The 72,089-nt window shown below is 52.0% G+C and overlaps 1 protein-coding gene across 1 annotated transcript; it reads left to right on the top strand.

The window, feature by feature from the left end:
• Positions 1-42,814: 42,814 nt before the first annotated feature.
• ZC3H15 (zinc finger CCCH-type containing 15) lies at positions 42,815-71,656 on the top strand. Its single transcript, XM_066577256.1, has 10 exons — positions 42,815-42,972; positions 53,726-53,827; positions 60,465-60,576; positions 63,610-63,762; positions 65,288-65,379; positions 67,588-67,770; positions 69,418-69,564; positions 69,647-69,748; positions 70,341-70,467; positions 71,193-71,656. The coding sequence occupies exons 1-10, from the start codon at positions 42,898-42,900 to the stop codon at positions 71,375-71,377; spliced, it is 1,278 nt and encodes a 425-aa protein (XP_066433353.1). The 5' UTR covers positions 42,815-42,897; the 3' UTR covers positions 71,378-71,656.
• Positions 71,657-72,089: the final 433 nt, after the last annotated feature.

Genomic DNA, 72,089 nt, shown 5'->3' with positions numbered 1-72,089 from the left:
TTGCGGTGTTTAAGATACATTTTGTCTTTGCCTTGCAAGGCCCTTGGAATATCTGATGTAACGCGACAGATTAAGTTTTTCTCATTTCAGCATGGAATAGAAGTTGCATACAGGTATAAAAGCGTAAAAACATATGGCAATATATACATATACCCTCACACTTCCTCTGCCGTTGGTTCCAACGTAAAAAGGGAGTACGTTCCGGAAGCAGTGCTGATGAAGCTGGGATCGGGGCTAGCCATGCAGCTTTCAGAGATTTCTTTCCAAATGTTGTCTTTTTTTTTTTTTCCTTTGAAGTAGGCAGCTAGTTCTCCAGCAGTCAGGCCTGTTCTTTGGGGCTGAGGAGGGAGTGAAAGGTCTCAAAGAGTTGTTTGGGGTTTGGGGATAGTGAGAAGACAAGGGAGGTGAAATAAACTTGTTTGGCATGGTGAGGGGCTAGGTTATAAGTGTTAAAGGGGTTGTCCCGCGGCAGCAAGTGGGGTTATACACTTCTGTATGGCCATATTAATGCACTTTGTAATATACATTGTGCATTAATTATGAGCCATACAGAAGTTATAAGAAGTTTTTCACTTACCTGCTCCGTTGCTAGCGTCCTCGTTCCCATGGAGCCGACTAATTTTCGCCGTCTAATGGCCAAATTAGACGCGCTTGCGCAGTCCGGGTCTTCTTCTCTTCTCAATGGGGCTCGGTGTAGCTCCGCCCCGTCACGTGCCGATTCCAGCCAATCAGGAGGCTGGAATCGGCAATGGACCGCACAGAAGAGCTGCGGTCCACGGAGGGAGAAGATGCCGGCGGCCATCTTCACCGGTAAGTATAGAAGTCACCGGAACGCGGGGATTCAGGTAAGCGCTGTGCTATTTTTTTTTTAAGTCCCTGCATCGGGGTTGTCTCGCGCCGAACGGGGGGGGGGGGGGGGGGGGTTTGAAAAAAAAAAACCCCGTTTCGGCGCGGGACAACCCCTTTAAGCATGAATTTGAAGTGGAGGAAGTCTGCTGGCAGCTTTGACTTTCTCCACAGCCGCTCGGTACACCTAGAGCACCGCCGGATGAAGCGCGTTTGGGACGTGAGCCAGGGTTGCCGTGGTCTGCGTTTGACGGCTCGAGTCACGGGCGGTGCCACTTCATCCAGGGCACGACTGAGGGTGGTGTGGTAGTATTCGGCTGCCATGTTAAGGCAGGGGAGGTTAGAGATAGGCGATAGGGAGGACTGAATAGTTTCAGCAAACTGTTTAGTGCGGACAGACTGGAGGTTCCTAGAGGTGCGATAGATAGGAGGGTCAGGAGAGATGCTAGGGTGCCTGATGGAGAAAGAGAGAAGGTTGTGATCCGAGAGTGGAAGTGGGGAGTTAGTAAAGTGAGAAGCAGAGCAGAGACGGAGGAAAACTAAATCGAGAGTGTTACCATCTCTATGAGTGGGGGAGTCAGAGATTAGCGATAGGCCAAGGGAGGAGGTAAGTGTTAAGAGCTGGGAGGCAGATGAGGAGCTAGAGTCGTTAGTAGGAATGTTGAAATCACCAAGGATGAGGGTTGGGATTTCACAGGATAGGAAGTGGGGGAGCCAGGCAGCAAAGTGGTCTAGGAACAGGCGGGTAGGACCTGGGGGGCGGTAAATAACTGCGACACGCAGAGGCAGTGGGCGGAAGAGTCGCAGGGTGTGGACTTCGAAGGAGTGAAAGGTAAGCGAGGCAGCTGAGGGAATGACCTGGAAGGTACAGTTTGGGGAGAGGATGATGCCTTCTCCTCCACCGCGTCTGTCATCCGATCTGGGGGTGTGGGAGAACTGCAAGCCATCATAGGACAATGCAGCGGCGGAGGTAGAATCGGACTGCTGTATCCAGGTTTCCGTGAGGGCGAGCAAGTTCAAGTGTTTAGTGGTGAAAAGGTCATGGATAGTTGGGAGTTTGTTACACGCAGATTGCGAGTTCCATAGGGCGCATTTGAATGGGGCAGGGGGGGCATTTTGGTAGAGAACAGTACGGGGTGGGCCTGGGTTGGGGGATATGTCCCCTGCAGCTAGGAGTAGCAGGGTAGCAAGGGTGAGCACATGGCTAGGGGATTTGTTTGGGTGGCTAAGGTGTTTCTTTGCGGTATGGAGGGGGAGGGGGCGGTTGGAGGTGTCTTAGGAAGTGAAAAACTGTATGGGAGCCATACATGGGTGAGGAGAGGAGGGGCTGATTGGATGGAATGTGTTGGGATTGGGCATCGGAAGAAAGTGTTTAGGCCTGAAAGGAGGAGAGTATTTTCCTCCAGGCTTTAGACAGTTGTGTATAGATATATCAGGGGTCATTACAGTGCTCTTCCCTGTCATCTATCATATCCAGGACTGTAACAAGGGGGCGCTCTAATAACTATGTATAGATACATCAGGGGTCAGTACAGAGATCTCTCCCATCATCTATTATACCCAGGACTGTAACAAGGGGGCGCTCTAATAACTATGTATAATATATCAGGGGTCAGTATAGAGATCTCTCCCATCATCTATTATACCCAGGACTGTAACAAGGGGCGCTCTAATAACTATGTATAATATATCAGGGGTCAGTATAGAGATCTCTCCCATCATCTATTATACCCAGGACTGTAACAAGGAGGCGCTCTAATAACTATGTATAATATATCAGGGGTCAGTACAGAGATCTCTCCCATCATCTATTATACCCAGGACAGTAGCAAGGGGGCGCTCTAATAACTATGTATAATATATCAGGGGTCAGGACAGAGATCTCTCCCATCATCTGTTATACCCAGGACTGTAACAAGGGGGCGCTCTAATAACTATGTATAATATATCAGGGGTCAGTACAGAGATCTCTCCCATCATCTATTATACCCAGGACAGTAACAAGGGGGCGCTCTAATAACTATGTATAGATATATCAGGGGTCAGTACAGAGATCTCTCCTATCATCTATTATACCCAGGACTGTAACAAGGGGGCGCTCTAATAACTATGTACAGATATATCAGGGGGCAGTACAGAGATCTCTCCCATCATCTATTATACCCAGGACTGTAACAAGGGGGCGCTCTAATAACTATGTACAGATATATCAGGGGTCAGTACAGAGATCTCTCCCATCATCTATTATACCCAGGACTGTAACAAGGGGGCGCTCTAATAACTATGTATAGATATATCAGGGGTCAGTACAGAGATCTCTCCCATCATCTATTATACCCAGGACTGTAACAAGGGGGCGCTCTAATAACTATGTACAGATATATCAGGGGTCAGTACAGAGATCTCTCCCATCATCTATTATACCCAGGACTGTAACAAGGGGGCGCTCTAATAACTATGTATAGATATATCAGGGGTCAGTACAGAGATCTCTCCCATCATCTATTATACCCAGGACTGTAACAAGGGGGCGCTCTAATAACTATGTACAGATATATCAGGGGTCAGTACAGAGATCTCTCCAATCATCTATTATACCCAGGACTGTAACAAGGGGATACTCTAATAACTATGTATAGATATATCAGGGGTCAGTACAGAGATCTCTCCCATCATCTATTATACCCAGGACTGTAACAAGGGGGCGCTCTAATAACTATGTACAGATATATCAGGGGTCAGTACAGAGATCTCTCCCATCATCTATTATACCCAGGACTGTAACAAGGGGGCGCTCTAATAACTATGTATAGATATATCAGGGGTCAGTACAGAGATCTCGCCCATCATCTATTATACCCAGGACTGTAACAAGGGGGCGCTCTAATAACTATGTACAGATATATCAGGGGTCAGTACAGAGATCTCTCCAATCATCTATTATACCCAGGACTGTAACAAGGGGATACTCTAATAACTATGTATAGATATATCAGGGGTCAGTACAGAGATCTCTCCCATCATCTATTATACCCAGGACTGTAACAAGGGGGCGCTCTAATAACTATGTACAGATATATCAGGGGTCAGTACAGAGATCTCTCCCATCATCTATTATACCCAGGACTGTAACAAGGGGGCGCTCTAATAACTATGTATAGATATATCAGGGGTCAGTACAGAGATCTCTCCCATCATCTATTATACCCAGGACTGTAACAAGGGGGCGCTCTAATAACTATGTACAGATATATCAGGGGTCAGTACAGAGATCTCTCCCATCATCTATTATATCCAGGACTGTAACAAGGGGGCGCTCTAATAACTGTGTATAATATATCAGGGGTCAGTACAGAGATCTCTCCATCATCTATTATACCCAGGACTGTAACAAGGGAGCGCTCTAATAACTATGTATAATATATCAGGGGTCAGTACAGAGATCTCTCCCATCATCTATTATACCCAGGACTGTAACAAGGGGGCACTCTAATAACTATGTATAGATATATCAGGGGTCAGTACAGAGATCTCTCCCATCATCTATTATACCCAGGACTGTAACAAGGGGGCGCTCTAATAACTATGTATAGATATATCAGGGGTCAGTACAGAGATCTCTCCCATCATCTATTATACCCAGGACTGTAACAAGGGGGCGCTCTAATAACTATGTATAGATATATCACGGGTCAGTACAGAGATCGTTCCTAACATCTATTATACCCAGGACTGTAACAAGGGGGCGCTCTAATAACTAAGTATAATATATCAGGGGTCAGTACAGAGATCTCTCCCATCATCTATTATACCCAGGACTGTAACAAGGGGGCACTCTAATAACTATGTAAAGTGATATCAGGGGTCAGTACAAAGATCTCTCCCATCATCTATTATACCCAGGAATGTAACAAGGGGGCGCTCTAATAACTGTGTATAGATATATCAGGGGTCAGTACAGAGATCTCTCCTATCATCTATTATACCCAGGACTGTAACAAGGGGATACTCTAATAACTATGTATAGATATATCAGGGGTCAGTACAGAGATCTCTCCCATCATCTATTATACCCAGGACTGTAACAAGGGGGCGCTCTAATAACTATGCATAATATATCAGGGGTCAGTACAGAGATCTCTCCTAACATCTATTATACCCAGGACTGTAACAAGGGGGCGCTCTAATAACTAAGTATAATATATCAGGGGTCAGTACAGAGATCTCTCCCATCATCTATTATACCCAGGACTGTAACAAGGGGGCGCTCTAATAACTATGTATAGATATATCAGGGGTCAGTACAGAGATCTCTCCCATCATGTATTATACCCAGGACTGTAGCAAGGGGGCGCTCTAATAACTAAGTATAATATATCAGGGGTCAGTACAGAGATCTCTACCATCATCTATTATACCCAGGACTGTAACAAGGAGGCGCTCTAATAACTATGTATAGATATATCAGGGGTCAGTACAGAGATCTCTCCCATCATCTATTATATCCAGGACTGTAACAAGGGGGCGCTCTAATAACTATGTATAGATAGATATATCAGGGGACAATACACAGATCTCTCTCATCATCTATTATACCCAAGACTGTAACAAGGGGGCGCTCTAATAACTATGTATAGATATATCAGGGGTCAGTACAGAGATCTCTCCCATCATCTATTATACCCAGGACTGTAACAAGGGGGCGCTCTAATAACTATGTATAATATATCAGGGGTCAGTACAGAGATCTCTCCCATCATCTATTATACCCAGGACTATAACAAGGGGGCACTCTAATAACTATGTATAGATATATCAGGGGTCAGTACAGAGATCTCTCCCATCATCTGTTATACCCAGGACTGTAACAAGGGAGCGCTCTAATAACTATGTATAATATATCAGGGGTCAGTACAGAGATCTCTCCAATGATCTATTATACCCAGGACTGTAACAAGGGGGCGCGCTCTAATAACTATGTATAGATATATCAGGGGTCAGTACAGAGATCTCTCCCATCATCTATTATACCCAGGAGTGTAACAAGGGGGCGCTCTAATAACTATGTATAGATATATCAGAGGTCAGTACAGAGATCTCTCCCATCATCTATTATACCCAGGACTGTAACAAGGGGGCACTCTAATAACTATGTATAGATATATCAGGGGTCAGTACAGAGATCTCTCCCATCATCTATTATACCCGGGACTGTAACAAGGGGGCGCTCTAATAACTATGTATAATATATCAGGGGTTAGTACAGAGATCTCTCCCATCATCTATTATACCCAGGACTATAACAAGGGGGCACTCTAATAACTATGTATAATATATCAGAGGTCAGTACAGAGATCTCTCCCATCATCTATTATACCAAGGACTGTAACAAGGGGGCGCTCTAATAACTGTGTATAGATATATCAGGGGTCAGTACAGAGATCTCTCCCATCATCTATTATATCCAGGACTGTAACAAGGGGGCGCTCTAATAACTATGTATAGATATATCAGGGGTCAGTACAAAGATCTCTCCCATCATCTATTGTACCCAGGACTGTAACAAGGGGGCGCTCTAATAACTATGTATAGATATATCCGGGGTCAGTACAGAGATCTCTCCCATCATCTAATATACCCAGGAGGAGTATAAGAGGTTCTGGACGCCTTTTTGAGTGTTACAATGTTACATGTTATCTCGCTGATCACTCGGAGGGTCGGCGATCCACGGATTATTCCGATTGGCAGATTGGAGTCAGGAAGGAATTTTTCCCTTTAAATGGAGATAATTGTCTCGTAGCTCCTTGGGGTTTCCCCTTCCTCTGGATCCACGCTGGGGGGTAATAGGCTGTTCTGGATGGAGCTGTGCATGTCTTCAGACGTACACGCGGTTGGCGGTAGTTATAAGTGTCTTGCGGTACAGTTTCATGTAGCGGGAATGCTGCCATAGTGGAAGATTCCGTGGCAAGATCTGCAGCATTTCTGAGAAAGACATAGACTCTGCGTCCGCAGCACATCGCTCCCATCACCAGGCGGTGCCGACAGCGGGAAGAGCCTGGAGGTTTGGGGTGGCCTGTATCCAGTAGACGTGGCTCCGCCCTCGTGGGCTTTGGGTCTCTTGAAGAAACGCTGCAGAATATTTACCCAATTGTAAACAAACCCTAAAAGAAGATCTGCCCATCGCAGCCAATCACAGGGCAGAATATGAAAGGGTAGCTGCGCTGTAATTGGTTCAGATGGTCAAAAAATACAAGGGCCCCAGAGCAGTATATAACGGCCACCAGTACACAAGGCCCCCGGAGCGATATATAACGGCCACCGGTATATAAGGGCCCCAGAGCGGTATATACCGGCCACCAGTATATAAGGGCCACGGGGCGGTATATAACGGCCACCAGTATATAAGGGCCCTGGGGCGGTATATAACGGCCACCAGTATATAAGGGCCCCGGGGCGGTATATAACGGCCACCAGTATATAAGGGCCCAGGGGCGATATATAACGGCCACCGGTACACAAGGCCCCCGGAGCGGTATATAACGGCCACTGGTATATAAGGGCCCCGGGGCTCTCGAATAACTATGTATGGTTATATTGGGGGTAAGTACATAGATCTCCCCCATCATCTATTCTATCCAGAACTGTAACAAGGGGGCGCTCTAATAACTATGTATAATATATCAGGGGTCAGTACAGAGATCTCTCCCATCATCTATTATACCCAGGACTGTAACAAGGGGGTGCTCTAATAACTATGTATAGATATATCAGGGGTCAGTACAGAGATCTCTCCCATCATCTATTATACCCAGGACTGTAGCAAGGGGGCGCTCTAATAACTATGTATAATATATCAGGGGTCAGTACAGAGATCTCTTCCATCATCTATTATACCCAGGACTGTAACAAGGGGGCGCTCTAATAACTATGTATAGATATATCAGGGGTCAGTACAGAGATCTCTCCCATCATCTATTATATCCAGGACTGTAACAAGGGGGCACTCTAATAACTATGTACAGATATATCAGGCATCAGTACAGAGCTCTCTCCCATCATCTATTATACCCAGGACTGTAACAAGGGGGCGCTCTAATAACTATGTATAGATATATCAGGGGTCAGTACAGAGATCTCTCTCATCATGTATTATACCGAGGACTGTAACAAGGGGGCGCTCTAATAACTATGTATAATATACAGGGATCCGTACATAGATCTCTTCCATCTACTATTATGCCCAGGACTGTAACAAGGCGGCACTCTAATTACTGTGTATAGATATATCAGGGGTCAGTACAGAGATCTCTCCCATCATCTATTATACCCAGGACTGTAACAAGGGGGTGCTCTAATAACTATGTATAGATATATCAGGGGTCAGTACAGAGATCTCTTCCATTATCTATTCTACCCAGGACTGTAACAAGGGGGCGCTCTAATAACTATGTATAATATATCAGGGGTCAGTACAGAGATCTCTTCCATTATCTATTCTACCCAGGACTGTAACAAGGAGGCGCTCTAATAACTATGTATAGATATATCAGGGGTCAGTACAGAGATCTCTCCCATCATCTATTATACCCAGGACTGTAACCAGGGGGCGCTCTAATAACTATGTATAATATATCAGGGGTCAGTACAGAGATCTCTTCCATTATCTATTATACCCAGGACTGTAACAAGGGGGCGCTCTAATAACTATGTATAATATATCAGGGGTCAGTATAGAGATCTCTCTCATCATGTATTATACCCAGGACTGTAACAAGGGGGCGCTCTAATAACTATGTATAATATATCAGGGGTCAGTACAGAGATCTATCTCATCATCTATTATACACAGGACTGTAGCAAGGGGGCGCTCTAATAACTATGTATAATATACAGGGATCCGTACATAGATCTCTCCCATCTACTATTATGCCCAGGACTGTAACAAGGCGGCACTCTAATTACTGTGTACAGATATATCAGGGGTCAGTACAGAGATCTCTCCCATCATCTATTATACCCAGGACTGTAACAAGGGGGCGCTCTAATAACTATGTATAGATATATCAGGGGTCAGTACAGAGATCTCTCCCATCATCTATTATACCCAGGACTGTAACAAGGGGCGCTCTAATAACTATGTATAATATATCAGGGGTCAGTACAGAGATCTCTCCCATCATCTATTATACCCAGGACTGTAACAAGGGGACGCTCTAATAAGTATGTATATCAGGGGTCAGTACAGAGATCTCTCCCATCATCTATTATACCCAGGACTGTAACAAGGGGGCTGGAGTAGGTTGGGAGTAGGTGGAGCCTTGCAGTCTGAGCAGAGCTGAGCTACTGAGCAGACGTGTCTGGAGCTCTTTCCCTCTCCCTGGAGAGGTGAGGGGGCCTCCATGAGTGTGCAACCTAGCACATCCTCCACCATTCCCCGGGTGAGACCAGCGGGGAATGACGGTGTGTTACTGGTCTCAGGAGGAGAGCGACTAAGAAGATCCCAGAGGCTGATGCAGCAAGACTCCATGGAGAGTGCAGGCCATCCTGGAAAGAAAGGTGAGTCTTCCCAAGGACGGGATGGTGGCGATTCCCTTATCCAGTACAAGGGGTGGGGTGAGCGCCGTCCCGGGGAGACCACCAACAAGTATAGTACCAGAATTCATCTATGTACAAATGAATTTGAGGCATGCGGTCAGAAGCTTAAAAAGCTGCAGATGGAGCTGAAATCATTAAAGGCTCGGGCAGAGACTGCTACAAGGAGAAAGGACCGTGACACTATATCAGAAGAGATGGGGAAGGTGAGAGAGGGCATTCAGCTTCATTCCACAAGAAAAGAGTATATTTTACAGAATGCTGGTGGATTTAAAGAAAGACTGAGCAACCAAGAGAGATTGGACAGCATGAGGAACCTCTCTGGGAAGGAGTTAGCAGTGACCTCGGTGTCTGACAGTGAGGAGGATGAGGCAGGTGTAATGGCGTCTCCAGGTGTGATGTCCTGCAGGGCGTCTCCAGATCTATCACCTGTGGAGATTTCCCAGCCCATCCCCCCACGGCAGCCCAGCCCAAGGCTGAGTGCTTCTTACTCCTCAGATGAGGAGGAAATATCAGGGTAATATTTCTAAGTACAGCACCAATCGGGCCCACCCCACTTGCCCCGTTGCCGGCGGTAAGAAGAGACACCACACAGGGATCTGGTATCATTCCTCACACGGGACATGGCTCTCAGCTGTGCCGACGTCGTGCTTTATTACAGATTACATGAGATCTTATACCCTTTGTCCCATCCCCACTAGGGGGTGATGGGCTCATAACCATATATGGGAAGTCCGGATTTGCGGACTGAGACAGTGAAAATCATATAACAGTCATTATCTTGATACTGGCGCCTCTGGCTTGTACAGAAAATCACGTATTCAATTAACTCCAGTACAAAGAATCACCCACTCAATTCTAAGAAGTCCGGATTTCCGGCCTGGGACAGTGAAAATTATGTACATGGTTGAACATCTTGATATCTTGTTTCTGGGAAAACGGCCAAGTACATGCGGCCTTCATGTCTGGTTCTTCTTTGCTGTGTTTAAGATACATTTTGTTCAAGATACGTTTTTGTCTTCGCCTGGCAAGGCCTCTTGGAATATCTGATGTAAGGCGACATATAAGTTTTTTTCATTTGGAATTGAATAAAACTTGCATATAGGTATAAAACATTAAAAAAAAACATATGGCAATATATATATATACCCTCAAAACCCCCCTAAAAAACTTAATATGGAGATCAAGCATCAGACCTTGCACTCTTCCTCGGTCGTCTCTCCCTTGCGTCAGGGTTTCTCCACTGCCCGTAAGTCCCTACTCCTAAAAGGGAGGGATCCCTACCTAACCTCAGAAGGAGGCCATGGATTCCCTGGGCTTATTTCCGGACATCCATACCCTCTATCTGTACAAGTTAACACCCCACAGGGTGTGCCCTCGCCGGAACCTAAGGTCTTCTGCACTTTCCCTAGGCAAATGGGAAGTCCACTGACAGTCCATCTTATGAGACTGAGGCAGACACAGTACTAGTCCATCTCTCCATTCTTCTGGTAACATACGTGGTTGCCATTATCGGAACTGGCTCTTCATCTTTTTTCAAACAAGGGAAATTTTGGTGTCACCATTAAAGGGATAATACACAAACAGGAAATTACATACCCCACCTCTTTCTGCTAAAATCATATCCAGGGTCACTCTATTTTGGACCGCCATGGATGCAGTGGGCCCTAACTGGTCAGCTAACCCTTGCAAAGCATCTCTGGTGTAGTTTACAAACCTCTGCTGATTGTAAAAGATATAATTCATCCAATCTACATTATTATTAACAGTGACAATAGCAAATAAGGACTCAAAACCTGCTTTAGCCTGATCTCTAGAATTAAATTCATCTGGCACCCCCCTTGGCACTCCTATTGCATCTATATATACGTGTGGATCAAAGTTACCACCTGGAGGGTCAACGTCTCTCTTAGCACGATGCGGTGTTGGATTCTCACCCTCAGTGTACTCTTATTGATTGCACATTTGATTGTATTAATTTGTTCTGAAACAGGGGGCTAGTGTACAGTAGTCAAAGGTGTGTGTTAGAGGAATTGTACCACATTATAGCATGTAAAGGATATGCAGGATCATTAGTTTTTGCAGTGCGAAGTGTGGATCCAAGTGGGCTTTCCTTCAAGCTTGACTGCAGTTGGGGTGGTGAACAACATCTGGTAAGGACCTTTAAACAGGGTTTGTCTCTCAAACTTGTTCACATAGACCCTGTCACCTGGGTTCAGATTGTGACACTCATCTGTAGGACCTGGGAGAAAAGTAGAGACTGCAGAATGCATTATTGACAATTCCTTGGAGGGACCTATGACAAAATTAACAAGAAAATCATTCCCCAAACTCTGATACTAAGGCATGTACCCTCCGGAGAAAAAGAAAAACTAATGAAAGACACTCAATTCAAGATTTACCCATTTCCTCCATTGCCTTTTGTATCTACTTTCCCCCTACTCCGCGGATGGTAGGGTGTGTGAAAAGCCTGGAATATACCCAAAGCAGACATGATGTGTTGCATTATTTCACCTGTGAAGTTTGTACCTTTGTTTGAGTCAATCACTTCCGGTACCCCATATCTGCGGATTACCTCATTCATGAGCTTCTGTGCGATTACCTGCTTATTTACTTTGGTAACAGAGTAGGTCTCCAACCTGAAAAACATCAACAACAACAAGCACATATTCATGCTTCCCAACAAGTGGGAGCTGAGTGTAGCCAATTTGCAATCCCTGAAATGGGTAGAGTGGTCTAGGCAAGTGTTATGTGGCAAATTTACTTCTGCCCTGTTGCTTTACGGCAAAGATCATGCAAAATTGGACAAATGATGCAGCAGCTACAGAAAACCCAGGAGCCACCCGTCCTCGTTCAAGCATCGACATCATTACTGCTTTGAGAGGTGCGTCTTTTCGTGCATCAGCTGGGCCATCATGGGGCACAGGGACTATGGTAAGCAAGTTCTGTTGACTGTTCACCATACGCCGTCCCTTTTTAGTCCATTTGTCTTTTTCTTCCTTACTGGCTTGTAACTGTAAAGTCTTTAGTATATCAAAGTCCAAGTGTAGTCAAAGTCCAAAATTATTGTTAAATTCTTCTTTTCTTCTTTTCTTCCACGGCTTGAGGGCCGCTGCTTTTGCTGTGTGGCCTGTGATGGCATTGCCTCTTGCTTCTCTGGTGTAGGAATTGGTGTGAGCTCTCCACCTTGTCAGGTAGAAGTAGGGCCTCCATGAGACTGCACCGCTGCAACATTCTTAATTGGCTGTCCTGCTGTGGTAAAAAACTGTCTGGCCTTCCATGTTGGGCCGTAATCATGAGCTATGCCAAATGCATACCGGGAGTCAGTGTAAATGTTTGCCGTCTTACCTGTGGCCACTCCACACGCCTCCGTGAGTGCTTTTAATTCCGCTTCTTGTGCTGCGACATGCGGAGACATTCTGCTTTTAGGACATCTTGTTGTGTAACCACTGTATATCCGGTGTGGAGTTGTCAATCACCCTGGGTACCATCTATAAAAAACAACTCAAAATATGCATTGTTAACAAGGGTTTTCAGTAACTTTTTAAAACTTAAATTTTCTTGTTGCATCACTGCTAGACAATCAGGCTGGTATTGTATTTCAAAAAGATCAGAACCTTGTTGCAAAAAAAATTAAAAATTTAAAAAATGGCTTGTAAAAAATTTAAAAATGGCTGACTTGCAATACCTAGATCACCTATGCCTTCTCCTCCCCCCCCCTTTAAACCAGGGTACGCAATTGGAACAATAGTAGCCGGGTTTAAGTTAGTACCACATTGTAAAAAGATTTGATGGATGCAGATAAGGCCTGTAAGATGTTAGCACCAATAACAGAGACATGAGTTACATCAGGGCAGAATAATCTACAAACATCTATTAATATTGGAAATGTGAGATCCCTTTAAGTGAATTCATTATTAGTCTGATCCTGCCTGCAATATCTTTATCAAATTTCAGACAGGAGAAAAAAAAAACAAAAAACTTTTACTAGCTGCTCAAAATCCTCACCCCTCCCTTGGACAAGAAGGATGAAACATTACTACGTACTATTACATCATCTAGCTCCACCCCTTCGATATTGGCACATTGCGTCCGTCTTCTCAGCTCCATTTCAGCTTAACCGTCCACACGTCCACATCTCAACCAAGCAAAGTCCCATGCATGGGGAGGACTTTTATCCCCAGTCAATTATCCACATCACACATTCCACGCAGCCCGAACATGGGTCACCAACTCTCATCCATCCATTCTCTCAAGTTTGCTCCGTCACCCCCCTTGAAGGTGTACCAGTCCATACAGATACACAGACAAAAAAAGTTTGACAAACAAACATACATCAGCTGAAAAACATCGAGGTGAGTGCTATTATCTTATAAAGTACATGATTCTATTGAGATGAGATTGTGAATGAGCGCTATCTATGACAAATTATGTGAAAAAGTTTGCTGAGTGACTGAGACATTCTATATTTCTTATCTACTGAAGCTATTATATGCTGTATTAAACGCTGAAGTATTTTAGAATCTGTGACCCTGACTGTTATCTCTCCGCGAATATGAAACACAGACTGAATAAGTTTTAGCTTAACTATTGCCTGCACTTTGAAATCATAATTAACACATATCCTGGGACCTGTCAACATTCATTTTCAACCCCTGTATAAGTAAGAATATATGTTAGAAATTGCTATATTTCCTGCCTACTAAGACAGTATAACTAATTAAATTCATTTCAATTCATTGTAAGCAAGCAACGATATTAACCAAGGTTGTTATTGCATTTTCTCTCTCGCTGTTATCTTCCTGACCTTGGAAGGCTACACAGAGACTCGCAGCTACATGTCAACAAGCCTTTTCTCCCCTAAAAGCAAGCTCAGTTAACTATTTGCACTTACAGTATATATATATATACACATATATATCCACCTAGTATGGATTATACATATTATCTATTATCTATCTTGTATTATACACATTTTCATCTCTCTTTGCCAACAAATCACATGCATTGTAACTTACTTATTGACTTGCTTGTTACTCATACTTCTCTCCCCTACCTAACTGCCAATATAACCTTTAATAGACACTCTCCTGACGCCCTCTTGATCACTTACTGTACTTTTCAACATTTCACTTACGGATACTTTCTTAAACAAATAATGTGTACATACTTAACTTACTCTGACTGTCTATCTCTCTCCTCCTCCTCCAGCATTTTCTAGCAAACCTTGATCTTTCAAGGCACCTCTGGGTCCTAAAGACCTCCCTCCCAGACACCATTTTGTAATCTGCCGTGTGGGTCGGTGTCACACATTTTCATTAGAGTTTTCTTACATTTTACAGACTCATCCACACGGCGGCAGCCCTTGAGGGGCTCTATCTTCTTTAATAAGATCTTACGCATATTAGAACATCAACAATAATAATAATAACACGCTCCATAGAGTGCATCCTTCTGACCCGAATTGTCAGCCCCTTATATATGGCAATACAACCGAAGGCATCTTCTTCTTATGGAACCAGTCCCAAAGAGTACATCCCTCTCCTCAGCTAAACCATTAACTACTAAACTAAACTAAAACGGAGGGTTCCTTCGTCTATGGGACCTGTCTTACAGAGTGCTTCCCTCTCCTCTAAACCATTAACAACTAAACTAACCGAGGGTTCCTCCTTCTGTGAGACCAAATGAAAAGTAAGAGGAAAAAAAATTCTGCAGATACAACAATCTCCACTATTATTAAAACGTTAAAACTTCAAAGTACAAATAAACTACAGACTAGTTTCTGGGTGACCGATTGGTGCGCATATCACGGTCAGTGGTCCACGACGGCAAACCCGGAGCCCACACGAGTTACCGTGTAGAACTCTTAACCCAACCCGTCCGGTCACAAACCACAGATAGTCAGTCCTGCTGCAAGACTCGCAGTGTAAAACACAACATAAATATATGCTTGTCTTACCTGGAGTTCTGTGAGTTGATCAGGCTCGGTTTGCAGCAGGACGGCTTCTCAGTAGCGTGGATCCGGGTGGAATGCGTTGTAAGCTCCGGATTTACCGCCCCAGTTGGTTGCGCCATTTGTCAGGGTAATATTTCTAAGTACAGCACCAATCGGGCCCACCCCACTTGCCCCGTTGCCGGCGGTAAGAAGAGACACCACACAGGGATCTGGTATCATTCCTCACACGGGACATGGCTCTCAGCTGTGCCGACGTCGTGCTTTATTACAGATTACATGAGATCTTATACCCTTTGTCCCATCCCCAAGGGGGTGATGGGCTCATAACCATATATGGGAAGTCCGGATTTGCGGACTGAGACAGTGAAAATCATATAACAGTCATTATCTTGATACTGGCGCCTCTGGCTTGTACAGAAAATCACGTATTCAATTAACTCCAGTACAAAGAATCACCCACTCAATTCTAAGAAATCCGGATTTCCGGCCTGGGACAGTGAAAATTATGTATATGGTTGAACATCTTGATATCTTGTTTCTGGGAAAACGGCCAAGTACATGCGGCCTTCATGTCTGGTTCTTCTTTGCTGTGTTTAAGATACATTTTGTTCAAGATACGTTTTTGTCTTCGCCTGGCAAGGCCTCTTGGAATATCTGATGTAAGGCGACATATAAGTTTTTTTCATTTGGAATTGAATAAAACTTGCATATAGGTATAAAACATAAAAAAAACATATGGCAATATATATATATATACCCTCACAGAAAGGGAAGGAGAAGGTGGTTATTTAATGGCAGAAATTAAAAGAATGGAATCCCCTACTAATATGTCTAATCTTTCTTTTGGGGACGACCTACCTGAGGAGGGCAAAGAAAGATCAGGAAAAGGCAAGCAGAAGAAAAACAAGAAGAAGAAGAAGCAATTACAGGTCGTATGCACCCGTTTTGTACCATTTCCTAGCCCCTTTGGTCAAACAGACTCGGCATCTGTGGTGGTCCCGGGAATGGATCAGAGGGAGAGTTTCCTAGCGGCATCCAAGGGGACCCCGGTACCAGAAATGGTGTTGGATGCTGAGCAGGGAGTGAGAGGTATGACATGCGTTTTTAGTCAGGCACCTGCGGTGGGTGTTGAGACTCCCATGGACTGCACGCTCGCGGGTGGCGTGCCGTCTTCCGAGATAGACCCCGCCCCCCGAAGCACGCAGGCATCCGGGCAGGGGGTGTAGGCTATCACCTTGTCAGAGGTGAATCCTGACGCCGAGAGCAGGCAGACATCAGCGGCGGTGTCAGAGTCTGGGCGCGGGATCGCAGCTGCTCCGGCAGCACAGGACGCCAGGGAATCAGCGGCGGTGTTGGCATCTAGGAAGAAGGCGGAGCCTAGTGATGTTGTAGTGGCAAAATCAGTGACATCAGGTCATGGAGGACCTGATGTCACCTGTAATTGGAGTGAAGACTTCTCCTGTTTCAGGGGTACCAGTGTCAACAGGGATGCAGGTGGTGGGACGTGGAGGCGAGGCGGAGGTCTGGGGGAGGGGCTACACAAGGGTGGGTGTAGCATATGTACTGTAAAAAGGGATGGTAGTAGGAACACTGAGAGGGATGGTAGTGGATCTGAAGTTACAGGAGGAGAGGAGAGAATATCTGAGGTGGTAGTGGCAGATGCAGTGGGAAGGGAAAACGTGAGTGATGTAAAGAGTGTGAGTGATATAAAGAGTGTTTCTTCTGGATTAGGAAAGTCAAGAGCGTGTCCGGCTGTGCAGGCTAGCCCGGCCATTATAAGGGTGACCGGGGGGTCCATGCAGGGTGTAGTTGGTCCTAGATTGTGGGGAGAGGCTCAAAACCTGGTCACCTCCTCTGCCGATGTACAACAGCCAGAGTCTAGGGATGGGAGGGCGGTTTGTCCAGAAAGGGATGCTGTGGGGATGATTGCCCACCCATCTGGTGCTATGGTTAGTGGTGCTGCGTCTTCAGATGGTTTTAGTGGAGATGCTGCATTATCTACAGATAGGACTGGTGCCAAGGAACAGGCCAGGGCTGATGTTGCCGTGGTGGGGGGTGCGGTGGGGGCTGTGTCTGACCCATCTCCCGTCCTGGTGGTGCCTGGCCCCAATAGTTATGCTGGAGCGGTTACCGTGGTGGGGCAGAGAGGCCTTTTTCCCGTGGGGCTGGGCAGGAAAATCTACAGCGGCGTCTCTTGGAGGCCCTGAGGCGGGGAGAAAGGGCGGCCAATACAGACAGTGAGCAGGTTAACCTCGAGTTCTGGATCCAACGGCATGGACTTGTGGCCTTCCGAGAGAATAGAGGGAATTGGTCGCTCCCAACAAGTGGGCAACCGGGGGCCAGAAGGAATGTAGTCCGTCTTCGGCATATAGGTAGCAGAGATACATGCCCGAAACGGAGGAAGGTGGTTGAGCTCCTGCTGAATATGGGCTTCAGGGCATATGACATCTTTGCCCTGATCCATCCTTTTGGCACCTCGGAGTTTGATATCAGTTTTGTTCGGTCAGAAGGTCTTGAACTTTTCTGGTCGAATTATGAGCTGGTTCAGACTAGGCCCGACTGGCTGGATTTCGAGTTGATTCCCGTTTCCCGCCAGGACACGGTGAAGTCAGTGACCATTTTAACCCGTAATGAGTCACTGTCGTTCATTGACATCATGACCTGGATATCTCGTTACGGGGAGGTGCAGGGCAACCCCACAAAGAACCGTGACGAGTACGGCATCTGGTCTGGAGCCTGGACTTTCCTGGTGAAATTGAGGCGGTCCGGAAATTCCGTCACCCACATTCCCTTTTACCAGGGGCAGCCGAAGGTCTGTCACAAGTGAGGTAACCCCACACATTTCAATGTGGCATGTACCAAACTGATGTGTACATTATGTGGGAGAGAGGGTCACCATGCCGCCTCATGTACGGACATTCGCTGCAACCTGTGTGGCGTCCTAGGACACCCCTTCAGTCGCTGTCCTCAGCGTGCCCGTGCTGATGTTGCTCCTGATTTGACTGGGGTACCCTGGGGCAGCGGGGCCTCAGCTTGAGAGGGGAAGGGCGGAAGTAGGGGGGTCGGGGGTCCGGTGATGGAAAAAGGTGAAAGAGTGAGTAAGACCAGACAGCAGAAGTCCCGAAAAGAGGCAGGGGAAGCAGGAGAATCCAGTAGGATGACCCTGGTCCTTGTTTCCCAAGGGCTAGTAACCACCCCTGAGGACATAAGGGGCAGCGATTTGGAGAAAGAGGTCAGGAGACTGGCGAGAGGAAGAGGAGAGGTCCAGTTCCCTATCAAGCTCCCATCCAGAAGACAGTGTGGATAAGGAGAGTGGGGAATGGGAAAAGGAAAAATGTAAGAAGGGTAAACAGAATAAAAAGAAATCTTCTCCCCCTCCAGGTCAGATGCTAAAGGAGGGCCAAACCGGCTCCCCTCTGGTCATCTTAACAAACCGCTTTCAGACTCTGGAAGGAGGCGACCCTGAATCCTCCTCATTAGAGGAGGAGGGGGAGCCAAGGAATAGAGTAGTGCCGGTGGGGGATGTCACTCCCCTGTCCCCTGGGGGGGTCACAAGTTCTTCCGAGGGTTGGGGGAGACTCAGTGCCACGGGACAAAGGTGAGGGTTCCTCTCTGAATCTGGAGGGGGGTTCGCAAAAAGAAATAAACAATCATGTAAAAAATATAAATATTGTAGAAATGGACATGTCAGAGTGTTTAAAAAGGGGTGATAGAGATTCTGGTGGGGAATCGGGTAATGTAAAGAAGAGAGCTGTCCAACTCGATCACCCTTGATGGCGGCACTCACCCCGTTGACGTTGGCGACCATTAATGTCGCTAGCATTAAGTCTGATATGGGTCGCTTTATGATTTTTGATTTTTTCAGCCGGAATGAAGCTGATATTTTGTTTTTGCAAGAGACCAGGCTAACAGACCTGGCCAGTATCCATAAAGCAAAGAGGGAGTTGGCTCATGGGCCCTCCTATTGGTCTCTTGCGGCCGGGCCATATAGCGGGGTGGCGGTGCTTTTTAAAACTGCAGCGGTTGAATGCAGACGGGTAATCGAGGTGAAAAAGGGGAGGTGCTTGGTCTTGGATGTCCTTATGAGAGATCAAGAGCGTCGGCTCATAAATATTTATGGTCCTCAGAGCAAGAACGAGAGGAAGGACCTCTTCATAAGGATCAAGCCCTTTCTTTTTACGAGTCGACAGGTGATCTTTGGCGGAGACTTCAATAATGTCTCGAGGCTCTGTGATAGGGGAGGTGCCAGAGACAAGTTGGCTTACGACAGCGTCGCTTTGAATAATATAGTGAGTGAAGCTCACTTTTTATCGAGGTAGTTGTAGATCTAGAATAGATAGGTTTTATTTAAAGGAGGAGGCTGTCTCCTCACCAATTCTGGTGGTGGAGGTGGAATTCTCCGATCACTGTTTAATTATGTTTTCTCTGAATGTTTCAGAAACCCCTCGGATGAGAAGAGGTTTATGGAAGTCCTTTGAGGATTTTCTGCAGTGCCAGTTTCCACTGATGGGCCTTTGTAACAGTAAGTCAGAGTGGTGGGAGATCTTCAAGAAACGGGTTGCAAAATATTTCCGTGAGCTCTTAAACCTCAGAAGTTTGCCCCAGTACTGTTAATATCAAGCTTTGAGGAGGAAACTCGAGCAAATTGTCTCGACTGGGGGCAGCCGTGAGGAGGCCTCCAGGGTGAAAGCCTTGCTGAAGGGATGTCAGTATGATAGGCACACATCTTTAGTTTTTGAGAGGGATTTCGGGAAATTCGCCCGACCCCTACAGAAACTGTAAGTTGTCAGTGAATAGTAGATTGGTAACGGGTCTGGTTTATAGTACAGGATCTCTGAAAAGGTCCAGTTCAGGGATCCTGGAGGTCGTCAGAGCTTTCTCCTCACACCATTTGGCAAGGAAGGATCTGGATCAAGTCAAGATGTCGGCTTTCCTGGCTGATACCATCCCTGAGCAGGGGGTGGCGTCATCGCTTGATGTTTTGACAGAACTGATCAGGGAAGAGGAAGTGAGACTGGCCCTTGATAGGCTTGCGCTCAAGAAAACGCCAGGTCTGCATGTCTTAACATCTGAGTTTTATAAGACCTCTAAGGAGCTGTTGGCTTCCCTGTTGACCGAGGCATTTAATTAATGTCTATCCTCGGGCATTCTGCCAGAGTCAATGAGGAGGTCGGCCCTGATCATTTTGTCAAAGGGTAAAGATCCATCCCGGATTGAGAATTGGCGTCCCATAGCGCTTCTCAATACGGACCGGAAGTTTCTGGCAAAGATCATTTTTAACAGGCTGGTGCATTTTGCAGCCAAGCTACTTTTGGGGGACCCGTACAGCTCTGTTCCTGGCTAAAGTACTTTTAGTGCTGTACTGGGTGTCCGGAAGGCTGTGGAACAGGGTACGGCTGGTAATTGGAGAGGGTTCTTGTTGTTGTGAGGGGTTAATTCTAGATTTTCACCTGTACTTAGAATAAATAAGAAAAATACATTTAATTTCTCTTCCAAACTTACTCCTTATCTGTCCTGTTCCCGCTATATGACCCTGAATCTGTTCCCATATGCCTTATCAGTTCTCTCCCATGTCTTTTTCCTTGAGAAACTCACTCCTTTCTGAAGCCTATCCAAGGACATATTATGTTTTGATACAGTTGTCACCGGGCGTTGATATTTTGTTTATGTAGGAGACGTCTTTGAAAGACATATTGTTCATTAAAATTTGCAGATGTCCAGCGACCTTGGGCATGCGCAGTAATTAAATAACTACGCAAGCACATTTCTTCTATAACTGTAACCTCTGCTGAATAAACTTCCACTTCGCTTATGACAATCCCATGGTGCATGTAGCTGTCAATTTGCGTCGTCTGAGTACTCACATCTAAGACTAATTCGGAAGCAGACAGCATCAGCTGATGGGTCCCCTTGTGACCCCCCACATTGTCCTTGGATCAGGCCAAGGTCTTTGATAGGGTTGACCACGAGTACCTCTGGTCAGTCCTTCTGAGATACAGTTTACCAATAGGGTTTATTGATTGGCTTAAACTTTTGTATGCAGGGGCTGAGAGTTTCCCGCTGGTGAATGGTCGGGTCAGGCACCCCTTTGGGGTGGGGTCCAGTGTCCACCAGGGTTGTCCTTTGAGCCCATTGCTATATGTGTTCGCGATTGACCCTTTTTTAAGGCAGTTGAGTGGCAGACCATTGGCAGGGGTTGGGATGGGCCTAGGGGGGCCGGGGTCTGCACTTAGGGCGGTGGCCTACGCTTACGATGTCACTGTCTTTGTCTCGTCCGAGGAGGAGGCAGGATGGGTGATGTCGGAGGTGGTTAGCTATTTGGAGGCTTCCATTTCCCGAGTCAATTGGGACAAGTGTGAAAGTCTCTGGCTGGGGGTAGGAGATCCTGATTTCAGTCTCCCGGACACTCTCCCGGAGCCTCAAGAATTTGCAAAAGTTTTAGGCATCCAATTTGGCCAAGGTGATTACCCAGAGAGAAATTCGGATAGTAAACTGAAAGATGCCAGTCAGAAGGTTGACCAGTGGAAGGGATGGTCTTTGTCCCTGAGAGAAAGGGTTAGCCTTATCAAGACTTTCCTGCTCCCGTTTGTTAATCTATTTGGGCAGTGTATGTATCTTGCCGGAGCCTCTCTGGACACGGGTCTATAGTCTGTTCTTCCAGCTGTTGTGGGGGAACCGACTAAACCTAGTAAAGCGGGAAGTCACATACCGCACAAGGAGACTAGGGGGGTTGTGTATGGTCAACCCTGTGGTATTCCTAGTGAATACCTTTCTTAAAACCAATATAGCAAACTTCTGGAACACAGGAAGGGCTCCTTTGTGGGTAGTCTCCTCTAAGGCATGGTTTTCTTCCAGGAATTGGAGACAGGAGGGCGTGTGAAAGATTTTTGGTGATGGGGTAATTTTTTCTGTTCACTTGATAGCTCTTTGTTTCATTAAATAGAGGAAGAAAAGAGGGCTTGTAAGCGCTGAACTTGAGCTTCTTAATGGTATAAGGTGTGTGGTATGTAGGGTATAAGGTGCGGTATGTAGGGTATAAGGTGTGTGGTGTGTAGGGTATAAGGTGTGTAGGGTATAAGGTGTGTGGTATGTAGGGTATAAGGTGTGCGGTGTGTAGGGTATAAGGTGTGCGGTATGTAGGGTATAAGGTGTATGGTATGTAGGGTATAAGGTGTGTGGTATGTAGGGTATAAGGTGTGTGGTATGTAGGGTATAAGGTGTATGGTATGTAGGGTATAAGGTGTGTGGTATGTAGGGTATAAGGTGTGTGGTGTGTAGGGTATAAGGTGTATGGTATGTAGGGTATAAGGTGTATGGTATGTAGGGTATAAGGTGTATGGTATGTAGGGTATAAGGTGTGTGGTATGTAGGGTATAAGGTGTGTGGTATGTAGGGTATAAGGTGTATGGTATGTAGGGTATAAGGTGTGTGGTATGTAGGGTATAAGGTGTGTGGTGTGTAGGGTATAAGGTGTGTGGTATGTAGGGTATAAGGTGTGTGGTGTGTAGGGTATAAGGTGTGCGGTATGTAGGGTATAAGGTGCGGTATGTAGGGTATAAGGTGTGTGGTATGTAGGGTATAAGGTGTGTGGTATGTAGGGTATAAGGTGTGTGGTGTGTAGGGTATAAGGTGTGTGGTCTGTAGGGTATAAGGTGTGTGGTGTGTAGGGTATAAGGTGTGTGGTGTGTAGAGTATAAGGTGTATGGTATGTAGGGTATAAGGTGTGCGGTGTGTAGGGTATAAGGTGTGCGGTATGTAGGGTATAAGGTGTATGGTATGTAGGGTATAAGGTGTGTGGTATGTAGGGTATAAGGTGTGCGGTATGTAGGGTATAAGGTGTGTGGTGTGTATGGTATAAGGTGTGTGGTATGTAGGGTATAAGGTGTGTGGTATGTAGGGTATAAGGTGTGCGGTATGTAGGGTATAAGGTGTGCGGTGTGTAGGGTATAAGGTGTATGGTATGTAGGGTATAAGGTGTGTGGTGTGTAGGGTATAAGGTGTGCGGTGTGTAGGGTATAAGGTGTATGGTATGTAGGTATAAGGTGTGCGGTGTGTAGGGTATAAGGTGTGTGGTATGTAGGGTATAAGGTGTGCGGTATGTAGGGTATAAGGTGTGCGGTATGTAGGGTATAAGGTGTGTGGTATGCAGGGTGTAAGGTGTGTGGTATGTAGGGTATAAGGTGTGCGGTGTGTAGGGTATAAGGTGTATGGTATGTAGGGTATAAGGTGTGCGGTATAAGGTGTGTGGTATGTAGGGTATAAGGTGTGTGGTATGTAGGGTATAAGGTGTGTGGTATGTAGGGTATAAGGTGTGTGGTGTGTAGTGTATAAGGTGTACGGTATAAGGTGTGTGGTATGTAGGGTATAAGGTGTGTGGTATGTAGGGTATAAGGTGTGTGGTATGTAGGGTATAAGGTGTGTGGTGTGTAGGGTATAAGGTGTGTGGTATGTAGGGTATAAGGTGTGTGGTGTGTAGGGTATAAGGTGTGTGGTATGTAGGGTATAAGGTGTGTGGTATGTAGGGTATAAGGTGTGCGGTATGTAGGGTATAAGGTGTGTGGTATGTAGGGTATAAGGTGTGTGGTGTGTAGGGTATAATGTGTATGGTGTGTAGGGTATAAGGTGTGTGGTATGTAGGGTATAAGGTGTGCGGTATGTAGGGTATAAGGTGTGCGGTATGTAGGGTATAAGGTGTGCGGTATGTAGGGTATAAGGAGTGCGGTATGTAGGGTATAAGGTGTGTGGTATGTAGGGTATAAGGTGTGTGGTGTGTAGGGTATAAGGTGTGTGGTATGTAGGGTATAAGGTGTGTGGTGTGTAGGGTATAAGGTGTGCGGTATGTAGGGTATAAGGTTTGCGGTATGTAGGGTATAAGGTGTGTGGTGTGTAGGGTATAAGGTGTGTGGTGTGTAGGGTATAAGGTGTGTGGTATGTAGGGTATAAGGTGTGTGGTATGTAGGGTATAAGGTGTGTGGTATGTAGGGTATAAGGTGTGTGGTATGTAGGGTATAAGGTGTGTGGTATGTAGGGTATAAGGTGTGTGGTATGTAGGGTATAAGGTGTGCGGTATGTAGGGTATAAGGTGTATGGTGTGTAGGGTATAAGGTGTGTGGTATGTAGGGTATAAGGTGTGTGGTATGTAGGGTATAAGGTGTGTGGTATGTAGGGTATAAGGTGTGTGGTATGTAGGGTATAAGGTGTGTGGTATGTAGGGTATAAGGTGTGTGGTATGTAGGGTATAAGGTGTGCGGTATGTAGGGTATAAGGTGTGCGGTATGTAGGGTATAAGGTGTACGGTATGTAGGGTATAAGGTGTGCGGTATGTAGGGTATAAGGTGTGTGGTATGTAGGGTATAAGGTGTGCGGTGTGTAGGGTATAAGGTGTGTGGTATGTAGGGTATAAGGTGTGCGGTATGTAGGTTATAAGGTGTGCGGTATGTAGGGTATAAGGTGTGTGGTATGTAGGGTATAAGGTGTGCGGTGTGTAGGGTATAAGGTGTGTGGTGTGTAGGGTATAAGGTGTATGGTATGTAGGGTATAAGGTGTGTGGTATGTAGGGTATAAGGTGTGCGGTGTGTAGGGTATAAGATGTATGGTGTGTAGGGTATAAGGTGTGCGGTATGTAGGGTATAAGGTGTGCGGTATGTAGGGTATAAGGTGTATGGTGTGTAGGGTATAAGGTGTGCGGTATGTAGGGTATAAGGTGTGTGGTATGTAGGGTATAAGGTGTGTGGTATGTAGGGTATAAGGTGTGTGGTGTGTAGGGTATAAGGTGTGCGGTGTGTAGGGTATAAGGTGTGTGGTATGTAGGGTATAAGCTGTATGGTATGTAGGGTATAAGCTGTATGGTATGTAGGGTATAAGGTGTGTGGATGTAGGGTATAAGGTGTGTGGTATGTAGGGTATAAGGTGTGCGGTATGTAGGGTATAAGGTGCGGTATGTAGGGTATAAGGTGTGTGGTATGTAGGGTATAAGGTGTGCGGTGTGTAGGGTATAAGGTGTGTGGTGTGTAGGGTATAAGGTGTGTGGTATGTAGGGTATAAGGTGTGCGGTGTGTAGGGTATAAGGTGTGCGGTATGTAGGGTATAAGGTGTGTGGTGTGTAGGGTATAAGGTGTGCGGTATGTAGGGTATAAGGTGTGCGGTATGTAGGGTATAAGCTGTATGGTATGTAGGGTATAAGGTGTGTGGATGTAGGGTATAAGGTGTATGGTGTGTAGGGTATAAGGTGTGTGGTATGTAGGGTATAAGGTGTGCGGTATGTAGGGTATAAGGTGTATGGTATGTAGGGTATAAGGTGTGCGGTATGAAGGGTATAAGGTGTGCGGTGTGTAGGGTATAAGGTGTGTGGTATGTAGGGTATAAGGTGTGTGGTGTGTAGGGTATAAGGTGTGTGGTGTGTAGGGTATAAGGTGTGCGGTATGTAGGGTATAAGGTGTGTGGTATGTAGGGTATAAGGTGTGCGGTATGTAGGGTATAAGGTGTGTGGTATGTAGGGTATAAGGTGCGGTATGTAGGGTATAAGGTGTGTGGTATGTAGGGTATAAGGTGTATGGTATGTAGGGTATAAGGTGTGTGGTATGTAGGGTATAAGGTGTGTGGTATGTAGGGTATAAGGTGTGTGGTGTGTAGGGTATAAGGTGTGCGGTGTGTAGGGTATAAGGTGTATGGTATGTAGGGTATAAGGTGTGCGGTGTGTAGGGTATAAGGTGTGCGGTATGTAGGGTATAAGGTGTGTGGTGTGTAGGGTATAAGGTGTGTGGTATGTAGGGTATAAGGTGTGCGGTATGTAGGGTATAAGGTGTGTGGTATGTAGGGTATAAGGTGTGTGGTATGTAGGGTATAAGGTGTATGGTATGTAGGGTATAAGGTGTATGGTGTGTAGGGTATAAGGTGTGTGGTATGTAGGGTATAAGGTGTGTGGTATGTAGGGTATAAGGTGTGCGGTATGTAGGGTATAAGGTGTGTGGTATGTAGGGTATAAGGTGTGTGGTATGTAGGGTATAAGGTGTATGGTATGTAGGGTATAAGGTGTGTGGTATGTAGGGTATAAGGTGTGCGGTGTGTAGGGTATAAGGTGTATGGTGTGTAGGGTATAAGGTGTGCGGTATGTAGGGTATAAGGTGTATGGTATGTAGGGTATAAGGTGTGTGGTATGTAGGGTATAAGGTGTGTGGTATGTAGGGTATAAGGTGTATGGTATGTAGGGTATAAGGTGTGTGGTATGTAGGGTATAAGGTGTGCGGTATGTAGGGTATAAGGTGTATGGTATGTAGGGTATAAGGTGTGCGGTATGTAGGGTATAAGGTGTGCGGTATGTAGGGTATAAGGTGTGTGGTATGTAGGGTATAAGGTGTGCGGTATGTAGGGTATAAGGTGTATGGTATGTAGGGTATAAGGTGTGCGGTGTGTAGGGTATAAGGTGTGTGGTATGTAGGGTATAAGGTGTGCGGTATGTAGGGTATAAGGTGTGCGGTATGTAGGGTATAAGGTGTATGGTATGTAGGGTATAAGGTGTGCGGTATGTAGGGTATAAGGTGTGCGGTATGTAGGGTATAAGGTGTGCGGTGTGTAGGGTATAAGGTGTGCGGTGTGTAGGGTATAAGGTGTGTGGTATGTAGGGTATAAGGTGTGCGGTGTGTAGGGTATAAGGTGTGTGGTATGTAGGGTATAAGGTGTGTGGTATGTAGGGTATAAGGTGTGTGGTATGTAGGGTATAAGGTGTGTGGTATGTAGGGTATAAGGTGTGCGGTATGTAGGGTATAAGGTGTGCGGTATGTAGGGTATAAGGTGTGCGGTATGTAGGGTATAAGGTGCGGTATTAGTATCAACTAAGAAGAAGAATAAAGAAAGAAAAAGTTTTAGATTTCTGTGCATTATGTCTGTATGGGGTATCTGGGTTATGTTTTTGTTTTTTCGGTTTGATATTCTGTTATATTTAGGCCACATGGGGAGGGGAATAAAAAAAGTATATACTGTGTACGGTAAAGTGTATTCTGGAGAGTATAATGATCACAAATGATGTATATATTCACGGTGTAAGAGAGATGGGGCGGTGCAGCTTCTGCCGTGGCTTCTGCTACAATTTCTGTAACACATCTTTGTGCAGCATGGGTCTCGGTGGGGTATGACCTCGTTAGTAATTGCATCCTTTTCTATTCTGTTTCTGGACTGACAGTAAATACCTGAAGAACCCCTGGAGTCCGAACAAAAGGTCTCTAACCGGAAAAGATCTGGCTTACAAGGAAGTCTGAAGGGGGCGCATACTGGAGGTCCGATGGATACAGTTTGAAGCAAACCTGTGTATGCTGTCTTGGACATTTCTGTGGTTTTCTTGGCTTAGTCCAAAAGGCTTGTTTTGTTATGTTTTTCATTTTTTTAATAAAATAAAGTTACAGAGATCTCTGCCATCATCTATTACACCCAGGACTGTAACAAGGGGGCGCTCTAATAACTATGTACAGATGTATCAGTGGTCAGTACAGAGATCTCTCCCATCATCTATTATACCCAGGACTGTAACAAGGGGGCACTCTAATAACTATGTATAGATATATCAGGGGTCAGTACAGAGATCTCTCCCATCATCTATTATACCCAGGACTGTAACAAGGGGGCGCTCTAATAACTATGTATAGATATATCAGGGGTCAGTACAGAGATCTCTCCCATCATCTATTATACCCAGGACTGTAACAAGGGGGCGCTCTAATAACTATGTATAGATATATCAGGGGTCAGTACAGAGATCTCTGCCATCATCTATTATACCCAGGACTGTAACAAGGGGGCGCTCTAATAACTATGTATAGATATATCAGGGGTCAGTACAGAGATCTCTCCCATCATCTATTATACCCGGGACTGTAACAAGGGGGTGCTCTAATAACTATGTATAGATATATCAGGTGTCAGTACAGAGATCTCTCCCATCATCTATTATACCCAGGACTGTAACAAGGGGGCGCTCTAATAACTATGTATAATATATCAGGGGTCAGTACAGAGATCTCTCCCATCATCTATTATACCAAGGACTGTAACAAGGGGGCGCTCTAATAACTATGTATCATATATGAGGGGTCAGGACAGAGATCTCTCCTATCATCTATTATACCCAGGACTGTAACAAGGGGGCGCTCCAATAACTATGTATAATATATCAAGGGTCAGTACAGAGATCTCTCCATCATCTATTATACCCAGGACTGTAACAAGGGGGCGCTCTAATAACTATGTATAGATACATCAGGGGTCAGTACGGAGATCTCTCCCATCATCTATTATACCCAGGACTGTAACAAGGGGGCGCTCTAATAACTATGTATAATATATCAGAGGTCAGTACAGAGATCTCTCCCATCATCTATTATACCCAGGACTGTAACAAGGGGGCGCTCTAATAACTATGTATAATATATCAGAGGTCAGTACAGAGATCTCTCCCATCATCTATTATACCCAGGACTGTAACAAGGGGGCGCTCTAATAACTATGTATAAATATATCAGGGGTCAGTACAGAGATCTCTCACATCATCTATTATACCCAGGACTGTAAAAAGGGGGCACTCTAATAACTATGTATAATATATCAGAGGTCAGTACAGAGATCTCTCCCATCATCTATTATACCCAGGACTGTAACAAGGGGGTACTCTAATAACTATGTATAGATATATCTGCGGTCAGTACAGAGATCTCTACCATCATATATTATACCCAGGACTGTAACAAGAAGGCGCTCTAATAACTATGTATAGATATATCAGGGGTCAGTACAGAGATCTCTCCCGTCATCTATTATACCCAGGACTGTAACAAGGAGGCGCTCTAATAACTATGTATAGATATATCAGGGGTCAGTACAGAGATCTCTCCCATCATCTATTATGCCCAGGACTGTAACAAGGGGGCGCTCTAATAACTATGTATAGATATATCAGGGATCAGTACAGAGATCTCTCCCATCATCTATTATACTCAGGACTGTAACAAGGGGATACTCTAATAACTATGTATAATATATCAGGGGTCAGTACAGAGATCCCTCCTATCATCTATTATACCCAGGACTGTAACAAGGGGGCGCTCTCATAACTATGTATAATATATCAGGGGTCAGTACTGAGATCTCTCCCATCATCTATTATACCCAGGACTGTAACAAGGGGGCGGTCTAATAACTATGTATGGATATATCAGGGGTCAGTACAGAGATCTCTCCCATCATCTATTATACCCAGGACTATAACATGGGGGCGCTCTAATAACTATGTATAGATATATCAGAGGTCAGTACAGACATCTCTCCCATCATCTATTATACCCAGGACTGTAACATGGGGGCGCTCTAATAACTATGTATAGATATATCAGGGGTCAGTACAGAGATCTCTCCCATCATCTATTATACCCGGGACTGTAACAAGGGGGTGCTCTAATAACTATGTATAGATATATCAGGTGTCAGTACAGAGATCTCTCCCATCATCTATTATACCCAGGACTGTAACAAGGGGGCGCTCTAATAACTATGTATAATATATCAGGGGTCAGTACAGAGATCTCTCCCATCATCTATTATACCAAGGACTGTAACAAGGGGGCGCTCTAATAACTATGTATCATATATGAGGGGTCAGGACAGAGATCTCTCCTATCATCTATTATACCCAGGACTGTAACAAGGGGGCGCTCCAATAACTATGTATAATATATCAAGGGTCAGTACAGAGATCTCTCCATCATCTATTATACCCAGGACTGTAACAAGGGGGCGCTCTAATAACTATGTATAGATACATCAGGGGTCAGTACGGAGATCTCTCCCATCATCTATTATACCCAGGACTGTAACAAGGGGGCGCTCTAATAACTATGTATAATATATCAGAGGTCAGTACAGAGATCTCTCCCATCATCTATTATACCCAGGACTGTAACAAGGGGGCGCTCTAATAACTATGTATAATATATCAGAGGTCAGTACAGAGATCTCTCCCATCATCTATTATACCCAGGACTGTAACAAGGGGGCGCTCTAATAACTATGTATAAATATATCAGGGGTCAGTACAGAGATCTCTCACATCATCTATTATACCCAGGACTGTAAAAAGGGGGCACTCTAATAACTATGTATAATATATCAGAGGTCAGTACAGAGATCTCTCCCATCATCTATTATACCCAGGACTGTAACAAGGGGGTACTCTAATAACTATGTATAGATATATCTGCGGTCAGTACAGAGATCTCTACCATCATATATTATACCCAGGACTGTAACAAGAAGGCGCTCTAATAACTATGTATAGATATATCAGGGGTCAGTACAGAGATCTCTCCCGTCATCTATTATACCCAGGACTGTAACAAGGAGGCGCTCTAATAACTATGTATAGATATATCAGGGGTCAGTACAGAGATCTCTCCCATCATCTATTATGCCCAGGACTGTAACAAGGGGGCGCTCTAATAACTATGTATAGATATATCAGGGATCAGTACAGAGATCTCTCCCATCATCTATTATACTCAGGACTGTAACAAGGGGATACTCTAATAACTATGTATAATATATCAGGGGTCAGTACAGAGATCCCTCCTATCATCTATTATACCCAGGACTGTAACAAGGGGGCGCTCTCATAACTATGTATAATATATCAGGGGTCAGTACTGAGATCTCTCCCATCATCTATTATACCCAGGACTGTAACAAGGGGGCGGTCTAATAACTATGTATGGATATATCAGGGGTCAGTACAGAGATCTCTCCCATCATCTATTATACCCAGGACTATAACATGGGGGCGCTCTAATAACTATGTATAGATATATCAGAGGTCAGTACAGACATCTCTCCCATCATCTATTATACCCAGGACTGTAACATGGGGGCGCTCTAATAACTATGTATAGATATATCAGGGGTCAGTACAGAGATCTCTCTCATCATCTATTATACCCAGGACTGTGACTGTAACATGGGAGTTGACTGGTAGTCAAAGCTGCAGGAACCAGGGCTACTAGAGTTCTGCGGCCTTCCTAATTCAGTCTCGGCTGCAGCTGGATTTGGGCAGATATGTCCTCTTCTATGTTCCCCGAGAAACTGCAAGAGTCGTATAATTTGTCTGTTTAACCGAACAATTTTTTATTCAGCCCACAAGGGGGAGACAGCGGCCCAGAAAAGTCTTAATTGGTTGCTGCTGACATTTTTCTAGGTAGGTTGAGTCTTTCAGGGTGGGGAATGCCTACGGATGAGGCTTTATGCTTCACCGGTAGCGGATACTTGTGTATCTTGACACCACCAGAAGCTAGGAGTGTTACAGCTGTCTCCAGGAGTGAAAACCCCTGTAACACCCCTAGCTTCTGATTGGGAGACAAGATACAGCAGGAACGATCCCCACGCCCCCCTCACATGCAGCTGAAATGGCCCTGGCCGCTGAGACATGTCCCCGGCGTACTCCCTGTGTCTCTTCTTGGCGTGCCGCTCTCATACCCCTTCCAGGTCTAACGTGTCCCCCCGCCCACAGCTTTCCTCCTCTCCGCTTCCCCCCTGCATCCGCTGCATCTGGGGCTGCTGTGACAGTGCTCCCCGCGGTTCCACTCACTGCAGGCTATGTCTGCTGTGCTCCGCTTCCCACAACGTCCTCAGCTGAAGTCGGGGCCCCTGTCACTGTGCTAAGCGCTGTTCCAGTCACTGCCGCCGCTGTACATGTTCCTTCTCCCTGCCAAGCCGCCAGGAACACTAACAGCGGCAAATAAGAAGGAGGGAGCACGCCAGCCAGCATGCCACGGACACTGACTGAGGCTGCTCGGTACACTAACTGACAGCCAGGGAAGACGTTGGGCCCACGCCGGACACTGACAGCGGGTTGGAGCAGTCCCGCCGCTGCTGCAGCTGCATGCTCAGAAAGCAGAGAGGGAAGACCGTCAGGTAAAGGTGAGGGACCAGCGTCAGGCCCTGAGGAGCTTGGGCCTTCCCGAGTTCTGCTGGAACAATGCATTTCTCCACCCAGGACAAGCCCTGTGTCCAGCCACATTTCCGGTGGTGTCAAAATTCACCAGTACACCGGTGGCACATGAAATGGCAGTAAGGCTTGGCCCACACAATGACCGTGCTGCAAGCAGCCTGTGTATTGGCAGATCATTGCCGTCTGCTGTGAAGCATGCATCGGGCCTGCCACTCATCATCTAGCAGTGAGTATGGGCCATAAATATTGGTCAAAATGGCTTAGCATGAATGATAGAAAGCTGGACCGCAACATCCCAGGATACATTTGTCGTGGACTCATTTGGGGTCCACGGCGTAATCAGTAGGAATGTTTGCACCCTTCCAGATTCACGTTCAGAGATTGTGCGCACAATGGAAGAGATCCCACAGAGACAGACTGTCCGTGTACAAAGGCTTCCTGGACTCTGTTTATTAGTAGGTGTATTGCATCTTTTATAGCATTATGAGTTAATTGCCCTTTATGGGCCGGCCGGAAGGAATACGTGGTTGGGAATCAAAGCATGGGATTGGGTGGACCAATTAAGGTCTTCTCACCTCCGGTCCTGCGCGAGCTTCTGTGGTCATGGATGTCCGACATCACATGGTTTCAGGTGGAATGCGGCAACATCTTGTGTGTTTGATGGAGGGGGTAGGGGCGGGGTGAGCAGCGTGTCCTCAAATGATGTCTGGGGGATATGTGCAGGCAAAAAACGTGCCCTGAGGTTCTGAGCGTGTGCTTCTATCAAGCTGCATATTCTAATAATGTGGCCGGCTCATTCCATTCTATTGGCTCAGGAGGTGAAATAGACATTTCACCTTATATATATATATATATATATCCTCCACACATTGTAACTAAATCACAATGATGTTCTGCCTGACCAATGTTTCTAACTTGGGAAACAAAGTCACAAGCAGGGTGGGGAATGCTTATGGAGGAGGCTTTATGCCTGACGCCCAGAAGTCAAGGGGACCAACGCCATGTCAGCGTACATACATGAATGGCCTTTTGTTTCCTCACTCACCATGAATGAAGATTTGCCGCAATCAAGTTCTGTTTCTAATTAGCATATTTTTAGCAATTCACAAGGGCGGCTGCTGTGTATCGGCAAAAAAATATCTATCCATCAGCAGACATTCTCAGAATGACTACTAACGCTTACACAGCAAAACTCCCTCCCCCTCCCCATTTGGCCACGTCCAGAGCGTCTATGGGAGCTTCCTGCGATTTCGGCAAAAAATTGCTTATTTACGCGCCCAAAAATCATTGATCTGAATAAATGCAGTGGGATCCAGTGCTGCGGATGGCTGCCATTTGTGGATGACTTTTTGGACACAGCTAAATAGTTGCGTATTTACGGTTGTGTAAATAAAGCCTACGTGCTGAAGGAGCCACACCGCACCTCTGTGAGACTCTGCGGCTGCCTGTTCGTCTGCTAGGAGCCACACCGCACCTCTGTGGGACTCCCCTGCTGCGACTGCCTGTTCTCCCGCTAGGAGCCACACCGCACCTCTGTGAGATTCTGCAGCTGCCTGTTCGTCTGCTAGGAGCCACACCGCACCTCTGTGGGACTCCCCTGCTGCGACTGCCTGTTCGTCCGCTAGGAGCCACACCGCACCTCTGTGAGATTCTGTGGCTGCCTGTTCGTCTGCTAGGAGCCACACCGCACCTCTGTGGGACTCCCCTGCTGCGACTGCCTGTTCGTCCGCTAGGAGCCACACCGCACCTCTGTGAGATTCTGCAGCTGCCTGTTCGTCTGCTAGGAGCCACACCGCACCTCTGTGGGACTCCCCTGCTGCGACTGCCTGTTCGTCCGCTAGGAGCCACACCGCACCTCTGTGAGATTCTGTGGCTGCCTGTTCGTCTGCTAGGAGCCACACCGCACCTCTGTGGGACTCCCCTGCTGCGACTGCCTGTTCGTCCGCTAGGAGCCACACCGCACCTCTGTGAGATTCTGCAGCTGCCTGTTCGTCCGCTAGGAGCCACACCGCACCTCTGTGGGACTCCCCTGCTGCGACTGCCTGTTCTCCCGCTAGAAGCCATAGACCCACTCAGGCTGCTCAGACACTGGAGCGGATTATTGCTGCGTTTACGCACATATTTCTTATGCGCCCAATATGCAGTGCTGAGGACCCATTGATTAGCATTGTACCTACAGACGAGCCTTTTTTACATCTTTTGAGCGATAATCATTGTGTCTAAATGGGCCTTTAGAAGCCGGGGGTGTAAGCCATCGGGACCTGACAATTTGCCTATTTTAATCTTTTTAAGACAGCTCTGCACTTCCTCCTGGGTTAGACTGGTCACATTTAGTGGAGAGTTTACTTTATCACTCTGCATCTCATCTGGTCAGTTCAGTTTTCTCACATTTACTTTCTCCTCATCACCCTCTACAATTTCCAATACAATACTTATTAAAGGACCATCACTTTCAGTATTAATCTTCCCCTTATTGGTCAGACTTCTAGCATTAGTCCCCTTATTGGTCAGGCCTCTAGCATTAGTCCCCTTATTGGTCAGGCCTCTAGCATTAGTCCCCTTATTGGTCAGACTTCTAGCATTAGTCCCCTTATTGGTCAGGGTTCTATCATTAGTCCCCTTATTGGTCAGACTTCTAGCATTAGTCCCCTTATTGGTCAGACTTCTAGCATTAGTCCCCTTATTGGTCAGACTTCTAGCATTAGTCCCCTTATTGGTCAGGCCTCTACCATTAGTCCCCTTTTTGGTCAGGCCTCTACCATTAGTCCCCTTATGGGTGAAGTCACACGAACGTATATCGGCTCGGTTTTCACGCCGAGCCGATATACGTTGTCCTCGTGTGCAGGGGGGGGGGGAGGATGGAAGAGGGACCCGGGACTGAAGATCGATATTCGGCTGCCAGCGGGGACCTTCAATCAGAGCCGGAAGCCGGGATGGGATGGCAATAGAGATGAAGAAAGCCAAATGTACCTCAAAATGGTTCCACTGAAAACGACAGCTCATCATGTGACAACCATACGGCCGCACGGGGCTCCGCCTACGGAGGCATGAAAAACCTTTAAGACTTTGCAGTCCAAAAAAGAGGTTTTTATTGTGCAAAAGTGGAAAAACCTAAGAAAAAAATTAATTTTGTTTTTGTCATAATCGTACCGAACCGCAAAAAAATGTATCCTGCCATTTATACAGCATGATCAATTCTGGTAAAAACTCTCCCAAAACAGCAGCGGTCTTTAGGATTCCTCTGTCCGGCTCTTCAAGAACAACGACCCGAAAATAACAAGGTTGTGGCATGTGAAAAGAGATGGAAATCCCCCAAAATATCCCCGTGTCCTCAGGGCCGCAGCAGGCCGCGCCGCTTAGAGGGTTCTTCCGGACAACCCTGACACAGGTGGAAGTCTAAATAAAAAGTACAAAAGAAAGAACCTCCTACTGCCCGCTGCCCCCACTGCCCAATGCCCCCCACCGCTCCCACTGTCCGATGCCCCCGCTGCTCCCACTGCGCACCGCTCCCATTGCTCGATGCTCCCCGCCGCAGCCACTGCCTGATGCCCTCCGCAGCTCCCACTGCCCGATGCTCCCGTGCCGCAGCCACTGTCCGATGCCCCCTGCCACTCCCACTGCCTGATGCCCCCTGCAGCCACTGCCCGATGCCCCCTGCTGCTTCCATTGCCCTCTGCCACAGCCCGATGCCCCCCGCTGCTCCCACTGCCCAATGCCCCCTCTGCTCCCACTGCCCCATGCCCCCCGCCACAGCCTGATGCTCCTGCCGCTCCCACTGCCCAATGCCCCCTCTGCTCCCACTGCCCGGTGTTCCCCGCCGCAGCCACTACCTGATGTCCCCTGCCGCTCCCCCTGCCCGATGCTCCTGCGCCGCAGCCACTGCCCCCCGCCGCACCCACTGCCCGATGTCCCCTGCTGCTCCCTCTGCCCGATGCCCCCCACTGCTCCCACTGCCCCCCGCCACAGCCTGTTGCCCCCGCCGCTTCCACTGCCGCTGTTGCAGCCATTCCCCCCGCCACAGCCCGGTGCTCGCCGCCGCAGCCACTGCCCGATGCCCTGCAGACCCTACCCGATTCCCCTGCCGCAGCCCAATGCCCCCGCCGCTCCCACTGCCCAATGCTCCCCGCCGCAGCCACTGCCTGATGCCCCCCATCGCTCCAACTGCCCCCCGCTGCTGCCACTGCCCGATGCCCTCGGCAGCAGCCACTCCCCGATGCCCCCGCAGCTCCCACTGCCCACCGCCGCAGCCACTGCCCGCTGCCACAGCCCGATGCCCCTGCCGCTCCCACTGCCCAATGCTCCTCACCGCAGCCACTGCCTGATGCCCCCCATTGCTCCAACTGCCCCCCGCTGCTCTCACTGCCCGATGCCCCCGGCTGCAGCCACTCCCCGATGCCCCCGCAGCTCCCACTGCCCACCGCCGCAGCCACAGCCCGATGCCCCTGCCACTCCCACTGCCCAATGCCCCCCGCTGCAGCCACTGCCTGATGCCCCCCGCTGCTCCAAATGCCTGATGCTCCCGCGCTGCAGCCACTGCCCGATGCCCCCCTGCCACTCCCACTGCCCCTCTGCAGCCACTGCCCGATACTCCCCGCCACAGCCCGATGCCCCTGCCGCTCCCACTGCCCGATACTCTCCGCCATAGCCTGATGCCCCCGCCGGTCCCACTGCCCAATGCTCCCCGACGCTCCCACTACATGATGCTCCTGCACCGCAGCCACTGCCCCCCGCCGCTCCCACTGCCCCCCTCCGCAGCCACTGCCCGCCGCTCCCACTGCCAGATGCTCCCTGCCGCAGCCACTGCCTGATGCCCCCTGCCGCTCCCACTGCCCCTGTTGCAGTCACTTTCCCCCCGCCACAGCCCGATGCTCCCCACCACAACCACTGCCCGATGCCCCTACCCGATTCCCCCGCCCGCAGCCACTGCCCACTCCCCTCCGCCACAGCCCGATGCCCCCGCCGCTCCCACTGCCTGATGCCCCCCGTCGCTCCCACTGCCCCCCGCTGCCCGATGCTCCCGGCTGCAGCCACTCCGATGCCCCCGCCACAGCCACTGCCACAGCCCGATGCCCCCGCTGCTCTCACTGCCCGATGCTCTCCGACGCTCCTACTGCCTGATGCCCCTGTTGCAGCCACTGCCCCCCACCACAGTCACTGCCGGGTGCCCCCCGCCACAGCCCAATGCCCCCACCGCAGCCACTGCTTGATGCCCCCCCCTTCCTCTGCCCGATGCCCTCTGCCGCAGCCAATAGGAGGCCAGCAGGGACGTCATCCGCAACATCCCATAAACCGGCTCTGGGTGCGGCGCTGAGAGTATGAAGGTTGTGCACTGGAGTTTTGGGCATGGGGAGCTACAACTATAGAAAACCCTTGGGATCCAGTGGAGGTCGGCGGCGCCCCTCGGCCCGCTCCTGTGTGTTGCTGCTGGTTTATTTGCGGTGCAGGCGGTGATTGGGACCCTCTCACTTCGTTCACATTGAGCACGTTTTTTTTTTAATGCAATGTTCGATCACAAGAAAAATAATGCGTCGTATCTGGCGCACATCACGCACCGCAGTACCCAGTGAGGAGAGCGCGTTGGTACACGTGTGCAGTGAACACATCACGCACCACAGTGCCCACTGGAGAGCGCGCCGGCACACGTGTGCAGTGAACACATCACGCACCGCAGTACCCAGTGAGGAGAGCGCGTTGGTACACGTGTGCAGTGAACACATCACGCACCGCAGTGCCCACTGAGGAGAGCGCGCCGGCACACGTTTGCAGTGAACACATCACGCACCGCAGTGCCCACTGAGAACGCGCCGGCACACGTGTGCAGTGAACACATCACGCACCGCAGTGCCCAGTGAGGAGAGCGCGTTGGTACACGTGTGCAGTGAACACATCACGCACCACAGTGCCCACTGGAGAGCGCGCCGGCACACGTGTGCAGTGAACACATCACGCACCGCAGTACCCAGTGAGGAGAGCGCGTTGGTACACGTGTGCAGTGAACACATCACGCACCGCAGTGCCCACTGAGGAGAGCGCGCCGGCACACGTTTGCAGTGAACACATCACGCACCGCAGTGCCCACTGAGAACGCGCCGGCACACGTGTGCAGTGAACACATCACGCACCGCAGTGCCCAGTGAGGAGAGCGCGCCGGCACACGTGTACAGTGAACACATTACGCACCGCAGTGCCCAGTAAGGAGAGTGCGCCGGCACACGTGTGCAGTGAACACATCACGCACCGCAGTGCCCAGTGAGGAGAGCGCGCCGGCACACGTGTACAGTGAACACATTACGCACCGCAGTGCCCAGTAAGGAGAGCGCGCCGGCACACGTATGCAGTGAACACATCACGCACCGCAGTGCCCAGTGAGGAGAGCGCGCCGGCAGACGTGTGCAGTGAACACATCACGCACCGCAGTGCCCAGTGAGGAGAGCGCGCCGGCACATGTATGCAGTGAACACATCACGCACCGCAGTACCCAGTGAGGAGAGCGCGTTGGTACAGGTGTGCAGTGAACACATCACGCACCGCAGTGCCCAGTGAGGAGAGCGCGCCGGCACACGTGTGCAGTGAACACGTTACGCAAAGCAGTGCCCAGTGAGGAGAGCGCGCCGGCACACGTGTGCAGTGAACACGTTACGCAAAGCAGTGCCCAGTGAGGAGAGCGCGCCGGCACACGTGTGCAGTGAACACGTTACGCAACGCAGTGCCCACTGAGGAGAGAGCGCCGGCACACGTATGCAGTGAACACATCATGCACCGCAGTGACCAGTGAGGAGAGCGCGCCGGCACACGTCTGCAGTGAACACGTTACGCAAAGCAGTGCCCACTGAGGAGAGCGCGCCGGCACACGTGTGCAGTGAACACATTACGCACCGCAGTGCCCAGTGAGGAGAGCGCGCCGGCACACGTATGCAGTGAACACATCACGCACCGCAGTGCCCAGTGAGGAGAGCGCGCCGGCACACGTGTGCAGTGAACACATCACGCTCCGCAGTGCCCAGTGAGGAGAGTGCGCCGGCACACGTGTGCAGTGAACACATCACGCACCGCAGTGCCCAGTAAGGAGAGCGCCGGCACACGTGTGCAGTGAACACATCACGCACCGCAGTGCCCAGTAAGGAGAGCGCGCCGGCACACGTGTGCAGTGAACACATCACGCACCGCAGTGCCCAGTAAGGAGAGTGCGCCGGCACACGTGTGCAGTGAAGACATCACACACCGCAGTGCCCACTGAGGAGAGCGCGCCGGCACACACGTGTGCAGTGAACACATCATGTACCGCAGTGCCCACTGAGGAGAGCGCGCCGGCACACGTGTGCAGTGAACACATCACGCTCCGCAGTGCCCAGTAAGGAGAGCACGCCGGCACACGTGTGCAGTGAACACATCACGCACCGCAGTGCCCACTGAGGAGAGCGCGCCGTCACACGTATGCAGTGAACACATCACGCACCGCAGTACCCAGTGAGGAGAGCGCGCCGGCACACGTGTGCAGTGAACACATCACGCACCGCAGTGCCCACTGAGGAGAGCGCGCCGGCACACGTGTGCAGTGAACACATCACGCACCGCAGTACCCAGTGAGGAGAGCGCGCCGGCACACGTGTGCAGTGAACACATCACGCACCGCAGTGCCCAGTGAGGAGAGCGCGCCGGCACACGTATGCAGTGAACACATCATGCACCGCAGTACCCACTGAGGAGAGCGCGCCGGCACACGTATGCAGTGAACACATCACGCACCGCAGTGCCCAGTGAGGGTAGCGCGCCGGCACACGTGTGCAGTGAACACATCACGCACCGCAGTGCCCAGTGAGGAGAGCGCGCAGACACACGTATGCAGTGAACACATCACGCACCGCAGTACCCAGTGAGGAGAGCGCGTTGGTACACGTGTGCAGTGAACACATCACGCACCGCAGTGCCCAGTGAGGAGAGCGCGCCGGCACACGTGTGCAGTGAACACGTTACGCAAAGCAGTGCCCAGTGAGGAGAGCGCGCCGGCACACGTGTGCAGTGAACACGTTACGCAAAGCAGTGCCCAGTGAGGAGAGCGCGCCGGCACACGTGTGCAGTGAACACGTTACGCAAAGCAGTGCCCACTGAGGAGAGAGCGCCGGCACACGTATGCAGTGAACACATCACGCACCGCAGTGCCCAGTGAGGAGAGCGCGCCAGCACACGTGTGCAGTGAACACATCATGTACCGCAGTGCCTACTGAGGAGAGCGTGCCGGCACACGTATGCAGTGAACACATCACGCACCGCAGTGCCCAGTGAGGAGAGCGCGCCGGCACACGTGTGCAGTGAACACGTTACGCAAAGCAGTGCCCACTGAGGAGAGAGCGCCGGCACACGTGTGCAGTGAACACATCACGCACCGCAGTGCCCAGTGAGGAGAGCGCGCCGGCACACGTATGCAGTGAACACATCACGCACCGCAGTGCCCAGTGAGGAGAGCGCGCCGGCACACGTGTGCAGTGAACACATCACGCACCGCAGTGCCCAGTGAGGAGAGCGCGCCGGCACACGTATGCAGTGAACACATCACGCACCGCAGTGCCCACTGAGGAGAGCGCGCCGGCACACGTGTGCAGTGAACACATCACACACCGCAGTGCCCAGTAAGGAGAGCGCGCCGGCACACGTGTGCAGTGAACACATCACGCACCGCAGTGCCCACTGAGGAGAGCGCGCCAGCACACGTGTGCAGTGAACACATCATGTACCGCAGTGCCTACTGAGGAGAGCGTGCCGGCACACGTGTGCAGTGAACACATCACGCTCCGCAGTGCCCAGTAAGGAGAGCGCGCCGGCACACGTGTGCAGTGAACACATCACGCACCGCAGTGCCCAGTGAGGAGAGCGCGCCGGCACACGTATGCAGTGAACACATCACGCACCGCAGTGCCCACTGAGGAGAGCGCGCCGGCACACGTGTGCAGTGAACACATCACACACCGCAGTGCCCAGTAAGGAGAGCGCGCCGGCACACGTGTGCAGTGAACACATCACACACCGCAGTGCCCAGTGAGGAGAGTGCGCCGGCACATGTATGCAGTGAACACATCACGCACCGCAGTGCCCACTGAGGAGAGCGCGCCGGCACACGTGTGCAGTGAACACATCATGTACCGCAGTGCCCACTGAGGAGAGCGCGCCGGCACACGTGTGCAGTGAACACATCACGCTCCGCAGTGCCCAGTAAGGAGAGCGCGCCGGCACACGTATGCAGTGAACACATCACGCACCGCAGTGCCCAGTGAGGAGAGCGCGCCGGCACACGTGTGCAGTGAACACATCATGTACCGCAGTGCCCACTGAGGAGAGCGCGCCGGCACACGTGTGCAGTGAACACATCACGCTCCGCAGTGCCCAGTAAGGAGAGCGCGCCGGCACACGTATGCAGTGAACACATCACGCACCGCAGTGCCCAGTGAGGAGAGCGTGCCGGCACACGTATGCAGTGAACACATCACGCACCGCAGTGTCCAGTGAGGAGAGCGCGCCGGCACATGTATGCAGTGAACACATCACGCACCGCTGTGCCCAGTGAGGAGAGCGCGCCGGCACACGTGTGCAATGAACACATCACGCAAAGCAGTGCCCAGTGAGGAGAGCGCGCCGGCACACGTATGCAGTGAACACATCACGCACCGCAGTGCCCACTGAGGAGAGCGTGCCGGCACACGTGTGCAGTGAACACGTTACGCAAAGCAGTGCCCACTGAGGAGAGCGCGCCGGCACACGTATGCAGTGAACACATCACGCACCGCAGTGCCCACTGAGGAGAGCGCGCCGGCACACGTGTGCAGTGAACACATCACGCACCGCAGTGCCCAGTAAAGAGAGCGCGCAGACACACGTATGCAGTGAACACATCACGCACCGCAGTGCCCAATGAGGAGAGCGCGCCGGCACACGTGTGCAGTGAACACATCACGCACCGCAGTGCCCAGTGAGAGCGCGCCGGCACACGTATGCAGTGAACACATCACGCACCGCAGTGCCCAGTGAGAGCGCGCCGGCACACGTATGTAGTGAACACATCACGCACCGCAGTGCCCAGTGAGGGGAGCGCGCCGGCACACGTATGCAGTGAACACATCACGCACCGCAGTGCCCAGTGAGGAGAGCGCGCCGGCACACGTGTGCAGTGAACACGCAGCACATCAATATGCCTGCGCTCATACGTAACACCCACAGCGAAAAAGGCGGCTTCTTGCGTGGTGTGAATACGCATTTCTGTGGCTGCCTGCAGACGCCTGTGTGGACGAGCCCCTGCAAATCACCCTTAGAGACCCCACGCTTCTCAAGCACTACCAGACTACAGAGATGGCCTTCAACGCCTCTGTAGAACTACATCTCCCGTGATGCCCGACAGCCGCACAGCCTCATGGGGGATGGAGTCCAGGAAGCGGCAGCACGTCGCGGGGTGATGACGTCGCCGCTGGACTTGCAGCCGTAAAGGAAGGTGTGCTGCGAAGCAAGGAGGGCAGCCAGGACTGCGTGCACCGCGATGCCGCCGAAGAAGCCCGCAGCCCCCCAGGCCACGAAGAAGACGGAGCAGAAGAAGAAGGAGAAGATCATAGAGGTGACTGCAGGCCGCCCCGGGCCTCCGTGCTAACGTGTCCGCCTGCCAGAGCCCCGAGAGCGGCCACCGGCACCACCTGTCAGCGCGGCGCCTGCACCTACCGCTCCTTATGTACGGCCCCGGAGCGCTTATATACTGGTGGCCCTTATATACTGGTGGCCGTTATATACTGGTGGCCGTTATATACTGGTGGCCCTTATATACTGGTGGCCGTTATATACCGCCCCGGAGCCCTCATATACTGGTGGCCCTTATATACTGTTGGCCGTTATATACCGCCCCGGAGCGCTTATATACTGGTGGCCGTTATATACTGGTGGCCGTTATATACCGGAGCGCTTATATACTGGTGGCCGTTATATACTGGTGGCCGTTATATACTGGTGGCCGTTATATACCGGAGCCCTTATATACTGGGGGCAGTTATATACCGCCCCGGAGCCCTTATATACTGGTGGCCGTTATATACCACCCCTGGGCCCTTATATACTGGTGGCCGTTATATACCGCCCCGGCGCCCTTATATACTGGTGGCCGTTATATACCGCCCCGGAGCCCTTATATACTGGTGGCCGTTATATACCGCCCCGGAGCCCTTATATACTGGTGGCCGTTATATACCGCCCCGGCGCCCTTATATACTGGTGGCCGTTATATACCGCCCCGGAGCCCTTATATACTGGTGGCCGTTATATACTGGTGGCCGTTGTATACCGCCCCGGAGCCCTTATATACTGGTGGCCGTTATATACCGCCCCGGAGCGCTTATATACTGGTGGCCCTTATATACTGGTGGCCGTTATATACCGCCCCGGAGCGCTTATATACTGGTGGCCGTTATATACTGGTGGCCGTTATATACCGCCCCGGAGCCCTCATATACTGGTGGCCCTTATATACTGTTGGCCGTTATATACCGCCCCGGAGCGCTTATATACTGGTGGCCGTTATATACTGGTGGCCGTTATATACCGGAGCGCTTATATACTGGTGGCCGTTATATACTGGTGGCCGTTATATACTGGTGGCCGTTATATACCGGAGCCCTTATATACTGGGGGCAGTTATATACCGCCCCGGAGCCCTTATATACTGGTGGCCGTTATATACCACCCCTGGGCCCTTATATACTGGTGGCCGTTATATACCGCCCCGGCGCCCTTATATACTGGTGGCCGTTATATACCGCCCCGGAGCCCTTATATACTGGTGGCCGTTATATACCGCCCCGGAGCCCTTATATACTGGTGGCCGTTATATACCGCCCCGGCGCCCTTATATACTGGTGGCCGTTATATACCGCCCCGGAGCCCTTATATACTGGTGGCCGTTATATACTGGTGGCCGTTGTATACCGCCCCGGAGCCCTTATATACTGGTGGCCGTTATATACCGCCCCGGAGCGCTTATATACTGGTGGCCCTTATATACTGGTGGCCGTTATATACCGCCCCGGAGCGCTTATATACTGGTGGCCGTTATATACTGGTGGCCGTTATATACCGGAGCCCTTATATACTGGGGGCAGTTATATACCGCCCCGGAGCCCTTATATACTGTTGGCCGTTATATACCGCCCCGGAGCGCTTATATACTGGTGGCCGTTATATACTGGTGTCCGTTATATACCGGAGCCCTTATATACTGGGGGCAGTTATATACCGCCCCGGAGCCCTTATATACTGGTGGCCGTTATATACCACCCCTGGGCCCTTATATACTGGTGGCCGTTATATACCGCCCCGGAGCCCTTATATACTGGTGGCCGTTATATACCGCCCCGGCGCCCTTATATACTGGTGGCCGTTACATACCGCCCCGGAGCCCTTATATACTGGTGGCCGTTATATACCGCCCCGGAGCCCTTATATACTGGTGGCCGTTATATACCGCCCCGGCGCCCTTATATACTGGTGGCCGTTACATACCGCCCCGGAGCCCTTATATACTGGTGGCCGTTACATACCGCCCCGGAGCCCTTATATACTGGTGGCCGTTATATACCGCCCCGGCGCCCTTATATACTGGTGGCCGTTACATACCGCCCCGGAGCCCTTATATACTGGTGGCCGTTATATACCGCCCCGGCGCCCTTATATACTGGTGGCCGTTATATACCGCCCCGGCGCCCTTATATACTGGTGGCCGTTATATACCGCCCCGGCGCCCTTATATACTGGTGGCCGTTATATACCGCCCCGGAGCCCTTATATACTGGTGGCCGTTATATACCGCGCCGGAGCCCTTATATACTGGTGGCCGTTATATACCGCCCCGGAGCCCTTATATACTGGTGGCCGTTATATACCGCCCCGGAGCCCTTATATACTGGTGGCCGTTATATACCGCCCCGGAGCCCTTGTATACTGGTGACCCTTATATACTGGTGGCCCTTATATACCGCCCCGGAGCGCTTATATACTGGTGACCCTTATATACTGGTGGCCGTTATATACCGCCCCGGAGCGCTTATATACTGTTGCCCGGTATATACCGCCCCGGAGCCCTTATATACTGTTGCCCGGTATATACCGCCCCGGAGCCCTTATATACTGTTGCCCGGTATATACCGCCCCGGAGCCCTTATATACTGTTGTCCGGTATATACCGCCCCGGAGCCCTTATATACTGTTGCCCGGTATATACCGCCCCGGAGCCCTTATATACTGTTGCCCGGTATATACCGCCCCGGAGCCGTTATATACCGGTGGCCGTTAGATACCGCCCCGGAGCCCTTATATACTGGTGGCCGTTAGATACCGCCCCGGAGCCCTTATATACTGGTGGCCGTTGTATACCGCCCCGGAGCCCTTACATACCGCTGGCCGTTGTATACTGCCCCGGAGCCCTTATATACTGGTGGCCGTTAGATACCGCCCCGGAGCCCTTATATACTGGTGGCCGTTAGATACCGCCCCGGAGCCCTTATATACTGGTGGCCGTTGTATACCGCCCCGGAGCCCTTACATACCGCTGGCCGTTGTATACTGCCCCGGAGCCCTTATATACCGGTGGCCGTTAGATACCGCCCCGGAGCCCTTATATACTGGTGGCCGTTAGATACCGCCCCGGAGCCCTTATATACTGGTGGCCGTTATATACCGCCCCGACGCCCTTATATACTGGTGGCCGTTATATACCGCCCCGACGCCCTTATATACTGGTGGCCGTTATATACCGCCCCGGAGCCCTTATATACTGTTGCCCGGTATATACCGCCCCGGAGCCCTTATATACCGGTGGCCGTTAGATACCGCCCCGGAGCCCTTATATACTGGTGGCCGTTAGATACCGCCCCGGAGCCCTTATATACTGGTGGCCGTTAGATACCGCCCCGGAGCCCTTATATACTGGTGGCCGTTAGATACCGCCCCGGAGCCCTTATATACTGGTGGCCGTTAGATACCGCCCCGGAGCCCTTATATACTGGTGGCCGTTAGATACCGCCCCGGAGCCCTTATATACTGGTGGCCGTTAGATACCGCCCCGGAGCCCTTATATACTGGTGGCCGTTAGATACCGCCCCGGAGCCCTTATATACTGGTGGCCGTTAGATACCGCCCCGGAGCCCTTATATACTGGTGGCCGTTAGATACCGCCCCGGAGCCCTTATATACTGGTGGCCGTTAGATACCGCCCCGGAGCCCTTATATACTGGTGGCCGTTGTATACCGCCCCGGAGCCCTTCTATACCGGTGGCCGTTGTATACCGCCCCGGAGCCCTTATATACTGGTGGCCGTTACCTACCGCCCCGGAGCCCTTATATACTGGTGGCCGTTACCTACCGCCCCGGAGCCCTTATATACTGGTGGCCGTTAGATACCGCCCCGGAGCCCTTATATACTGGTGGCCGTTAGATACCGCCCCGGAGCCCTTATATACTGGTGGCCGTTAGATACCGCCCCGGAGCCCTTATATACTGGTGGCCGTTATATACCGCCCCGGAGCCCTTATATACCGGTGGCCGTTATATACCGCCCCGGAGCCCTTATATACTGGTGGCCGTTATATACCGCCCCGGAGCCCTTATATACTGGTGGCCGTTATATACTGGTGGCCCTTATATACTGGTGGCCGTTGTATACCGCCCCGGAGCCCTTACATACCGCTGGCCGTTGTATACCGCCCCGGAGCCCTTACATACCGCTGGCCGTTGTATACCGCCCCGGAGCCCTTACATACCGCTGGCCGTTGTATACCGCCCCGGAGCCCTTACATACCGCTGGCCGTTGTATACCGCCCCGGAGCCCTTACATACCGCTGGCCGTTGTATACCGCCCCGGAGCCCTTACATACCGCTGGCCGTTGTATACCGCCCCGGAGCCCTTACATACCGCTGGCCGTTGTATACCGCCCCGGAGCCCTTACATACCGCTGGCCGTTGTATACCGCCCCGGAGCCCTTACATACCGCTGGCCGTTGTATACCGCCCCGGAGCCCTTACATACCGCTGGCCGTTGTATACCGCCCCGGAGCCCTTACATACCGCTGGCCGTTGTATACCGCCCCGGAGCCCTTACATACCGCTGGCCGTTGTATACCGCCCCGGAGCCCTTACATACCGCTGGCCGTTGTATACCGCCCCGGAGCCCTTACATACCGCTGGCCGTTGTATACCGCCCCGGAGCCCTTACATACCGCTGGCCGTTGTATACCGCCCCGGAGCCCTTACATACCGCTGGCCGTTGTATACCGCCCCGGAGCCCTTACATACCGCTGGCCGTTGTATACCGCCCCGGAGCCCTTACATACCGCTGGCCGTTGTATACCGCCCCGGAGCCCTTACATACCGCTGGCCGTTGTATACCGCCCCGGAGCCCTTACATACCGCTGGCCGTTGTATACCGCCCCGGAGCCCTTACATACCGCTGGCCTTTGTATACCGCCCCGGAGCCCTTACATACCGCTGGCCGTTGTATACCGCCCCGGAGCCCTTACATACCGCTGGCCGTTGTATACCGCCCCGGAGCCCTTACATACCGCTGGCCGTTGTATACCGCCCCGGAGCCCTTACATACCGCTGGCCGTTGTATACCGCCCCGGAGCCCTTACATACCGCTGGCCGTTGTATACCGCCCCGGAGCCCTTACATACCGCTGGCCGTTGTATACCGCCCCGGAGCCCTTACATACCGCTGGCCGTTGTATACCGCCCCGGAGCCCTTACATACCGCTGGCCGTTGTATACCGCCCCGGAGCCCTTACATACCGCTGGCCGTTGTATACCGCCCCGGAGCCCTTACATACCGCTGGCCGTTGTATACCGCCCCGGAGCCCTTACATACCGCTGGCCGTTGTATACCGCCCCGGAGCCCTTACATACCGCTGGCCGTTGTATACCGCCCCGGAGCCCTTACATACCGCTGGCCGTTGTATACCGCCCCGGAGCCCTTACATACCGCTGGCCGTTGTATACCGCCCCGGAGCCCTTACATACCGCTGGCCGTTGTATACCGCCCCGGAGCCCTTACATACCGCTGGCCGTTGTATACCGCCCCGGAGCCCTTACATACCGCTGGCCGTTGTATACCGCCCCGGAGCCCTTACATACCGCTGGCCGTTGTATACCGCCCCGGAGCCCTTACATACCGCTGGCCGTTGTATACCGCCCCGGAGCCCTTACATACCGCTGGCCGTTGTATACCGCCCCGGAGCCCTTACATACCGCTGGCCGTTGTATACCGCCCCGGAGCCCTTACATACCGCTGGCCGTTGTATACCGCCCCGGAGCCCTTACATACCGCTGGCCGTTGTATACCGCCCCGGAGCCCTTACATACCGCTGGCCGTTGTATACCGCCCCGGAGCCCTTACATACCGCTGGCCGTTGTATACCGCCCCGGAGCCCTTACATACCGCTGGCCGTTGTATACCGCCCCGGAGCCCTTACATACCGCTGGCCGTTGTATACCGCCCCGGAGCCCTTACATACCGCTGGCCGTTGTATACCGCCCCGGAGCCCTTACATACCGCTGGCCGTTGTATACCGCCCCGGAGCCCTTACATACCGCTGGCCGTTGTATACCGCCCCGGAGCCCTTACATACCGCTGGCCGTTGTATACCGCCCCGGAGCCCTTACATACCGCTGGCCGTTGTATACCGCCCCGGAGCCCTTACATACCGCTGGCCGTTACCTACCGCCCCGGAGCCCTTATATACTGGTGGCCGTTATATACTGGTGGCCGTTATATACCGCCCCGGAGGCCTTATATACCGCTGGCCGTTATATACCGCCCCGGAGGCGTTATATACCGCCCCGGAGGCCTTATATACCGCCCCGGAGGCCTTATATACCGGTGGCCGTTAGATACCGCCCCGGAGGCCTTATATACCGGTGGCCGTTAGATACCGCCCCGGAGGCCTTATATACCGGTGGCCGTTAGATACCGCCCCGGAGCCCTTATATACCGGTGGCCGTTATATACCGCCCCGGAGCTCTTATATACCGGTGGCCGTTATATACCGCCCCGGAGCCCTTACATACCGCTGGCCGTTGTATACCGCCCCGGAGCCCTCATATACCGCTGGCCGTTGTATACCGCCCCGGAGCCCTCATATACCGCTGGCCGTTGTATACCGCCCCGGAGCCCTCATATACCGCTGGCCGTTGTATACCGCCCCGGAGCCCTCATATACCGCTGGCCGTTGTATACCGCCCCGGAGCCCTCATATACCGCTGGCCCTCGTATACCGCCCCGGAGCCCTCATATACCGCTGGCCCTCGTATACCGCCCCGGAGCCCTCATATACCGCTGGCCCTCGTATACCGCCCCGGAGCCCTCATATACCGCTGGCCCTCGTATACCGCCCCGGAGCCCTCATATACCGCTGGCCCTCGTATACCGCCCCGGAGCCCTCATATACCGCTGGCCCTCGTATACCGCCCCGGAGCCCTCATATACCGCTGGCCCTCGTATACCGCCCCGGAGCCCTCATATACCGCTGGCCCTCGTATACCGCCCCGGAGCCCTCATATACCGCTGGCCCTCGTATACCGCCCCGGAGCCCTCATATACCGCTGGCCCTCGTATACCGCCCCGGAGCCCTCATATACCGCTGGCCCTCGTATACCGCCCCGGAGCCCTCATATACCGCTGGCCCTCGTATACCGCCCCGGAGCCCTCATATACCGCTGGCCCTCGTATACCGCCCCGGAGCCCTCAAATACCGCTGGCCCTCGTATACCGCCCCGGAGCCCTCATATACCGCTCCGGGGGCCTTATATACTGGTGGCCGTTATATACCGCCCCGTGGCCCTTATATACTGGTGGCCGGTATATACCGCTCCGGGGCCCTTATATACCGGTGGCCGTTATATACCGGCCGTTATATACCGCTCCGGGGCCCTTATATACCGGTGGCCGTTATATACCGGCCGTTATATACCGCTCCGGGGGCCTTGTGTACCGGTGGCCGTTATATACCGCTCCGGGGGCCTTGTGTACCGGTGGCCGTTATATACCGCTCCGGGGGCCTTGTGTACCGGTGGCCGTTATATACCGCTCCGGGGGCCTTGTGTACCGGTGGCCGTTATATACCGCTCCGGGGGCCTTGTGTACCGGTGGCCGTTATATATCGCTCCGGGGGCCTTGTGTACTGGTGGCCGTTATATACCGCTCCGGGGCCCTTATATACCGGTGGCCGTTATATATCGCTCCGGGGGCCTTGTGTACTGGTGGCCGTTATATACTGCTCTGGGGCCCTTGTATTTTTTGACCATCTGAACCAATTACAGCGCAGCTACCCTTTCATATTCTGCCCTGTGATTGGCTGCGATGGGCAGATCTTCTTTTAGGGTTTGTTTACAATTGGGTAAATATTCTGCAGCGTTTCTTCAAGAGACCCAAAGCCCACGAGGGTGGAGCCACGTCTACTGGATACAGGCCACCCCAAACCTCCAGGCTCTTCCCGCTGTCGGCACCGCCTGGTGATGGGAGCGATGTGCTGCGGACGCAGAGTCTATGTCTTTCTCAGAAATGCTGCAGATCTTGCCACGGAATCTTCCACTAAGGCAGCATTCCCGCTACATGAAACTGTACCGCAAGACACTTATAACTACCGCCAACCGCGTGTACGTCTGAAGACATGCACAGCTCCATCCAGAACAGCCTATTACCCCCCAGCGTGGATCCAGAGGAAGGGGAAACCCCAAGGAGCTACGAGACAATTATCCACATTTAAAGGAAAAAATTCCTTCCTGACTCCAATCTGCCAATCGGAAAAATCCGTGGATCACCGACCCTCCGAGTGATCAGCGAGATAACATGTAACATTGTAACACTCAAAAAGGCGTCCAGAACCTCTTATACTCCTCCTGGGTATATTAGATGATGGGAGAGATCTCTGTACTGACCCCGGATATATCTATACATAGTTATTAGAGCGCCTCCTTGTTACAGTCCTGGGTACAATAGATGATGGGAGAGATCTCTGTACTGACCCCTGATATATCTATACATAGTTATTAGAGCGCCCCCTTGTTACAGTCCTGGATATAATAGATGATGGGAGAGATCTCTGTACTGACCCCTGATATATCTATACATAGTTATTAGAGGGCCCCCTGGTTACAGTCCTGGGTATAAATAGATGAGAGAGATCTCTATACTGACCCCTGATATATTATACACAGTTATTAGAGCGCCCCCTTGTTACAGTCCTGGGTATAATAGATGATGGGAGAGATCTCTGTACTGACCCCTGATATATTATACATAGTTATTAGAGTGCCCCCTTATTACAGTGCTGGGTATAATAGATGATAGGAGAGATCTCTGTACTGACCCCTGATATATCTATACATAGTTATTAGAGCGCCCCCTTGTTACAGTCCTGAGTATAATAGATGATGGGAGAGATCTCTGTACTGACCCCTGATATATTATACATAGTTATTAGAGCGCCCCTTTGTTACAGTCCTGGGTATAATAGATGATGGGAGGGATCTCTGTACTGTCCCCTGATATATCTATACATAGTTATTAGAGCGCCCCCTTGTTACAGTCCTGGGTATAATAGATGATGGGAGGGATCTCTGTACTGTCCCCTGATATATCTATACATAGTTATTAGAGCGCCCCCTTGTTACAGTCCTGGGTATAATAGATGATGGGGGAGATCTCTGTACTGACCCCTGATATATCTATACATAGTTATTAGAGCGCCCCTTTGTTACAGTTCTGGGTATAATAGATGATGGGGGAAATCTCTTCAACCGAGTGGGCTAATTGGCTTCTGCCTCTTGTGTTTTTTTTCCTTCCTCTGGATCAACAAGGGAGGTGGAAATGGGCCGAACTGGATGGACGTTGTCTCCCTTCAGCCCAACATACTAGGTTACCACCATATGTTACATAATTGACCTTTTCCCATTGGTCTGTGGGAATCTTGCATGTGACTGAGCTGATTGGCTATAATGAGGCCCTGAGCTGGTCACATGACCAAACCTACTGCTGTGCCTCTTCATCTAGTTGAATCTTGTGGATGAGATGTAATATATTTGTACTGTAGATGTACCCGCTGTTCGTCCAGCGCCCCTGAGAACTGTTCGCCACATGCCCGCCCATTAGAAATAATTGCAGTAAATTCTTGCAGTCTTTATGATGGCAGATTGGGCAAAAATGCTATTTATGTGCTGATATGCCAAAAGTCATGGGACAGGAACTGATATCATCTAGGACTTCTCTGGCCCGGCAGTATTCAGCAAGCTGACATGGCATTGATTCCACAAGTGGATGGAAAACCTGTGGAAGGATATTGCTTCTTTGGGACGGGCCCCCACAGCGCCGGGGTGTCTGTATGCTGGATTGGGCTTATGTCATAGGAACTCTCCAGAAGGCTCCTCCAACCAAACCTGGCAACTTGGCTCAATAGCAAGGGGTCCGTGCCACACAGGAACCCAACCGTTAGCCTGAAACAGTACTGTGACTCGATGGACCACCTAGCCAGATGCCGCTGGTTGCCACCTATTTATTATTTCATCCCTTAATGCTACGGGTCGTCCAGTAACGCCATCAGCTACGGGGTATGTATGAAGGGAGATTGTGGGGCAGCCCCACTCCCTACAACGTGGGTGCCGGCTGCTTCTTACAGCCAGCACCTACCTGCAACAGCAACGATAAGCCGCACTGCTCATCGGAGCTGTTAACCCTTTAAATGCCCAGACCGATGTTCAAGCGTCCTATACGGCCCCCAATGACGAGATTGCAGGGAGCCGTGCGGGTGTCATGGTAGCCGAGGCATGGTGGTCAGATCGCGCTCTAATGTGATGCTATGACCCTACATCACACTGAGGGGGCAGCGCAGCGCTGAAAGGTGCTCTAAGAAAAGGGGTTTGTAAATAAAAAAAAAAAAATAGATACTTGGTATCGCTGCGTCCGTAAAAGTCTCATCTTTCAAAGTAACGCATCATTTACCCCACGCGGTGAACGGCGTCCGAAGAAGAACACGCCAGTATTGCGTTTTTTATATATATATTCATTTCTGTTCACCCTATCCCCAAGAGATGTAATAAATAGCGATCACAAAGTGGTATCTACCAGGCGTCCCGCACGGCTGTGTCAACGGACGAATAAAGTTATTGCGGTCACAAGAAGGCGCCAGGAAATAACTTAAAGCTAAAAGTAGTAAAAAAGCAACAAGTCATCCCAAAAACCACATGTACTCCAAACCGCGGGGGCGGCGCTGGGGGCGTGGCCGTCTAGACGCGTTCTCACCCGGTAAGTTTGCCCTAACTACTCCTTGTCTTTTGTTGAAGGACAAGACCTTCGGCCTGAAGAACAAGAAAGGTGCCAAGCAGCAAAAATTCATCAAGAATGTCACCCAGCAGGTTAAATGCGGGCAGCAGAATCCTCGAGTGGTAAGTGGCAGCGCGGTAGGTGTGACCACAGAGCCGATGCCCCCTGGTGCCCACCGTCATACTGCCAGCCTGGGGCTCAACCTGCTCGGAATTAGAAATTTGACTGACTTTTGTCAGTCACACACTACCCCCAGTCCTTGTCTGGCTACATTACTGCGTGCGGTCCGCCCTCCCCCGCACTACTTGCCTGCGTGCCGTCCGCTCCCCCCCCCCCTCGCACTACTTGGCTGCGTGCCGTCCGCTCCCCCCCCCCCCCTCGCACTACTTGGCTGCGTGCCGTCCGCTCCCCCCCCCCCCTCGCACTACTTGGCTGCGTGCCGTCCGCTCCCCCCCCCCCCCTCGCACTACTTGCCTGCGTGCCGTCCGCTCCCCCCCCTCGCACTACTTGCCTGCGTGCCGTCCGCTCCCCCCCCCCTCGCACTACTTGCCTGCGTGCCGTTTGCTCCCCCCCCCCTCGCACTACTTGCCTGCGTGCCGTCCACTTCCCCCCCCCCCCCCCCCCTCGCACTACTTGCCTGCGTGCCGTCCGCTCCCCCCCCTCGCACTACTTGCCTGCGTGCCGTCCGCTCCCCCCCCCTCGCACTACTTGCCTGCGTGCCGTTTGCTCCCCCCCCCCCCTCGCACTACTTGCCTGCGTGCCGTCCACTCCCTCCCCCCCCCCCCCCCTCGCACTACTTGCCTGCGTGCCGTCCGCTCCCCCCCCCTCGCACTACTTGCCTGCGTGCCGTCCGCTCCCCCCCCCCCCTCGCACTACTTGCCTGCGTGCCCGTCCGCTCCCCCCCCCCTCGCACTACTTGCCTGCGTGCCGTCCGCTCCCCCCCCCCCCCCCCCGCACTACTTGCCTCCGTGCCGTCCGCTCCCCCCCCCCCCGCACTACTTGCCTCCGTGCCGTCCGCGCTCCCCCGGCCACGTACTACTTGCCTCCGTGCCGTCCGCAGCCCCCCCCCCCCCCCCCCCCCCCCCCCGTGCCGTCCGCTCTCCACCCCCCCCCCCCCCCCCCGCACTACTTGCCTCCGTGCCGTCCGCTCCCCCCCCCGCACTACTTGCCTGCGTGCCGTCCCCCCCCCTCGCACCACTTGACTGCGCGCCGTCCGCTCCCCCCCCCCCCCCCGCACTACTTGCCTGCTCGCCGTCCGCTCTCCCCCGCCCTGCTTTCCTGCGCGCCGTCCGCTCTCCCCCGCCCTGCTTTCCTGCGCGCCGTCCGCTCTCCCCCGCCCTGCTTTCCTGCGCGCCGTCCGCTCTCCCCCGCCCTGCTTTCCTGCGCGCCGTCCGCTCTCCCCCGCCCTGCTTTCCTGCGCGCCGTCCGCTCTCCCCCGCCCTGCTTTCCTGCGCGCCGTCCGCTCTCCCCCGCCCTGCTTTCCTGCGCGCCGTCCGCTCTCCCCCGCCCTGCTTTCCTGCGCGCCGTCCGCTCTCCCCCGCCCTGCTTTCCTGCGCGCCGTCCGCTCTCCCCCGCCCTGCTTTCCTGCGCGCCGTCCGCTCTCCCCCGCCCTGCTTTCCTGCGCGCCGTCCGCTCTCCCCCGCCCTGCGCGCCGTCCGCTCTCCCCCGCCCTGCGCGCCGTCCGCTCTCCCCCGCCCTGCGCGCCGTCCGCTCTCCCCCGCCCTGCGCGCCGTCCGCTCTCCCCCGCCCTGCGCGCCGTCCGCTCTCCCCCGCCCTGCGCGCCGTCCGCTCTCCCCCGCCCTGCGCGCCGTCCGCTCTCCCCCGCCCTGCGCGCCGTCCGCTCTCCCCCGCCCTGCGCGCCGTCCGCTCTCCCCCGCCCTGCGCGCCGTCCGCTCTCCCCCGCCCTCCTCCCCCCCGCGCTACTTGCCTTCTGTCTTACCCACCCTAATGGTACAATAAGGGCTCTACTACACACTTATTAATGGCGCTAGCTGCAGTTATTAAATGCACACATGCGCCCCACCCCAGTGCACATGCAGCCCGCCCTCATCTGTAGCCCCCCTCCAGGTTCGCAGTTGTTGGGGTCCACCATGTTTACACGAGCAGTTATGCGTCTGTAATATGGATGTACGTTCTGACCCGAGCTCAGAGCATCATGGGTAAACCGTGCACTCGGACACAGGTAACTGTAATATGCGCACCTAACACGGGCCGAAGAACGCACCCATGCTGTGTTTGCAAAATGACAAGCGAAAACCCAGCCTTGGGCCTCATTCACACGGGCCCACGCGAAGAAACCACCATGAGACCTTGTGTCGTGCCACTTACAGTCCATGATGTGTGTGACTACTGCAATGAGACTCAGTGGGGGTCCGGTACCCGTAATACGGGGCATATATACACACACACACCTTAGGCGGCTTTACAAAGAGTGTTTATACTTCTTATTTGGTCTGTGTTGTGGAGCTAATGTAAATCTGAATCATTGGATGACCCGGCTGAAGGCCACGGGTATAGCAACTGCCACTAAGTGGCGGACATTAAGCAGAAAGAGCCTTGGCTCCTCCTGCCCGCTATGCCCCTCCTGTAGGCACCAGGTTGACCAGTTTTAGCTTGGTGTTCATTGGAGGCAGACCTCTTTATCACCGGTCTTCCAGGAATACAGGACCGCCTCGCAAACTGCCAAATGGGAATGGGCACGCTCCCTGTCTCAGGCGGTCTCGGACCTTACGAGGGCGTCTACCGCAATTCTTGACAAGCTAGATCGTTTTTCCAGTCAAATGTTTGTATTTGTGTCTGACGGAGACTCCATCACACAGCGCTCCTGTAGTAGACCACGGAAGAGAATTAGGCCTTCTCTTTCAGGGCAGTCGTCCCATCCAGCCCTTCCTGGGACGCTCTAGTCAGAGACGGACGCTCAGAGGGGGAGTCCCCCTCTGGTTGTGATCAGGACGAGGAACAGACCTCTAAAATCTCCACTATGGTAGATGGCCTGATGGTTGTCAGGAAGGATTCCCTTCACGTATCAGATCAGACTTCATCCTTCAGATACCCAAAACGTTCTCCAAAGGCCTTCCCTCCTCATGCAGAATTTGACAACATCTTGACCAGGGAATGGAAGACTCCCGACAACCGCGTCACTAAACCGAAGCATCTTGACCTCATGTATCCTTTCCCAGAGGAGTTGGTGAAAAGTGGGCCTCTTCACCAGCAGTAGACCTCATTTGGTGAAACGTACCACTCTTCCTAAGGCAGATGCTTCTTCTTTTCAAGACCCGCATGACAGATGGAATCTCTAGCCAAAACCTCCTTTGAAGCAGCGGTTTCGGCACTTTGGCCGTTTTTGCCTCTACTTGGGTCAGCAAGGCCACTACTGAATGGGGCAAGCAGCTACACCGAGGTATTCTCTCGGGCGCGCCTCACCAATAGCCTGTTGTCCGTAAGAGGCAGATGTATTTTCCCCAGTCTTCAAGCACCATTCTGGATTTGTGGAAATGCCAGGGAGGCAGGACTCTCCCTCTTACCCCAACCAGGGCAGGCGAACCAAGCCGAGTTACCTTCTGTTGACTGCCCTAATCTCCGAAGAAAAGGAGGCTCGTTCATCATAGGGGGGAAATGTCGTGAGCTGGATGGACAAATGTCTTTTTTGGGCCTAACGCATCATGGTTCTATGTTCAAGCTATACCTTGTACGGACCTGTCAGCCATAGTGTCCCTCCTGTCTCTTTCTACTCGAGCACTCCCATTCTCATGTAAAGGCAGGCGAGCGTTGGCGGGTTCACTGCTGGAGTAATGGCGCAGAGAAGTGGTATGCGCCTGGGACATCCGGTGTCGTCAGAAGGCGAGTATATCGGTGACGGAGGCAATAGAGTTCCTCTCGGACACTGTTTGTGTTCCTACTACCCTGTCAGTGTATTTGACTGCTGTTCGTTGGCTGCATGCGTGGTGTGGCTCCTCTCCCTCCTTTTCTGCTGCTCCATACCCTGCTTTTGGTGGTGTGTGGCTCCTGCATGGGATGCCAATTCCTTCTTCCATCCGGAGCTCCCTTCCAGAGGCAGCAGCGACATGTGGGACTCGCTACTGCCAACTTCGGTGTGCCGGCGTGGTTAGATGGTGTGTGCTTCTGTGTGGGGATGCGATGGATGCTTTTGTTACACCACCTGTGGCACTGGTTGTCTGTGGCATTTGTGGCGCCATATCCGATCCCAGGACGGAGGACTCCAGACAGGGGCAGCCAGGGCCACACATTAGGCAAGCTCTCGCTGTAAGGCAAAGTTTTTATGTGGACAGTTGGATCTATTTTTTTATGGACTGTATTCCGCCGTGACAGTGGTCGTAGATCCCATTGCTGGCGCCCCCCTTTCAGCAGTCCCAGATCCCCGAACCAGAGTGGACACGTTCCCCCACCCCGGCAGCCCCAGACCTGTCCAGGACATCTACAGCGATTCTTAATTAGTTGGACAGTATCTGCCCTCCCTCTGGTCAGATTATATCTGGTGGAGACAACTCCATTTTCCAGGGTTCCTCCTGTGGTAGTTCACGAAAGAGGCTTAAGCTGTGGCATTCGAGGCGGTCATCCTGGTGCCCTGTATCGGCCTCACTGTCAGCATCTGAAGAGCGAGCGGGTGTTTATTCCAAGACAAAAAATGCTCTGAGGACGAGGCGTCTCCCTCAGATTACGATATTGATGTGGCACAGGCTTTATAAAATCTCCACCACGGTGGATAGCCTAACAGTTGCCGTAACTGACATCCTGCAGGTATTGGATCAGTTGCCCTCTTGGATCAGTGCCGTTTTCTTTTACACGCCCAAGACGCACTCTGGATGTCTTTCCTCCTCTCGACTACAACACGGTAAACACCCCAACCCGGTTGGCCAACCTAGAGTCTTCACATCCCTCTGGTCCAGGTTCGGATGGAACGTTCACCAACCTGTGCCCTCCCTCACACCGTGGCGACAGTTGGACTTTCTGGGGCTATCCTTGGACACGGCTCAGGCCGGTGTCCTACTGCCGTGACCATTCGTCGCTGCATCAGAGTGCCGGGCTGATGGTCTCTTTGGAGGTGATTCGTTTTGACCAATTTCACGCTCTACCTCTCCTGTGGACCATACTCTCGAGGTGGGACAAATCCTGGATTCTCTCGATCAAGAGATCTGAATACCCCTGCAGCTTCAGTGTTCCCTTCATTGGTGGTTGGATTTCCCATGGACCCATCTGGGAAGCTCCTTTCTCATCCTCCAATGGCAGGAGCTCACCTCAGATGCCAGCCTCTTTGGCTGGGGAGGTACTCTGCGAAATCTCATGGCGCAAGTCACTTGGGCTAAAAAGACCACACAACCGATAAATGTGTTAGAACTTCGGGCCATTCTCCGGCCGCTTCATCGCTTCGCATGGCAGCTGACGGGTCTGTCAGTTTGGGTCCAGACCGAAAACATGACAGCCGTTGCGTATGTAAATCATCATAGTTCAACTCGCAGCACAAAGGTCATTGCAGAAGTAGCAAAAATCTTGACACGGGTCGGAGGTCACCTTCCAGCGCTCTTGGTGGTCCACCTATTGCGGGTGGACAACTGGATAGCCGACTCCCTCAGCAGGGAGACAGTCGATCCGGGAGAATGGGAGCTTCATCCCAAAGTCTTTCAAGCACTTCGTCGTAGATTGGGCTAACCAGATTCTACCTCATGGTCTTCAGAATCAATTGCAAGCCCCCAATCTCTGTGTCCAGGTCTCAGGACCCTCGAGCGCCAACAGTGGATACACTAATAATTTCATGAATGCGGTTAAGGCACCGCCGTTGTTGGAGGAGGAGACTGGAGTGCTGGTTGCTCAGCCAATCATAGCCACTGCTTCCTGGAGGCGGGATTTATGAATCCAGCAATCAGAAAGTGATCTTCTGTCGGTGAGTGAGGACTACAGGTCGCCCGGCGGAGCTCCGAAGAGCAGGAGGACCCGGGCCGAGCCTGCTAGGTAAGTGTTCCTTTTATTTTTTGAAGTACATTAGGGCTCTGTTTTGGGGCGGGGCTTAACCTTCTTGCGTTTTTATCACGCTGTTGCTACAAAATCCCGGAGTCTACGCTGTTATAACGCTGCTAATGTTTGTAGTGGCGATATCGCTACCTCCCGTGTGAAAGGGGCCTAAAGGACGTGGGCAGAAGTGCTTCGCTGAGGGCTTCTGGCGATTTAATGTTAGCGACCGTTGAGGGTCTCTGTGATCAGGACTGCTGGCGTATCACTACAACACCTCACCTGACTTGTAAATACTATGTAATCTCTCAAGGGCTGTCCAGTTGTAAACTACTGATGGTGTACTCTCAGGGTAGGTCATCAATAGTAGATCAGCAAGGGTCTGATGCTATGGACCCCCACGGATCAGCTGCTCTTTGGGCCTGTGTACTTATGCACTTAGGTGCAGGAAGCAGACGGCTCCGTTTCCACTGCAGTGGCCACGCTTGGTATTACAAGCCAAGTTCCCTTCTAGTGGGAGTGAAGATGCTCAGTGTTTGAGGCCAATAGCACTGCTAACAACGGAGTCCTACCTGTCCACTGTGGATGACCTACCCGGAGGATAGACCATTAGTAGCCTACAACTAGACAACCCCCTTTAAGCTTGGTTTACAATGCTGCCGCTGATGTAAATGAGATGTATCCATTCATTGGTTGTTCTTTGGGGGGGCGTATTCTCATAGAGCTCTGAGACGGAGCGCAGCAGGCTTACTGGGGATGAGTTGTAGACCATGCTCCGCTTCTTCTGTCTTGTAGGTGGCGCAGGCTGAAGGCGACAAGAAAAACAAAAAGGACGACAAAAAGAAAGAATTACAGGAGTTGAACGATCTCTTTAAACCGGTAGTAGCTGCGCAAAAGGTCAGCAAAGGTAGATCACCCGTATGTAGCCTGTGATGTAGGTGGGCGCTCCTCTCACTACCGTCTGCATGCTGCTTCAGGCGCTCCACCATGAGGCCGCGCTCACACCTGGGAGACCTCGCACCAGAATTGCGCACAACCCTTTTTGCACGGTTTTCGCCGCCCTTTACACACCGTTTCTGTCAGCGCGGCGGCGGTATGCGCTGCTCGCCTGGTTGTATCTGTTTGCTACTCTTTTGGGGTACATATGTATTGTGTAGCCTCGTTTGTTTTGGGGGGTCGGATGCCTTTTTTTTTTTTTCAGTCAGTACGGTTCTGGCGATACGGAGTTGTGTGTTTAGGTTTTTCTACTCTTAAGGCCGCCTGCACATGGGCGGAAATCCCGCGGCGCGATTTCCACCACTGAAAGCCTGCATAGGAGTGCATTACAATACGCACTCCTATGCAGACGGCCGCGGTTTGGCCGCGCAAAATGTTGCGCGGCAAACCGCGGCATGTTCTATTTCTGTGCGGGGCCCCGCACAGAAGCGTCACTCACCCGGCCGCGCTCTCCGGTCTGCGCATGCGCCAGCAGCCGGCACATGAAAGAGATGGGACCCGCCGGGCACGGGTGAGTATGCGCTGCTCCCTGCAGGCGCTGGGGCCTGGTCCAGCGGCGAGAATTCTCGCCGCCGGATCCGCCATTTATGTATTTGCATTGCCGCAGGATTTGTTTATTTTTCTCCCCTTTCCGTGGATGAAGCTTTGTGTAGTTTGTACCATTTTGGGGTAGGTGGGACATTTTTAATCACTCCTATTTGTTTGTTTGGCTTTTTTTAGGGGGGGTTAAATGGACGAAAAGCGTTGTGGCTCCTTTTACACGTTAGTGTTTGGATGGTGTGTGCTGCGTGGGATAAAACCGTTTACATTGTTGTCCAGGTTGTTATGGATACCAAATGGTTTTTGCTTTTTTTTTTGTGTAAACAAAAAATTTTATGTCGTTTTTTTTTTTTTTTTCTTTCTGTTTTTCTGTCCCTTTTATGAGACTTCAACCTGCGATCTCATGGCGGCCCCCATAATGCACTGCAGTGTAGTATTACTTCGCTCAATGTGTTATATGATGGTAGATATGTAAGCGCGATGGCGGTACGAGCCGAGTCTTGTTGTTTGGTCAGTCGTGACGTCATGCATCCAGTGCCTTTATGATGAAGGTATATCGGACCGGTGGCCCCGTATATCGGGCCACAACCCCTTTACTTCCGGGGATTTGCCCAGCATTTAATCTTAACTGTTTGACAAGGAAATGCGCCACAATGGAGATGCGGAGCGTCCCTCTCATTGCTGAGCTCTTCAGGGATGTTTGGGCGCCATCTAGTGGCTCAGGAGGACTTGTGTTTTATCCCAGATGGATAAGTATTGTCTGGGATGCCCAGGGTTACTCGTTTTGGGCCGTCCGTCCTGCGGCATTGGTGTTTGTATAGAGGGGGATCGGGACCTCTGTAGGGCAATGTAGTAGCCCCGGCCTCTGGGGTTGTCAGGGCAGACTAGGGCCTTCGAAGGCTTACAAGGCTACCATGCATCTCTTCCTATTAGGACCGGCCAAAAAGGAGGAGGAAGGGAAATGGAAACAAAAAGTTCAATCTAACGTTTCGTTTCTCCCGTGCTTATCGGTCTGAAAGTGTAAAAAAAGGCAACCCAAAAAGTTGTAAGCACTCCAAAATGGTCGTCCCACAAAAAGAAGTCCTCGCACAACCCGCTTTGCGGGGGTTTTGAATAGTTAACTGCCTTGATTGCACCTATCAGCTGTCAGAAATAGCTGCTGGCTGCAGGTATAGAAGGGATGCTGCGCCCACGCCTGCCCCATACCCACCTCACAAGCGCATTACCTATATTTAGGGGTTAAGTATTTTGGTGCCCCCGGTTGTCTTCGGGGTGTTAGGCCCCCCCCCCGGTTGTCTTGTTGTCTTCGGTGTGTTAGGCGCCCCCGGTTGTCTTCGGTGTGTTAGGCGCCCCCGGTTGTCTTCAGTGTGTTAGGCGCCCCCGGTTGTCTTCGGTGTGTTAGGCGCCCCCGGTTGTCTTCGGTGTGTTAGGCGCCCCCGGTTGTCTTCGGTGTGTTAGGCGCCCCCGGTTGTCTTCGGTGTGTTAGGCGCCCCCGGTTGTCTTCGGTGTGTTAGGCGCCCCCGGTTGTCTTCGGTGTGTTAGGCGCCCCCGGTTGTCTTCGGTGTGTTAGGCGCCCCCGGTTGTCTTCGGTGTGTTAGGCGCCCCCGGTTGTCTTCGGTGTGTTAGGCGCCCCCGGTTGTCTTCGGTGTGTTAGGCGCCCCCGGTTGTCTTCGGTGTGTTAGGCGCCCCCGGTCGTCTTCGGTGTGTTAGGCGCCCCCGGTCGTCTTCGGTGTGTTAGGCGCCCCCGGTCGTCTTCGGTGTGTTAGGCGCCCCCGGTTGTCTTCGGTGTGTTAGGCGCCCCCGGTTGTCTTCGGTGTGTTAGGCGCCCCCCTTGCCCCCCCCCCCCCCCCGGTTGTCTTCGGTGTGTTAGCCCCCCGGTTGTCTTCGGTGTGTTAGCCCCCCCGGTTGTCTTCGGAGGGTTAGCCCCCCCCCCCCCCCCCCCCCCCCCCCGGTTGTCTTCGGTGTGTTAGGCACCTCTGAAGTTAGAGAACTGCTTGCTGTATGTTCTTGCTCTAGTCTGAGATCTGGCTGTCGCTATGGATGGCCATCAGTGGAGGTCCGCTGCCTGGGACTTTCTGCTGGAGGCACACAGCTCCGTTCCCACTGCAGTGCTTAGGCTTGGTATTACAGGCAAAGTAATACCAAGCTTGGCCACCAGAGGGGAAACGGAGCTGTGTGCTTCCTGTAGACATGGCGAGCACAGACCACAGCTGATCGGAGGGCTCCCAGGCGATGAGCTCCCACTGTCTGCTGATGGCGTTCTCTAGGGACGGCCCATCAATCGCTCACTGGACCACCTCTAACTGTTTGTCCTTTCCCTGGGTCGTTTTCGGCAGTTTTGAGAGATTTTGCTTTCTACTACAAAATGATGGAACTGAACGGCTCTTTGTTTCTTCTACTTGAGGTGCTGATCCCAAATCGGTGGTGTGCGCGTTCTACAAGCAGGGGCAGTGCACCAAGGGCGACAAGTGCAAGTTCTCCCATGACTTGTCTTTAGAGAGAAAGTGTGAGAAGAGAAGCGTTTATGTAGATGGCAGAGATGATGAGCTTGAAAAAGGTAAGTGTGTATCGGCGGCGGGGGAGGGGCCTGCGGCAGAGAGGGGGGACCCGTCGCCTGGGGGGTTTTAGGGCTTAAAGGGTTGTAAGCTACTGATGGCCTATCAGCGGTATAAATCATCCATAGTAGGTTGTCAGGCACCTCACCAATCAGCTGTTTGCAGGAAGCAGACATCTCCGTTCTACTGCAGTGGCCAGGCTTGGTATTGCAGGCCAAGTTCTCACTGAAACAAATAGGAGCTTGGACTGCAATTTCATGCCTGGCCAGTGCAGCGGGAACGGAGCTGTCTGCTGCCTGCAGATATCATCACATTGTACTCGTGCAACAACCCAGAAAACAGCTGACCGGCAGGGGTCCTGCTGATCTATTATTGAGGGCTTATTCTGCCCTGATTACAGCTGGACAACCCCTTTAAGTACTCTATTTGTGGGAGCACCAAGTAATGCCACACTAGACATCTAGGTGTTTAGACTTGGCTTATGCCTCCATAGACGGCGCTAATAGAGGAAGGCAGCAGAAATACAATGGACAGATTTGTTACAACGATGGTATTATTGACTGCGCCACGTAGATCTCCTAGGAGTGGGTCTGTTCCTACATGGATGTACGGGGGCCATGATGGCGCCAAAAGGGGCGGATTTAGTTATGGAAATGTAGCAGAATTGCAGAGTGTGGCTTGTGAACCCCCGGCGGGGCCGCGCCGCTGGCTTGTGGACCCCCGGCGGGGCCGCGCCGCTGGCTTGTGGACCCCCGGCGGGGCCGCGCCGCTGGCTTGTGGACCCCCGGCGGGGCCGCGCCGCTGGCTTGTGGACCCCCGGCGGGGCCGCGCCGCTGGCTTGTGGACCCCCGGCGGGGCCGCGCCGCTGGCTTGTGGACCCCCGGCGGGGCCGCGCCGCTGGCTTGTGGACCCCCGGCGGGGCCGCGGCGCGCCGCTGGCTTGTGGACCCCCGGCGGGGCCGCGGCGCGCCGCTGGCTTGTGGACCCCCGGCGGGGCCGCGGCGCGCCGCTGGCTTGTGAATCCCCGGCGGGGCCGCGGCGCGCCGCTGTCTAGTGATCCCCCTGCGGGGCCGCGGCACGCCCTGGGCTTGTGAACCCCCGGCGGGGCCGCGGCGCGCCCCGGGCTTGTGAACCCCCGGCGGGGCCGCGACGCGCCGCTGGCTTGTGAACCCGCTGCGGGGCCACGACGCGCCGCTGGCTTGTGAACCCGCTGCGGGGCCACGACGCGCCGCTGGCTTGTGAACCCCCGGCGGGGCCGCGGCGCGCCGCTGGCTTGTGAGCCCCCTGGCGCGGATCTGCTGCAGGTGGTCTGGATTTTTCAGCACATGGAAGGGGTTTGTTTAGATTGAATCCGTCTCCACCCGCCACGTGGGAACGTTCCTGACTAGTAGTACCCTGTTCTGTACGGAGGATGGCGCGCCTGTATCTTCGCATTCTAAGCCTGTTCTCTATGGGGGGGGGTTGAAGCGCTGAGTGCATGTCTGCTTGGAGGTGAAGCGCGGCTCATCTGCTCCTGATATGTTTGTAGATACGATGGAGAATTGGGACGAGAAGAAACTGGAGGAAGTGGTGAACAAGAAGCACGGAGAAGCAGAGAAGAAGAAACCGAAAACGCAGATAGTACGTCTTGTGGAGATAATATATTCACTACTTCCGACCCCCTACACTCATAGTAACATAGTTCGTAAGACCCAATGAAGACCATGTCCATCTAGTCCAGCCTGTTTATCCTTCTATGGTGGTGTTGATCCAGAGGAAGGCAACCGAGACCGCCATCACAAAAGTATCAAACGACCAGATGACAGCCAAATTGAGGGGCGACGACTCCCTACTGATCCTCCTCGACTTCGCAGCGTTTGACACTATTGATCACTAACTCCCCTTTTGCTATGTTTCGCTCCATCGGCCTAAAGCAGACTGCTCTCTCCTGACTCTCCTCCTACCTCTCATTCAGCGTCTCACTGGCTGGCTCCCTTTGCTGTTGGGGTCCCCCAGGGCTCAGTCCCATCCTCTCCTCCTCCTCCTTCTCGCTGTCGGGGTCCCTCAGGGCTCTGTCCTTGTTCCCTTCTTTTCTCTCCCCTTTGCTGTTGTGGTCCCACTGGGCTTGGTCTTCGGCCCCCTTCTCTCCCCTCCCCCTCTCTGTTGGGGTCTCCAAGGGCTTGGTCCTCGGCCTCCTTCTCTCTGCTCCCACTCGCTGTTGGGGTCTCCCAAGGCTCTGTCCTTGACCCCCTTCTCTCCGCTCCCATTCACTGTTGGGGTCCCCCAGGGCTTGGTCCCCGCCCCCTTCTCTCTGCTCCCCCTCGCTGTTGGGGTCTCCCAGGGCTTTGTCCTCGGCCCCCTTCTCTCCGCTCCCCCTCTCTGTTGGGGTCTCCCAGGGCTCGGTCCTTTGGGCACCCTTCTCTCCACTCCTCCTCTCTGTTGGGGTCCCCAGGGCTTGGTCCCCTCCTCTCCTTCTCGCTGTCGGGATCCCTCAGGGCTCTGTCCTTGGTCCCCTTCTCTCCCCCTTGCTATTGGGATCCGCAGGGCTCGGTCCTTGGCCCCCTTCTCCCCACTCCCCCATGCTGTTGGGAACCCCCAGGGCTTGGTCTCTGCCCCCTTCTCTACACTTCCACTCTCCGTTGGGGATCCCCCTGGGCTCATTCCCCTCTTCTTCTCACTGTCAGGGTCCCTCAGGGCTCTGTCCTTGGTCCCCTTTTCTCTCCCCGTCGCTGTTGGGGTCCCCAGGGCTTGGTTCTCGGGCCCCTTCTCTCTGCTCCCACTCGCTGTTGGGGTCCCCCCGAGCTCAGTCCCATCCTCTCCTCTTTTCGCTGTCGGGGTCCCTCAGGGCTCTGTCCTTGGTCCCCTTCTTTTCTCTCCCCGTGGCTGTTGGCGTCTTCCAGGGCATGGTCCTCACCCCCTTCTCTATGCTTCCACTCGCTGTTGGGGTCCCCCCGGGCTCAGTCCCATCCTCTCCTCTTTTCGCTGTCGGGGTCCCTCAGGGCTCTGTCCTTGGTCCCCTTCTTTTCTCTCCCCGTGGCTGTTGGGGTCTCCCAGGGCATGGTCCTCGCCCCCTTCTCTATGCTTCCACTTGCTGTTGGGGTCCCCTTCTCTTCTCTTCTCCATCTACACAGCCCCAATTGGACAAACCCTCCACAATTTTGGCCTCCAATACAATCTATACGCGGACACCCAGCTATACACCTCTTCCCGTGACATCACAGCGCCGGTCCTCCACAATACCACCAACTGCCTGTCCGCTGTCTCTAACACTATGTCCTCCATTTTTCTCAGACTAAACCTCTCCTATAGCGGGAAGGGGTTAATAAAGCGTATCAAATCTCCTGATCTAGTCCCTCACCCCCCACTACAGGCCGTCGTCCCCCACCCCGTGTACATGGGATTGTCGGACTGTTTGTTCCCCCCGTGCTTTGTAAGCGCTCTACAAATAAAGATGATTACTCCATGGGTCGGTGTCACCGTTGCTTCGAGGGACTACTTGCTGCTAGTCGTCCCGTGTCAGGCCGTCCATGACTAAAGATGGGGAAATTCAGTTGTGATAAGTGATTACCGTGCGCCGTCCATGCATAGAATTGTGTGTGATGTCCGGCCGTGTGGTCCCCAATTGTGTAGGGCCACTCTGTTAAATGAATGTAATCGATGACCTCCACAAATTCAGCTCTCGGCCACCTTTAACCCCTTCCCGCCAGAGGATGTTGTGGCCAAGTCTGTGGCTGTGGGCGGCGCCTGTGGCCCCGGCCGGCCCGCCCCGCCCGTAGCTGGCGGCGCCTGTGGCCGCGGCCGGCCGCTTCTCATGCTTCTCACGCTGATGGTTATACTCTTGTTTCACAGGTTTGTAAATTCTTCCTAGATGCAATAGAGAGCAACAAGTACGGGTGGTTCTGGGTCTGTCCGGGCGGGGGGGACATCTGCATGTACCGCCACGCTCTGCCTCCCGGCTTTGTACTAAAGAAGGATAAGAAGAAGGAAGAAAAAGAGGATGAAGTTTCGTTAGAAGATTTGATAGAAAAGGAGGTAAGCCGTATGACCCGTCGGTTGTGTCACCCTTGTCACTCGCACAACTGGCATTGGATTAGGGAGTGACAGACAAGGTGATGTCTGCTACGGCCTGTTATAGGTGGACTAGCACTCCAAACTACAGGAGGTGGCTAAAGGATAATAGGTGAATGGAAATGTAGAGAAGGGGGACACCTGGGGTGGAGCGCCCGTCAAGGGGCATGCGTCCGGGCGGGCTTAGTAAGAAGCCCTAGGCCTTGGGGGGAGCAACGAGAAAGGAGCCCGCAGGAAGAAGGCCTCTGTTAAAGCACAGTGAACCCTGCGCTCATAGGACAGTGAAGAGGAGATGACATGTAGAGGAGCCCTGTGGGCCGACGGCGCCCCCTACAAGCCGTCCTCTAGGGCTGACATCGTCCTCAATAAACCAAGAATAATCCCGGAAACTTTCAATTTTTTTATTGGTAGGGAGAACGGAAACAATAGAGGGAGGAACCGGTGGGGCGGGGCGTGCTGCGGGGTGGGGCGGGGCGTGCTGCGGGGTGGGGTGGGGCGTGCTGCGGGGTGGGGTGGGGCGTGCTGCGGGGTGGGGTGGGGCGTGCTGCGGGGCGGGGCGTGGAGCGGGCTCCTTCAAGCACAAATCTGGGGGTCAGTTGCTGATTGCTGGCAGTGTCAAGGAGAGAAGTGCTTTAGTTTCATGGAGGGTGTCAAGGAGATGCGACCGCCATCACCAACCTGTGGGGCAGACCGCTGGGCGGACTTATCCCCGGCTCCCCAGATCCTGCACTCGTCTCACCCGAACATCGCTTCACTGCCACCATTGACCATTGTAGTAAGATGGCAGTGCCTATACAAAAGGGTAATGCCAAAGGGGTAAGGGGCACACAACATGGCAGCTGTGAAAGAACACGCCTAAAATAATAAACAGCCGTTTTCCGAAGCCGTTCGAGTAGTCCTGGTTGTGAGGAGCCCCTGACAATATGGCAGTCCTATATTCAGATAGCGCTCCCTGCTCGCACCGTTGTAAAGGCCGTTAAGCTCCGTTGGGTACGGATATGAAGCCGATGTGGTGATGTACATGTCTGCTCACAGCAAGTAAAGAGAAATGGCTGGCTGCTTGTGGGCAGAAGTTTGAGGTCTTGGTAGTGATGTTGTGAAGAGACTTTAATTAAAGGGGTTTTCTGGTTACTGGAGAGGCCACTTCTGTAGGACTCCCTGTGACTATACTTGGGCTCCCGTAGCTGATGGGATCCAGTGCTGCAGACCCGCTGTGGTCCCGATGATGGCTGGAACGCATAGTGGGGACCGCTGCAGCCAGTGATAGGTTACAGCATCACTGCTCGTTCTCCTGGCATCGGTGATCACATCCTGAGTGCCATGATGCCAGCACTTCAGAAACCTCTCATTGGCTGCAGCGGTCACCTGATTTCCTATTACATAATTTTATCACAACAATCACTGGGACCACAGCGAGACTTCCGGGAAGCGGGAAGTAACTGGGCAACCCCTTGACTACTTATGTCTATGTTGTACAGGGGGTCCTAGAGAGCTGAACGCCGGTCTCTGCAGTCTGCGGGCCGCTGCTGTGGCAACGTGCACGTCGGGCAAAGAGTAATGCAATCAAGTGGTCCCCTCACCCTAAATGTGTTTCTCTGGCTCCCCTTCTAGCGCGCCGCTCTCGGACCAAATGTTACCCGGATCACCTTAGAATCATTTCTCGCTTGGAAAAAAAGGAAGAGGCAAGACCGGATCGTAAAAGCGGAGGAGGAGATGGAAAGGAGGAAGGCCGACTTCAAGGCGGGAAAGTCCTTGGGCGTAGGTGTTCCCCGGAGGTGGTGGTGTGCTGCCGCCCGTTGCTGGAGGTTTGCTGTAATAGTCGGCGTTTCCTTCTTTGTAGATCAGCGGACGCGAAGTGTTCGAATTTAGACCTGAGCTGGTAGATGACGATGATGAAGAGGCGGACGACACCCAGTACATTGCTGAGGAAGATGAAGACTCTGTAAGTTAGTGCATTGGGAAAGTTATAGAATAGGGGGGCCCATGTACCCCCAGGTGAATGGAGTGCTAGTAAGGCCTGCCGGAGATGGGGGGACACTTGTATTAGGGTTCTATGACTTGGAGAAGAGTCCGGCTGTGCTCGGTCACAGTGTGGGGGGCTGCTGGAGGGGCCGGGTTCACCCGCGTTCCCATGGAGTGGGCTTCCTACAAGTGATATTTAGGGGTGGACCTGTTCCTGCGCCCCTCCTCACAGCCGTTTACTGCCATTTCTTCTACTTCGAATGATACAGTATTGTCATTTTTTTCAGCACTACATTAACCCTTAATAACCGGTTCTGCCATAATTGTCCCGCCCCACGGTATAAGAACGCAAAACAACCCCAAGGATGGCGCAACCCCATTGTTTACCATTACAATGCATGGCACGGTAATTGGCGCCACTGGGAAATACATCCCATCCTGCCAGGGGGCAGGAAGTGGTGGTACAGGGGGTAATAAAGGACGGGATCTGATGGGGGGGGGCTTTAAGCTCCACCCCGTCTTCTCAGGCACAATGTTTTCGTTTGCTACACCTCCCCTTTGTATTTGGCCAGGAGGACACGTCTGATGTACAGGATATAGACCTGAGCCGGTTCGTCCTAAAAGATGTGGATGAGACGGGCATCACCGTGGCCAGCCAGGAGCGCTTCAGCACGTACGTCACATCGACGGATCGAGATGGTAAGTGAGCAACCACCGGGCGCGGGGAGTCAGATGGGTTCTGCCCGTTGGTCCCAGATACCTTAAAGTAATGATGGGACTTGTATGGGACTTGTCCTCGTAGTCTAAGCGCCGTTTACAGTGACGGGTGGCGGGTTCACTTTCACCCCTTCCCGCCCCGGTATGCCAGTCCACATCCTATGGATGCCGCGGCCCCAGAAGCTGAGGCTATGCCATACACAGCAGGAGTCGGCCTTCCACTGCCGTTAACCCCTTATGCACCACGATCCATGCTGATTGTGACGTGTAAAGGGTTCACATTGGGAGGGCGAGAAGTCGCTCATTTGTTTCCAGCTGACTGATTTGTGTAAACGGGTGTTGCTGAATGATTGGACGAGTGAATGGAGGCGGGAGGATCAGGAGGATCGGGGCGATCACCGGCTGCTCCCTCTGTGAGGCACAGGTCAGCGCCTCCCGCTCTATAGTTATGTCTCTGGGAATGGAGCGCTGCCGCTGAGTGGCACCCGCTCGCCTGTCTCTGAAGTCCCACCTAAAGTGAATGAAGCGTGAGTGTGCTTGTGTGACCCCCCCCCCCCCCCTCCTCACTGCAGGGGGGCCACAAGACCCCCACCGATCACAGCTATTCGTTATCCTGGTAGCAGCTGAGATGGGTGGGATCTGATGGACCATGCTGTAGGCAGACCATCTGAGGTTCGGGACCCTTACCATCCATCTTCTGTTGGCAGATACAAAGCTGGACGAAGCCTCGGGAGGGGACCTGCGAAACGGGGAGCAGGGGGGCTATTCGGAGGAAAGTGGGGAAGACGACGATGACGACGACCTGGAGGACGCGGTCCCTGTGGACGAAAACCTTTTCACTGGAGAAGATCTAGATGAACTTGAGGAACAGCTGAACACCCTGGATGAATGAGGATGAATGAACGCCGCTGCTCCCACTTCACTGGGATACTCAGGCTGCCAGGCCTTTACAACATGACTTTTTTAATAGGGAGATCCAATCTTCCCCTCCTGCAGAACCGGTCAGACTATCAGAATGGGAAAGGTCCTCGTAAATCGGTCCGACTCCGCGGGAACGCCTACAATAAAGTTCTTCTTGGGATGCCGCGGTCCGCGGGGCTTTTATTTAATACGCCGTGTATTATGTGGCATCTTGTCTTGATGTAATAAAGGCGAAGACGAAATCCCAGAATGGATCTACTCTACTAAATCTGATGGAACCTGCCAGAATCACTCCCTAATGGAGCAGGGTGTGACCTCTGGGGCCACTTATCCTGAAGGGTGCGTGTCATCAGACGCTAAGGTGATGTATACACCCCGCTCATCTGCTACATACAGTTTAACTCTTTTTTTTTTTTTTTTTATTTTTTTTTTTTGTGGATTTCTATTTATTTTTGGCACAGTATACATTGTAAAAGGGAAAGAAATCCTACACTGACCGCAGAGCCCAAAACTACAGAGGTGACACATATATGTAGATGACACAGGACCCACCATTCACAATAGTCACAGCTCACCTCCTCCCCCTCCCTGCACACTGACCGCAGAGCCCAAAACTACAGAGGTGACACATATATGTAGATGACACAGGACCCACCATTCACAATAGTCACAGCTCACCTCCT

This window comes from Eleutherodactylus coqui, chromosome 8 (assembly GCF_035609145.1).
Source record: "Eleutherodactylus coqui strain aEleCoq1 chromosome 8, aEleCoq1.hap1, whole genome shotgun sequence".
Classification (NCBI taxonomy): domain Eukaryota; kingdom Metazoa; phylum Chordata; class Amphibia; order Anura; family Eleutherodactylidae; genus Eleutherodactylus; species Eleutherodactylus coqui.
The sequence above is the reverse complement of the archived record's forward strand: the minus strand, read 5'-3'. Positions and strand labels throughout refer to the sequence as shown.

Coding starts and splice junctions, on each gene's coding strand:
- ZC3H15 (XM_066577256.1), top strand. CDS start 42,898: ATGCCGCCGAAGAAGCCCGCAGCCCCCCAGGCCACGAAGAAGACGGAG. Junction 69,749..70,340: donor CTGAGGAAGATGAAGACTCT/GTAAGTTAGTGC, acceptor GTATTTGGCCAG/GAGGACACGTCTGATGTACA. Junction 70,468..71,192: donor CACATCGACGGATCGAGATG/GTAAGTGAGCAA, acceptor TTCTGTTGGCAG/ATACAAAGCTGGACGAAGCC.